General features: G+C 34.5%; 9 protein-coding genes across 11 annotated transcripts; 3 read left to right on the forward strand and 6 right to left on the reverse strand.

Moving 5' to 3' along the window:
* The first annotated feature begins 3,337 nt into the window (after window positions 1–3,337).
* Window positions 3,338–3,714, forward strand: LOC9311793. Its single transcript, XM_002875679.2, has one exon. The coding sequence runs from the start codon at window positions 3,360–3,362 to the stop codon at window positions 3,660–3,662; it is 303 nt and encodes a 100-aa protein (XP_002875725.2). The 5' UTR covers window positions 3,338–3,359; the 3' UTR covers window positions 3,663–3,714.
* A 7,316-nt stretch (window positions 3,715–11,030) lies between these two features.
* On the reverse strand, window positions 11,031–13,461 carry LOC9311794 (protein indeterminate-domain 9). Its single transcript, XM_002877350.2, has 4 exons — window positions 13,146–13,461; window positions 12,563–12,962; window positions 11,512–12,349; window positions 11,031–11,438 (listed from the first exon to the last, which is right to left on the reverse strand). Exons 1-3 carry the CDS (start codon window positions 13,288–13,290, stop codon window positions 11,542–11,544), a joined length of 1,353 nt encoding a protein of 450 aa, XP_002877396.1. The 5' UTR covers window positions 13,291–13,461; the 3' UTR covers window positions 11,031–11,438; window positions 11,512–11,541.
* A 3,465-nt stretch (window positions 13,462–16,926) lies between these two features.
* On the forward strand, window positions 16,927–17,604 carry LOC9313465. Its single transcript, XM_002875680.2, has one exon. It carries the CDS (start codon window positions 17,145–17,147, stop codon window positions 17,487–17,489), a length of 345 nt encoding a protein of 114 aa, XP_002875726.1. The 5' UTR covers window positions 16,927–17,144; the 3' UTR covers window positions 17,490–17,604.
* An 8,575-nt stretch (window positions 17,605–26,179) lies between these two features.
* Window positions 26,180–28,602, reverse strand: LOC9311795 (syntaxin-72). The gene is made up of 9 exons (XM_002877351.2): window positions 28,302–28,602; window positions 27,749–27,874; window positions 27,466–27,634; window positions 27,278–27,363; window positions 27,126–27,194; window positions 27,006–27,050; window positions 26,717–26,779; window positions 26,542–26,618; window positions 26,180–26,438 (listed from the first exon to the last, which is right to left on the reverse strand). Exons 1-9 carry the CDS (start codon window positions 28,554–28,556, stop codon window positions 26,426–26,428), a joined length of 903 nt encoding a protein of 300 aa, XP_002877397.2. The 5' UTR covers window positions 28,557–28,602; the 3' UTR covers window positions 26,180–26,425.
* A 12,997-nt stretch (window positions 28,603–41,599) lies between these two features.
* LOC9313466 (MLO-like protein 3) lies at window positions 41,600–46,515 on the forward strand. Of its 2 annotated transcripts, XM_002875681.2 has the most exons (15): window positions 41,600–41,927; window positions 42,204–42,261; window positions 42,413–42,603; window positions 43,920–44,036; window positions 44,331–44,391; window positions 44,495–44,583; window positions 44,680–44,754; window positions 44,840–44,928; window positions 45,020–45,069; window positions 45,153–45,193; window positions 45,266–45,439; window positions 45,559–45,594; window positions 45,707–45,774; window positions 45,905–45,965; window positions 46,091–46,515. In XM_002875681.2, exons 1-15 carry the CDS (start codon window positions 41,673–41,675, stop codon window positions 46,343–46,345), a joined length of 1,620 nt encoding a protein of 539 aa, XP_002875727.2. In that variant the 5' UTR covers window positions 41,600–41,672; the 3' UTR covers window positions 46,346–46,515. The 2 variants fall into 2 exon arrangements, with proteins under 2 accessions (XP_002875727.2, XP_020879835.1); XM_021024176.1 differs by lacking the exons at window positions 45,559–45,594; window positions 45,707–45,774 and having other exon boundaries at window positions 41,626–41,927; window positions 46,091–46,232.
* Window positions 46,516–46,537: 22 nt separating this feature from the next.
* Window positions 46,538–50,116, reverse strand: LOC9311796 (isovaleryl-CoA dehydrogenase, mitochondrial). Its single transcript, XM_002877352.2, has 15 exons — window positions 49,823–50,116; window positions 49,422–49,505; window positions 49,278–49,335; window positions 49,054–49,178; window positions 48,929–48,973; window positions 48,649–48,697; window positions 48,421–48,530; window positions 48,255–48,331; window positions 48,089–48,139; window positions 47,931–47,995; window positions 47,500–47,654; window positions 47,372–47,412; window positions 47,230–47,284; window positions 47,059–47,115; window positions 46,538–46,828 (listed from the first exon to the last, which is right to left on the reverse strand). Exons 1-15 carry the CDS (start codon window positions 49,931–49,933, stop codon window positions 46,682–46,684), a joined length of 1,230 nt encoding a protein of 409 aa, XP_002877398.1. The 5' UTR covers window positions 49,934–50,116; the 3' UTR covers window positions 46,538–46,681.
* Window positions 50,117–50,393: 277 nt separating this feature from the next.
* LOC9313467 (E3 SUMO-protein ligase SIZ1) lies at window positions 50,394–56,771 on the reverse strand. Of its 2 annotated transcripts, XM_002877353.2 has the most exons (18): window positions 56,607–56,771; window positions 56,410–56,513; window positions 56,178–56,258; window positions 55,805–55,847; window positions 55,620–55,692; window positions 55,351–55,513; window positions 55,094–55,224; window positions 54,749–54,817; window positions 54,245–54,332; window positions 54,082–54,157; window positions 53,827–53,900; window positions 53,598–53,705; window positions 52,953–53,114; window positions 52,714–52,818; window positions 52,549–52,629; window positions 51,266–52,466; window positions 50,720–51,073; window positions 50,394–50,636 (listed from the first exon to the last, which is right to left on the reverse strand). In XM_002877353.2, exons 2-17 carry the CDS (start codon window positions 56,431–56,433, stop codon window positions 50,931–50,933), a joined length of 2,622 nt encoding a protein of 873 aa, XP_002877399.1. In that variant the 5' UTR covers window positions 56,434–56,513; window positions 56,607–56,771; the 3' UTR covers window positions 50,394–50,636; window positions 50,720–50,930. The 2 variants fall into 2 exon arrangements, with proteins under 2 accessions (XP_002877399.1, XP_020879834.1); XM_021024175.1 differs by lacking the exons at window positions 55,805–55,847; window positions 56,178–56,258; window positions 56,410–56,513; window positions 56,607–56,771 and having other exon boundaries at window positions 55,351–55,538.
* A 3,935-nt stretch (window positions 56,772–60,706) lies between these two features.
* Window positions 60,707–62,424, reverse strand: LOC110228520 (ATP-dependent DNA helicase PIF1-like). Its single transcript, XM_021026174.1, has 2 exons — window positions 61,638–62,424; window positions 60,707–61,271 (listed from the first exon to the last, which is right to left on the reverse strand). Exons 1-2 carry the CDS (start codon window positions 62,342–62,344, stop codon window positions 60,707–60,709), a joined length of 1,272 nt encoding a protein of 423 aa, XP_020881833.1. The 5' UTR covers window positions 62,345–62,424.
* A 3,375-nt stretch (window positions 62,425–65,799) lies between these two features.
* Window positions 65,800–67,582, reverse strand: LOC9313468 (thiol protease aleurain-like). Its single transcript, XM_021026069.1, is given in 8 exon segments — window positions 65,800–66,041; window positions 66,124–66,259; window positions 66,352–66,483; window positions 66,563–66,827; window positions 66,902–66,963; window positions 66,966–67,009; window positions 67,138–67,259; window positions 67,331–67,582. Coding segments are annotated over 8 exon segments (993 nt in total). The 5' UTR covers window positions 67,525–67,582; the 3' UTR covers window positions 65,800–66,003.
* Between the last annotated feature and the right edge of the window lie 2,959 nt (window positions 67,583–70,541).

Raw genomic sequence — 70,541 nt, forward strand, 5'->3', positions numbered from 1 at the left:
GAGTAAAAGTGAAGGGACCCTAGGATCGTGGATATGGAGAAAAGTACTTAAGCTAAGACCACTAGCAGCATCTCTCATGTGTATGGAGGTAAAGAATGGGAACTCCACCATGTTTTGGTGGGACAATTGGACTGGTGCAGGTCGCCTCATTGACATAGTGGGTGACGTCGGGCCACAACATTTTGGGCTTTCCCATCATGCCACTGTTTCGGAGGCTTGCCTTAACAATCGATGGACTTTAAGACGAGCCCGGGGACAACTCTACAATACTGTTATTGGTCTCCTCAGCCCTATCACTCCCCCCACGCCTCTTGCGGGTAACGACATTGTTAAATGGATGCACAAAACAGGGGAGTACCACTCTTCCTTCTCATCAAAGTGTACTTGGAATCTTATTAGGGACATCTCCTCTAAGGTCTCCTGGTCTACATTGGTTTGGTTCCCTCAAGGTGTTCCAAGGTACTCTTTCATTACGTGGCTTGCTGTCAAGGATAGACTATCAACAGGCCAACGGATGCGGCGTTGGGGTCAAATCCAATCATGCCCGCTATGTGGTGAGCGAGATGAGACGAGGGATCATATTTTCTTCGTTTTTCCTTATGTTTATGCAATCTGGTCTAGTCTATGCACTCCTCTCCTGCGGCGTCATACAACACCGGATTGGCAAGACACAATTCGTGCGATTCTAGCTAAGAAATCTCCATCCATCGATGTCATCCTTGTCCGTATGGTTTTCCAAGCAACAATTTATTTTGTGTGGAGGGAACGCAATGGTAGAATCCATAATTCTAGCCACCAGCTCTACCGTAACCTGACGAAGATGATCGCCTCCGACATTGCGCTCTGCATCCAAAGCCTTAACTACGGGCCGCAGCACAAGAACGCATCACTCTCCGGCCGATGGTCCTCACTCACCGGCTCCATCACGTGAATCGTGTTCTTAGCATCTGTTTTTGTTTTTTAAATACTATGTAAGGTTTGATATGGTTCCCTAAACATGTTCCAAATCAAACCCAGCCATCCCAAACTCTTTGTACATATTTTTTCTTTTTGTTGATTAATAAATTGAACATTTCAACAAAAAAAAAAATCTCTATTTCAACAACCAAAGAATTAGAAATTGAAAAAAGAATTTCCTAAATTAATTCCAAATAATAGCTAACTTTCTTAATTAATTAAAAATAATCTACGTTTTAGAAGCGATTCATTTATAATATTTTGATTTTTGATCTAACTGAATTATATGCAATCTCATTTTGTGGTTGTTGATATAATTTAACTCATTTTAGACCATATTAATTTATTAAATAATTTTACAATTCTATTTTTATATCTTAAAAAAATATATCCATAATTGAGTATAATTAAAAAAAATATATATATATATATATATTCATTCTAATATTATATATAGGGAGTGACAAAAATCTAATTATAGTTTTTCAATTACTATTATAATATATCACAACTTTATTCTAAAATATATAATATATAAATTTTGTAATAAATAAAATTTAATCCGTACTGTAGTACGGGTGATGATCTAGTTCTTTGTAAATAGATATCAAAACAAAGAATTTTTTCAAAAGGTACTTCAAAATATTAATTTTCTTTTTGGTAAACAAGTATATTAGATTGACTCAAGTAAGCCAATGCTAAAGAATATTGTTTAGATAAGTAATAATACGCGGCTGGGTATGAACTTTTCGTGCTAAAGATAAAGAAACCAAAGATAAATAAAGTAAATCAAACTCTTTCTTGTCACTCTGAATCGACTCCAAATATGTAGAGAAAGTAGGACACTCTTGCGATGAGCAGTTTAAAAGAAAAGCTACACCTCGCTTGTCTTGGCCGATCATACATCTCATCGCCAAGACTAGTGTTTCTACCTATGCATGTAGTGAGGTTAAGCTTCTTTGAAGATTTTAAGCTCCTATATCTTACGTTCCATCATTCGGATAAGAACAAGACCATCCTAGTAGTGATCACTTTCTTTCCAAGAATCATCTATGAGAACACCGATATTCAGATCCCTTTTTCCCTAGATCTCTAGATGAGAGTGAATATCCGCCACCATCGATCCTAGATTATCATCCGAAATCTCTACCTGAGCTAACTCACATGCTTGCTCCTCATTTTCCGCTAGCCGCAAAATCGCAAGTGGACTTTTATCCACATAATTATAAATCTTATCATTTCTAGCTTTCCACAATTACAAAATGATCCATGGAAATGATATGCATGTGTAGACATCATATGGTGTTATTCAAAACAAGTAATCAATATTTGCATAAAGTGAGTCTGAAGAAAAACCTCTGGTGCCGTTGGGATCTATGATAAAGCCCATGTCTGATAAAGCCCATGTCTGGCGCGCTAGTGGGCATTCAAAAATAACATGATTGATTGTCTCTTCTGGATCTTCACATCTATCACATCATGTATCACATTTAATACCGTTTCTTCGAAGCTTTGATGTAACGGAGACACACCCAGCTAGAACTTGCCACATAAAATGTGTTACAAGAAATGAAAAGTAATGATATCGATAAGTTGTTTGTCACTACTACCTTGCAAATAATGAAAAAAAATGATATTGTTTGTAACATTTATTTCAAACCATTAAAAAGAGAATCTCTATAACAAAAGAAATCTATAATATATCAAAAAGAAACTACGTGTAGTCATTTTAATCAATGTAAAAAAATTATAATGTATCTAGAAAAAAATGAAGTGTATTTATTTATAAATTTTATTTTCCATATCTATACTGAACCCTATAATATTAGATAGAGTTAACTTTTCTTGAATAATAAAATTTAAGTAATATTAAGTGTAGTTATTTTAATTAATGTAAATGTAATTCCTCTATATTAAAAATCTTGGGTAAGAAAAGTGTCTTTAATATTCCCTCAGTTTAACTTAAGGTTATGTTTTAAAGATTTTTTTTCATTTTAATGATGTTTTCAAGTTGTTATCTAAACATTAAATGTATTTGATAAATTTTTAACTATTTATTTGTAAAATATTTTTTTATTGGTTGAATTAGTTTTAGTAAATGATGTTTCTGTGTAAAATATGTAAACTATATGAAATTTATATCATTTATGAATATGTGTGCAAAAACCTTAAACATCAATTAAATAAAAAAAAGTATATTAATGTGGGAAGAACTATTTTAAGCATGTACTTAATTGTATAGTGGATAAACATAGATTGGATTTTCTGAAAAGAAAAAGAGAAATAATATAGATTGCTAAAAAAAAAAACAACCATGGAAGATTATTAATATTAAGGGACAATTGTTTTTTTTTTTTAAGATGAGAAACAAACTATACAAACATCAATAAGCGATCGGCAACATGCAAACAATATTGGCGATGAACATGATAGCTTTGATTATCATGCTATCAATATTTATACAAACATTAGGAAATGATCTTGCACCTGCTCCATCCCAGACATTACCTTGTCTGGATGACGTGAAAACAATTCCAAATTGTGTAAAAGCAGTGTTTCACTTCAAATTCAAAGAGGTCACAGAGACGTGTTGCACTATCCTTCTCACCCTTCCCGATGATTGTTTCGGGTTTTTGTTTCCTATTCCTCGTGTCTACCATTTTCTTCTTAAGTCTGCTTGCAAAAATACTTATAATCACTATTGATAAACATTTCGTGATATTTTGTTAATCAAATGTAAAAAATCATCACTAATTATATTTGTGGAAAAAAAAAATATATATATATAAATAATTTTTAGACTATTTTAAAATAGGACTTGTGAAACAGAAATTTTTATCTTACTATGGCTACACACCGCAAGATTTACAATTTTTAAAACTCAGACAACATCACTTTTTCTTAATTTGATTGTTTTTTTTTTTGTCTAAATGAACAATGGTGAATATGGATTCTTATTAGTTTTAATTAGGGGCATGATCTTAAGTTATTGTGGGATATGTGGAAAAGCATGATCAACCATGTAGGTAACAAGATATCAATGAGAAAATTGAAAAACCAACGCAGTGGTCAATTATGAATGGTCATGTTAGCTCAATAGTTATTGGACTAGAATATCTTAATGATTAAAATTCGGGAATTGAGTCGTCGACGACAAACAAGGAGCCTATGCGATTGTGAAGGCGATTGTGAAGAGTGTTAGAGCAGTGGAAGGTTTTTAAAGGGATTTTCAACAATATAAAAAAATAAAATAATAAAAAGTGAGAAAAAAAAAGAGATGAGAATCGGTTATCATTTGAGAACCTTTAAAATTTCTTGAGAGACTACTTTCATATATATAAAAACTTGTGATCGATTTTTTTCTAATTTTAAATAAATAATTAAATTAAATTATATGTATTAAAATATTATATTTGAAAAGACTTTGAGAGTCTCTACTCACTGCACATGTTTTTAGAACTTATTATGATAAGTTGCGCCGAATTACTTCTTTGGAATTTTTCTATTTTTAAATTAACAGATTATTAAAACAATGGATTTTTTTTTAATGTTAGCACTATAATTTAGTGTACTCAAATGTCAAAACTAAAATTCATGTGGATGAGAAATGCATATTTATATTTGGTTGTTTAAATAGTACAAAATGGAAAATTAGAAAAAAAAAACTCAAGTTGGAACTGTGAAAGATGGAAAAAGTCATGTGGTATGTAAGAGAGAATATTTGTGTCCATACCAAATTATGGTGCAAAGCAAATAAAACATGTCCATACTAAAATGGACTAGACTCAGGTTTTGGGTATGGGTAAAATGGATAGAGGCTCGTTACTATCTTTTGGCTCATACTCTTTATGTTTCACAAAGAGTGTCTTGTTTTGGAATCTTATTTTTCTTTTTTGACAAAGACGCTTGTTTTTCATTTTAGTGTAACTTTTGGAACCAATTTCATTATATACGTTTAACTCAAAGCTATTTTTCTTTAAATTTCAGTCATTATCATTTAATCAATTACTTATTAAATAGGGACATATATGTATAATTAATTGTTTATTGATTTGTGTGAGATGTGTTAAAATGATATTTTTTTTTATGAAATAGAGAGTGTATGTATTTTTGAAATTTGTGGCTGATTTAGTCAACATCTCTTTTTTTTTCAACATTGAAACTGTTGGAATAATGGCAATAAATCTGACATGAAATCTCATCTCCATCAAAGCTCATTTTAATAAAAATAGAGTGGTTTTGCTTTTGCAAAAAAAATAGAAAAAGCGTTTCCTGTAACAATCTCTTTCATTCACATACAGAATAAGATATAAATCTTCCTCCTGTATCTTCTCTCTCATTTTTTCCTTGAGTTTTTATAGAATATACATTACTAGCGTTCGTTAGACTTCTGATTTTGAATGGTATGGTTTACCAAAAAGTTATTAAAATTATCCTAAATTACCCGAACATGAATTTGACTCTTGTCCATTCTTTTAGTGATTTAATGTATCTGAATTATTCATGTATCGTATCATTATAATCTGACTTATCTTAAAATATAAATTTGAAGTGTAATTTTTTATATCCAAAATATTTTAATTTGAGTTGTTTACTCGCTGTTATCCAAATTTTTATCTGAAATAAATTTATTTTTGTATCAGTTAGTGTTAAAAAGCTACTGAATCTGGCAGAATTCAACTGAATTTAGTTTTATGCAAATGGTGTTTTGCTGAATTTTTTTATAGTGTTACCATTTACAACCTTTGTTGGATAATATATATACTAAATTTTAACCCGCGGTACACCGCGAGATGATTTATTTTTAAAGTTAGTATAAAAATATTTTGTAAATTTTATCTCCTTATAAAATATTTATTTATATTATAGTTTACAATTGTTATTAAGTAACGGTATACCACGAGTCCACGAGACAATTGTTAATAAGCTAGGGATTTAACCCATATTAAAGCGGCATGTTAATGGTATTTATAAATATTAATTCAAATTCGTCCGCCATATAAACCCGTTCCGAAATATAACCCGTTCCGTAATTTCTTAATCCGTCCCGTGATTTATTTTTATTTTAAAATTTAATGATTATTTATTATATATAAAAGTTTATAAATCATATCATTCTCTAAGTCATTTATATTTTAATAAACTAAAGATTTAGTCTGTATTAAAACGGCATGTTAATGATATTTTAAAATTTTATAAATATTGATTCAAACTCGTCCACCATATAACTTCGTCCAAAATATAACCCGTCCTGTAACTTCTTAACACGTTCCGTGATTTGTTTTCTAAAAGTAGTAATTTTTAAAATTTAACAATTATTTATTATATATAAAAATTTGTAAATTGTATCATTTTCTAAGATATTTATATTTTATAGTTTATAATTTTTATTAAGTAACATTATACCACGGGACAATTTTTGGTTTTATACAATATTTTCTAAATGAGATTCATTTAATATGTCTAATATTGGTGGTATTAAAAAAATTAAGGATTTAATCCGTATTGAAGCGGCGGATTAATGATATTTTAATTTTATTATTATTGTTGATTCAAAAACCCGTCCCGCCAAATCCGTCTGGCCAAAAAACTCATTTATTTTATTAATGTTGATCTTATTTATGATACGATTCTGAATCATTGTCTAAATATTTTAGTCGATGTAGAACGTTGAACACACATTTTCGTCAATTGGACAATATATGTCCGTTTTTTAAATTTCGAATCACAATATATGCAGGAAAAAAATTGATTTTTTTTTTACTTTATGTATTATATGATGATTCAAAACAGTTAAAAACAAATCAAACAAAGATGATAGAAGAATTATAATTCTAAATCTTAATCAAATCTTCTAAATATCTAAATTATTAAATATGGAATATCCGGTATATGAGTTGGGTTAAATATAATCCGACCCAACAAGCTTTTTATGACCAAAATTTGTAAACGGGTCGGATATCCAAAGTATGCAAGAACAATTTTATCCACCCGACTCAAAAATAACTGCAAAAATACTAGTATAGATATATATTTATATTTTCTTTGTTGGATAATATGGCGTGAGCGCATATATAAATATAAAGGTTAATTACGGGCCAGACCCATGTTTTATGTTTTTCTTTCAGGTTTTGACAAAGTGGGGAAAAGCTTTCACCATTTGACAATTATGTCAATTTCAGACAAAAATGCCCTTCTAGCCGAACCGGTGTACAGTTACAGCGAACGAAATCGTCAGGCGAGTTGGTTACGTACACAGTATCTCGTTAGCTACAGTTGATTAGTTTTGTAATATTTCCGTCGGATGTACAGTGTACACCGAACGAATAAAAGCATATAAAATATGGTGTCATAAATGGTTTAAATGCTGAAAAAGTTGAGACATGACTCATTCCAACTATAATTAATACAAACTCATCATTACATCTTATTTTAATCCTCTTAAATCATAAAATCGTACACTGTTTAGATTTTGTAAAGAGAACTAAGAAAAAACATAAACTTCCCCTAAATATCTATGAAGGAATGAGATTGACGCCATTTTGATCTTGTTGTTTACGGCCATTTTGATCTGTTGTTTAACAAAGTTTTCCGGCGAGAAAGCAGTGGTCGTGGTAAGTAATGAAGTTGTAAATATAAATTTTAGTGATTACATACACTTTCAATGAAAACAAAATTGATTTGGATACAAAACTTCAAGAAATTGAATTTATTCCTCTCTTGATTCTATATTTATTCTGTAGTAAATATTAAATGACGAGATTCAATGTGCATTAAGTGTGTAGTTGCAAAGTCTTTTTTTAGTTGGAGGTATAAAAGTTGTTCTCAGTTGCATTTAATGGGGTTCTCCTGAATTTATGATGCATGATGTTAATGGAGATTCCAGTATTTATTATGGTTGGTGATTGGATAGTGACAGAAGAAAAATAGAAATTTGAACCTGAGAAAAGAAGCTATGGTCGGTGTGTACGTGTTAGGGAAAACATGACGTACACGGATTTGGCACGTACATTATGTGAGGTTTTCAATTTGAAGTACAAAAAATGGCAGCCAATAATTAGTTACTGGATGCCGGGAAATATGTCAACTATGATAGAACGTACACGCCCTCCTGTCTACATTGACAATCAAATGAGCTTGGATACATTCATCCTGATTCGTGTTGGGGATCCAAGTGTCAACTTGTTTATGTCTTTCAGTAGAACTGTAGATGTCACTAATGCGGATGTAGATGAGCAAACTGACGTACAGGATGAAAAAAACAAATGAAGATGCAGAGGATGAGGAGAACGAAGATGTGGATGGGGAAGAATTGAATGACAGCGACGAAAACATTGAAAAAGATGACGATGTCAGTGGTGGCTATAGTGCGGGAAGTACTCTCGACCCTACTATAGACGGCAGTGAAGGTAGTGGTGAAGATTACGATTTCAACAAGTGGAATGATTTGATTGTAGAAGAATATGGAGTTGGCCATGTTGACGAGGATGTCTGTGACATTCCACCGACCGTGGAACCAGCAGGGGAATTCAGTCGTCTATTGGCAGAGTGTACGACCACAAGTCAACGTGTACGTACAGGAGAAACCAGTGTGAATTTGGGTGACAGTCAGCTAACTATGAATTCAACCCGGACGTGTCAACATGGATTGCTCCAATGTACGTACACTAGAGAATGTGTACGAGACACAGGATGCGAAGGTGAATTTGTTACGTATACGGATACCGATGTTAATGGTAGAGACGAAGTCAATGGAGAGATTGGTGTGGATTTGGATATCGGAGGTTCAGAAACTGGTGTCTTAAATGAAACTGATCTCCGTATACAACCTTCGGTTGAGTCTTACGAAGTGTAGAATGGATTTTCTTTATTACATAGTGGAGAGCCGGAGATTCTCGATAATGATGCAGCTCCAGTCTTTGATGATTTAGCCAAAGTTTGATGTGATTCTACAGAAGTTGAAATTACTACGACTGGTGAGACATTGTATGTGGGTAGTGTGTTTATGAACAGGCAAGTCATACAACAAACTATGGCTTATCTTGCACTCAAAGTTTGCTTTTGCTACAAGCAAACTCAGTCTGATCCTAGAAGATTGGAGATGGCTTGTGTGGATGATAATTGTCGGTGGAATTTGTCTGCAAAGGTTGTCAAGAATTCAGAATGTTTCAAAATCACAAGTACCTCTATTGAAGACTATGTACGTAAACATGTAATACTGTGTACGTGAGAAACGAGGTAGTGATCATGACAGAGAGAATGGTGTTATTACCACCATGTGTAGGGTCTTGCCAGGAGATAAATAAAACTATCACAAAAAAGTGAGCTTGGAACATTTTTTTTATTCATAGTAGCGATCTAAGTGTAAATTGTATCGTTTTTTCCAACCCGTTAAAGAAAGTGTGAATAGTGTGTGCATGATGGATAACTTTACTGATGAAACTAACCATGAGTCGGAGGTGAAAACAATGAAGAAGTAGATGAGGAAGAAAAAATAGAGGGCAATAAAGAGGATGAAAAGAAAGAAGATGAGGATGACGAAGAGAAGAAAGAGGACGATAAAGATGACGACTATGAACAATAGTAAAGGTAATGACGAAAATTATATTACAACAAGTGGACTGCTTTTTTTGTTGAAAAATATGGGATATGATATGTCAGGAATGTTGGTAACACTCAACTTACTGTGGGGCTAGCATAAAAATTCAGTTTATTACTAGAAACATGTACGTATACTAATTAACGTGTACGTGATTTATAAAGCCCCATTGGTTTACGTAATTAAAGTTGATTATTCGACACATGTACGTATACTACTTCACATGTACGTAATTAACGTACAATATTAACACGTCCACATAATCAAACCAACGTACACCGTAAATTGTATATACGTACACAAAAGAAATTCACTGAAGGGTATAATTGTAATTGTGCAGTCATCTTCCACATGAGTATCTACTTCTGCAACCCTAAATATGCAGCCGTCATTAATCTTTATCTCAGAATCTCATTTTTTTAACGTTTTGAATGTTTTTTACATACAAATCTTGTAAATCTAGTATATTTTAAGTTTGAAAAACTAAAGAGTTTGAGTTTTGTTTCATTGTTCGATGGTTACGTTAAGTCAATTACGTCGGAAGAACAATTGCTTTCTAACCATTCTCTATCATTTTTTCCAATTCGCTGGAAATCTCTTAATCTATTTAACTTTAATCTCTCTACTTGATAATGAAGCAAAATCAATGACTCTCCAGAAATTAACCTCTTCGTCGGATAATCAGTAACTTGCTCTTCGCCGGATATTAGACTTGAATGAGATGTTTCAAATCAAGTTGCAGAACAATTGAAACGGAGATTTCGAAAGACGAAGATGGATGAATGAATTTCGAACAGAAATTTGACTTCTCTCTCGAAGCTCTCTGTCTCTCTCTCGTTCTTCTTCTTTGTTTTCTTTGTATTTTTTTTTTAATTAATTTAAAACCAAACAGCAAACCAAACGAAAAGAAACTAAACCAGGAGCTACTGTGCTGTTCGATTTCTTTTATTAGGGTTATTTTGGTCAGAATCTGATTTAATTGTCAAATCCTGAAAGCTAAATTTCAGTTTGTCAAAACGTGAGACAAATATTCAAAACTGTCCCTTTAGTGAAAATTTCTTTAAATATAATCTTCCTCCGATTAGATAGTGGAACTCCATTCTACTGCTACTACAGAGTTTCCAATAGACTAATGCGCATAAGCAGGTTTGGCCCTTATATAAAATTCAGCAAACCGGTGCTTTATGCATCAAATCAATTATGATAAGTCTACAGTGGTTTATGTCACAAGTGTTGGGTCTATCCTGGAAAACCCTTTTTTTTTTTACGTTTATTTTTGTTTTATAAATAGGACATAAAGGATGACAAACAAACAAAAAATAGGACATAAAAGAGACTTTGGGCCGGACATACTCATAAAAAGCTCATGCGTGGCTTGGTAACTCCTTCAACTCCGCATACTCATTATATTTAGCAAAAATTGTGTCTAATGGACTTTCGTAGTTTTAATTCTCATTATAAATAGAAAACCCAATTTAGAAATCAAAGTTTCCCCAAAAAAGTATAACCTTTCTACGAGGAAAAACAAAAAGTAACAACTACTTTAAGTTTGCATTTACATAACCTATATACACACTTTTCATCGTTTCTTTTAGGGTCTTTCAAAATTAAAACTTGAAATAATTACAAAAATAAAACAAAAAGAAGAATAAGAAAAGACATAGCGATAGCGTATGCTTTGCATGGTCAGAGCTCAGAGGTTTCCTCATGCATGCAGAAGTGGACCCGAATAGCTTCCCATCTTCATCAACCGAGTGGACCCAGTTCGTAGCACCGAGTTGACTCAGAGATTCTCTCCGAGTCAAAATCTCCTCTTTCACCGTTTTCTTCGCCGTGCTTAAACCATGTCCTCTCGCCACTTGAATGTCATACTTTTACGTTTCTGCATTTAGAGAATATCATAAACAGAGGAATCTTGATTGTTCTTAAAATTCATACAACCTAATGTAATTTACCTTTTATCATTATCATGAACAATACAAGATTTACTGGTTCCTGTCCGCGGTTGGTGTGCCGTCAATGGTGGCCGAAGGAGACGAGTTGGGAAGATTATGGTTGACCATCAATAATGGCCAAGGACGGTGTTGACTTCCCACACCAAGAAAGTCTCTCGTGAAGCCTCTTTCATCAACTTCCTTAGTTTTGATATTCTCTCCTTGTTTGTTGTTGAAGATAGAGGTCATTAGACCAAAAGTCTTGCTATTGTTTGAGCTTGATGATGATGATCTCTTTGATCCCATTTGAGCTGCCTTTTGTAGCAATGCCGTGGCTGACATTGATGCTATATGTCCACAGTCTTGGTTATAATTATTAGTGTTGTTGCGTGCTTCCGTAGAGAACAAAGAACCATTACTAATCACATTCTTGATCTCACGTTCTTCTTGATTCTTGGAGATTCCCCTTTGGAGAATGTTGTTGTTCTTGTTTTCATTGAGAAGCCATTGGTGAGATGATTGTCCTTGTAAATGCCATAGATTTTGAAGGGAGTCAGATGCACTACGAGGTGATGGTGATGATGAGGACGCAAAAACGTTGGTTGGTAAGGTTTGTCCCAAAAAGGCAATGTTATTGCGATGGATATTGAAACCGGGTTGGTCCAATTGAGAAGATGTAGTATTAACTTGTCGTTGTTGATGATTTTGATTGATGTTTCCAAGATTGACTTCCCCATCCAGGGGATTGTTCAAATATGCCGGTGCCGGTGCGGCTGGTGCTGGTGGAACTGAGACGAATCTAGCATTCTCTTCAGCTAAGGCGTCACAGAATGCTCTATGTGTGATGAAACTATCTTTCCTGTTCAAATTCAATCATCCAATATACTAATTCAATAACGTTACATATATATAATCAGAGATCTTAATTGATTTTAGTTAAAGCCAGTTGGTTCATTAATTAAGCTCATGTTTTACACTAACGGTTGTATAAATTAAACATTTTTTTTTTGAATTTAAATTTCGCTCTTTATCAAAAAAAAAAAATGACTTTAAAATTAGTGTTGTAATATACCTGGAAAAGAGGGTACCACAGTCACATCTGTATTCTCTAGTACCACAAATCTTGCTATGAGCTTTCCAATCGGACATGACAGCATATTTCTTGGAACACTTGTCACATTTCCACTTTTTCTCACCATGTTTTCTGCTGAAATGCTTCTTGATTCCGGTTAAGTCACCGAGGGCTCGGGCCGGGTCATGGTGTACGCAGCTCTTCTCTGGACAGATGTACACTTTTTTCTTCACTTGCTCCTTGTTTGTCCTTTGCTTTAGCTTCCATGGAAGGTTATGGCCTCTCCGGTGAAGCTGAAGGTTCTGGTCTCTCTTAAACCCTTTGTTGCAAATCTCACATATGAATCGATTTGTTGCCATGAGGGAGTTTGGCGATAGAGCAATGACTTCTGCATCTGGATCTGGTTTTTAAATTTAATTTACCAATGATTGAGTATATGATAAGGAAACATGACAAGAGAAAGGAAAAAGAGATCCAAAGCTGGAACAAGAATATTGTTCTAAAAAATAAAAATTATCAAGAAATTCATCTATTGTGTATATTAAAAGTCTAAGATTTCGATTAAGTGTTTATATATACATACCTGGATTTCCCGGGAGATTTCTCTTCCTCTTGGCTGAGTTAGAGGAGGTAGGATTAGGGTTAGGGTTAGGATTTGGGGTGATGTGTTCTTGGTGAAGGACATAGCTGGGAAATGAGAGGTGATGATGATCATCTGGCATCATCATGTTGATATTGGTTTAGTTGAGAGACAGAGAGAGAGAATTTCGAAGTAAGAAGACAAAAAAGGTGGACAGAGAGATATACAGAAAAACTCTTTAATTTGTCATACAGTTCTCTACTAAATCAAGTAAAATTCTGAGAGCAAGAAGACAGAGAGAGTTATGAAGAAGAAAACAAATAAGAATGTAACTAATTATATATTTCCAGTATAATATATAGAGAAAAAAAAAACCACCTAATTTAAATATAGAATCTTAACAATTACACTAATTTTGAAGCTCGAAATATTATTTTCTTATGGCTGTTAGCGTACAAGAAGTTCAACTATTGCTTTGAAATTTTAGCATGTAAGAATTTGGACTTTAGATAATAGTCATCGGTTTTTATATATAAAGAATTCTTATTTCAATTAATTGATGAATGTTTTACACTATTTTCTTAATATAAATCCCACAAGACTTATAGAGAAGTAAACGATAGATATTTCTAAGTTTGATGACTTGAAAAAATGGGCATCCTATTTTTTTCCAAGAAAGTTTCAAAAGTAATTTTTTTTTTTTGGGAGTCGTCGGTACCAATTTTAATATAATAGAATTTTGTTTTTTATTTGTGATAGTAAGCTTTTGGACACTTGCAAAGAGTCCTGTAGCATAAAACCAAAAAGAAAGCTGGCGAAGAGGGAATCTCTCTCTCTTCACACACGACTGTTCTTCTTACAAGTCGGTCAGCGATAGACTCAAACTGGACCACTTTCTATCTCTAATTCTCTATATACTAGTTTCATCTACGTATTAGGTAACGTAAGTATATATACATACTCAAGTCAAGTGTACGTACAATCTTCAATTGTATAAAAATAATTACAGACTGTATAATTTATCTATGAGTTTTGTACGCAAGAATTGTGTCTCTTAAAACTTGATGACATTTCTAACTGTGTAGGCTCTTTCACTATTTCTGAATCTCATTTATCCCAAGACCAAATCAGTTCGATGATAAAACCAAAAAAAGAAAAAAAGAAAAAAAAAATCAGTTCCATAAATATATATAAGAAAAACCAATAGCTAGGTTGAACCAAGGTTATGTACGAGTACAAACAACATAAGTAGATTTCTTCAGACCTCTGCAATATTTACAAAACATTGCAGAGGTCTGAAGAAACAATATGGCTAGTACATGTACTTAAAATTATGTACATGTACTACCCACAAAAACAATTTTAAGTAAAAATCTTAAGATCCTAATTTTGCAAGATCGTAACTAATAAACTTCTGTCCGTTTTTACTTTTCAGCTTAGTTCGTTAGATAAATTATTTTGTACTCTGGTCTCCCGTACGATGATACTATGAGATTTAGATCCATTACTTATTTTATTTATTAATAAATAGAAAAATTCTTTTAATTACTTTTTGACTTTTTAGGTAATTATATCATGAGATCAATTTCATGATTTCTTTATTTTATCTAGAGTCTTTAAGAACCTAGGTAAGTTGCTGATCTTGTATCCTAACAACTTCTTGGGTAAGAAAGAATAAAATCCAAAAGAAGTGATGTAGAGTTCTAAAATAGACACAAGGTCGACAAGTTATGGATGGGTCCCATAGAAAACGAAGATAGATCTCATCTGATTATTCAGACAAAGAGATGACTGTTCCTTCTCCCTATCCAAAAATTTCTCTGAATTTTTCTTTACTTTAGTTTCCTTTAGAAAACCATGATTTAAGCATTTTGAATAGAGATAATCTTGTGCTAGAACAAACAAAGAAGGATTCTTAGACATTGTTAATGATCATGCAGTTGATTATCTTACTAGTCTTGAATTTGAAGGGCATATCATTAATAGGTTAGGATGAATGGTGATATAATACCTACGAAAAGTCCATTGATTCTGTAAACGAAAATAACTTTTGGATTTTGTTTGTCTTATTGGAAATTACAAACCACAATAATAACAAACAGATCTTAAAACTTATATGTCTACTAAGTATATTGTTGGCTCGCAAAGCAATAGGATGTTCAAAAAGTTTCTGACCCAAAATAAATATCAGCTTGGGACTAAACTAATTCCGTCTTGGGCTTTTCAAAATTTTGTAGGATAAATAATTTTAAACAAAACACATAAAAGTGGGTAAAACATAGTTGATTTGGAAGAAAAAAGTTCTTCTTACTTCACTAATAGAAAGAGTTTGGTGTTGCAGTTTTTATTTATTTATTGTTTATGTTGAATTTTTTTGATCATCCGCTACTGCACGCAACCGTAAACGCTAGTGGAAAAGAATTTTTAAAATTTAGCGATTTTGAGTGATCTGGAACGGTAATTATGATTGGTTTAAACGCTACGTTTGCAGGTGGTAACCGGAAACACCTTGGTTATCATCTTCACCAAATCTAAAAAGTCTGTATAAAAAAAGCACGTCTTGGTTATCAGTGTCAATCATGCACCTCATCGCCCTGACAAGTGCTTCCACTTCGGTATGTAGTGGAGTTAGGCTCCTTCGGAGGTTGGGAGCTCCCATTGTTTGCGATTCTCTGTTAGAAGACGAGCAGTACCACCCTGTTCCAAAGTACTTATCACTTCTTTTCCAGGAACCATCAACGTAGCATCGATAACTAGAACTTATTGGCACATGTGAGTTGAATCTTCCCCGGTTTCGACTATCAATTTTCGAAGAACCCTGATTTTCCGTGTGAAGCTCAACTTGAGCTAACTACCACGCTTGTGCCTGATTTTCCATTAAACGCAGTACCTCCAATGGGTTTTTATCCACAATTTCATAGATCTTATCATTTCTTGCTTTCCATATGTACCAAATTATCCACGGAAACGAATATGTATCGACTTCTGGGGTGTTCTCCAGAATAGATGATCCATATTCATGTTGATGAAAACCGTGGGAAAAATCTCTGGTGCCGTAGGAACTTGTAATAGCTCCCAAATCTGACGAGCTGGTGAGCATTCAAAAATTGCATGATTAGTTTTCTCCTTTGTTTCCCACGTCTACTACAATCCATATCACAGTTTATGCCCTTTTTCGCATATTTGCTGTAACCAATATATAACCGGATATAATTTGCCACAAAAAGTGTTTTAACTTTGGCGGGCATTGCACTTACCAAGTGTGAACTTTCAGCGGTTTTGTATCGGTACCAAAAACTTATGTTGAATTGGTCTTCTGGTTTTCTAACCGTGCCGTATAATATCCAGCCTTAACTATATATTTACCAGTTTTTGTAAAATGCCAACCTAAAGTATCATCCTTCGTTGGCGTACCCAAAAGTAGTGCACTTACCAATGGTACATCTTCCGGATCAAATTTCAAAGATCAATTTGATATTTTCAAAGATCAATGTTCCATGATACTCTCAAATATGAGTTTTGTCATCTGAACGACAATGCCTCCAAAGAAAATAAGCTACCAATAATTATGCATGTTTCTCGTTAGGAATTTTTTTATTTTTTATATAGATATTTTTTTAAACATTCTATTTCACATTATCTTATAAAATAATATATTGCAACTCTAAAACGGTATTTATCATAAAACAAAGATAATATACTTTTTATTACTTGAGAAAATGAATAATTTAATTTTCAGGAAAAGAAAAAAACAAAGATGATAATACAATGTTATAAAATCTAATCGATTAGTTTCCTTTATATAAATAAACATATCACAAATGGTTAATGAAATACAGTGTATTCGTTTTCTCTCAAAGGTAAGATGTCCAAGGAAAAGTAACATATGTATGCATAAAATCCAAGAAAAAGCAATATAGATCGTCTACTAAAAGGATCATAACTATACACGATTATAAATACCATCACAAGACTAAATAGAAGTTGTATAAACACTTAAAAATGAGTGGGAACAAGCAAGTATGCGTGTCCATCTTAGCAGTGATGATTTTGATGCTATCAATTTCCCAAATCACGAAAGGTAATAATGATCTTGCGTTTGCTCCAGTGTCGGAGAAAGGGTTGTTGCCAAAACCAGTGTCTTGTGCGGGAGACGCAGAAAAAATTCCAGGTTGTGTTGAAGCAGTGAAGCATTTCAAATTTAAAAATGTCAAAAAAGAATGTTGTTTCGTTCTACTTGGTCTTACCGAAGATTGTTTTGGAATTTTGTTTCCTATGCGTTTTGCGTATCGTGAAATGCTTAAGATTACATGCAAAATTATAGGCTTTAAGCCACCTTCTTATTAAGTTGTTCTTTTTGTTTTTTAATGTAACACAACTTTAGTTTATGTAATTCGTATTTACAATAAAAAAAATCATGGGCATATTTATTTACGATGATGGACGGGACTCGCTCTTGGGTGTGTCAAAAGAGATAACCCAACCCAATCTATCCTACGACCGAATGGGTTGAGACACAAATTCTTTATGAGTTTACAAATGAGTTTGAGTCATCTCATGAACCTATTTAGTTTGATGGGTAAATACTAAAAAGCTATATAGATCTACCCAAGAAAATAATAATAACTAACTAATTAACAATTTTCATAAACATAATAACAATTAATTAAGATTTATAATTATAATATATTATCATTTTACCATGCTTTATTATCAAAGACATAAAATCGTCATATTCCATCATCATCATACCACCATCATATTATCATCATCATCACATCAGTATATATATATTCTCCCGTTTTGGACAATTATATAACACAATTGCGTTTTTGTTGAAATTTTTAGTGAAAGTTTACTAATCCACGTTTTAGAGGAAAGTTTTAAAGAATCATAACGTACAAATTTTGGATTCTCGTTTTTGGTAGATAAACTAAGTATTTGTGTTGGAAAAATTACGGATACATACGTTTAGTAAAAAATTACGGATTCATGTTTTAAGCGAGAAAATTAGAGATTTTTCTTTTTGTGGGTAATTGTGGATTCCCAATCTAGCGTAAAAATTATGGATTATCGTTTTTAGCAGGAAACTCATGATGATGATCATGATGATGATGATGATGATACTGGTAATATGATTATTGTAATGATAGTATGATGATGATGATGATTATGATGATGGTGATGGTGATGATTGTATGATGATGGTATTATGATGAGTATGATGATGATGATGATGATAGATGACAACGGTATTATGTTGATAATGAATTAATTGATGGGTTAATGGTTAATCCATAAACCCATTACAACCCAAATCAAATAATTCATTAAACCATTAATCCATAAATGTTTAAGGTCAAAGTATTTCAAACCGTTAAAGTTAATGGGCCGGATCGTGTCAGATCAGATCGACCTATAAAATTTAATTCATTTTGATATCCTTACATGTCTAGTTAATTTGACACAAGTTTTTATTACTCAAGAATAATTCAAGAGACAAAAAAAAAGGAGATTATAACCAATATCGAGGCGAAGAAAATAATTTTTTGGCCGAAATAAGATATAATCATTTTTTTTTCTCTTTGAATGAATGATTATATTAATAGTCTTATCTGTCATGTGCTTATATATTGGGTAGTGTTATGAATTTTGTGTATTCTTCTTGATTAATGAATGAGATTACAACTTATATATATACACACATGGCCGGCCCTGAGGGGAGCGACGTGAAGCAAATGTATGTGGCCCCCAAATTTTCTTAAAAATTTAGCAAGAGAAAATATATGCAAATAGGCCCCCCCCCCAAAAAATTTATTTTTATGTAAAGGCCCCCAAATTTTATAACTGTTCATAATAACCTTAAAAAAATATTTTGTTGCTTTGGCCCCTAAATTTCTAGGACCGGCTCTGTACACAATACGGGAGACAAATCCCAATTGGACTAGGAAACACTAAAGCCCACTAAAACTAACATAAACCTTCTTTGGCCTTGGTCGGTTGGGCGAGTCTTCTAGAAGCTAGACATGGACATGGGTCACGGTTATGGAGTCCATCCGTTATGTGATTTACAACACTCCCCCTTGGATGACATAACCGTGTAGATGCCAAAGGATCTCAGTAATACGCTTGGGGATGCTGCCTCATTAAAACCTTACCAGAAAAACCCATAGGGACAAAACCATGGTGAAGGAAAAAGAGTACAGCACGTATTACTCCCCCTGTTTTGGTCATCCCTGAAAGTCCTTAAGTCTCCGCATTCCAATTTGATGCGTGAGCTTTCTCAATGTCGATGTTGGTAATGCCTTAGTGAATAGGTCGGCTGAATTGTCATTGGATCGGACCTGCACCACTTGAACTTCTCCATCCATTTGTAGATCATGTGTGAAGAAGAACTTAGGTAGGATGTGCTTCGTCCGATCTCCCTTGATCTAACCTTCTTTGAGCTATGCGATGCAGGCCGCATTGTCCTCGTACATGACCGTTGGTCCCTTCTCATCGTCCATTCCACAATTAGATCGTATGTGTTGAGTCATCGACCTCAACCACACACACTCACGGCTGGCCTCATGTATTGCCAAGATCTCCTCGTGATTGGATGGAATGGCTGAGATGGTTTGCTTCATTGAACGCCACGAAATCGCGGTTCCACCGTGTGTACACACATAACCTGTTTGTGACTTACCATTATGCGGATCTGATATATAACCTGCATCAGCAAAACCAACTAAACCTTCTTTGTTATGGTTAGTATAGAATAGGCCCAAATCAACAGTTCCTTGTAAATAGCGTAAAAGATGTTTAATTCCGTTCCAGTGCCTTTGGGTCGGACATGAGCTAAATCTCGATAGGAGGTTCACGGCAAAACAAATGTCTGGTCTAGTGTGGCTAGCCAAGTACATTAACGCTCCTATGGCACTGAGGTATGGCACTTCAGGACTGAGAACTTCTTCCTCGTCCTTCTTTGGACCGAATGGATCACTATCCAATCCGAGGCTTCTCACAACCATTGGGCTGCTCAATGGGTGGGCCTGGTCCATATTGAATCTCTTGAATACTTTTTTAGTATATGCCTTTTGATGCACAAGGATTCCATTATTCACGTACTCAAGTTGCAATCCCAAACAGAATTTTGTCTTGCCTAGGTCTTTCATCTCGAATTCTTTCTTTAGATATTCGACTGTTTGGGCGATTTCCCCAGAGGTTCCAAGGATGTTCAAATCATCCACATATACTGCTATTATCACAAATCCTTTGTTTGCAAACTTCTTTATGAAGATACATGGACTGATGGGATCATTCTTATAGCCTTCTTTGACTAGGTACTCACTCAATCTATTGTACCACATGCGCCCACTTTGTTTCAGTCCATAAAGCGATTTGTTCAGCCTTATGCAGTATTGGTCTCGAGACCCTTTCTTATTTTTATCTTTGAGCTCAATACCCTCTGGTAATCTCATATATATTTCATTATCCAGTGGACCATATAGATAAGAGGTCATAACATCCATTAACCGCAAATCAAGATTTTCTCTTATTGCCAGACTTATTAAGAATCTAAAAGTCGTTGCATCCACCACATGGGAGTATGTTTCTTCAAAATCTATCCCTGGTCTATGTGAGAATCCTTGTGCTACAAGCCGTGCCTTATGTCTCACGATTTCATTATTCTCATTTCTCTTTCTCACAAAGACCCACTTGTGTCCTACTGGTTTTATCTTAGATGGTGTCCTTAAGGTCGGACCAAACACATCCCTTTTCTTTAATGAACTTAACTCTACGTTTATGGCTTCTTTTCACTTTAGCCAATCTGATCTTTGAGTGCCCTCTAATATAGACGTGGGTTCATGATCCTCATTCATTTCAAGTGCTACCTTATATGCAAATATTTCATCGATGTCGACATCTTTGCGGTTCCATTTTATTCCAGACATGATATAATTTATTGAGATCTCATTATTATCTATCCCTTCAGGATCATGAGGATTGGCGTCCCAAATCTCTCTATTCGGTTCCTTAGGGTCTGCCGCGGCCATGTCTATGGTTTCCTTAACCTCGTTTCCTATTGCACGTTTCTTTGATTCTCGAGGATTTTTATCTTTGGAACCTATTGGTCTACCACGTTTCTTACGTGCGTTAGACTCGGTAGCAACTTCATTGATTCCCTTTTGGACATCAATACGTAATGGTGCATTACAAGCTGGTATGTACGATTTTGTAACTTTCTTTGGGTTAACAAAGGAATCCGGCAATTCATTAGCTAGCTTTTGCAAATTTATTATCTTATGGACCTCTGATTCACATGCCAGAGTCCGAGGATCTTGCCAATTTAAGGATGTTTGATTCCATGATATTTCTTCGACCATCTTGTTCGTCTCTCCAACTAAAGTAGGAAATTCGGATTCATTAAAATGACAATCCGCGTATCTAGCCTTAAATAGATCACCCGTAGTTGGCTCTAGATACTTAATAATGGTGGGAGAATCAAATCCAACATATATTCCCATCCTCCTTGGAGGTCCCATCTTTGTTCTATGTGGTGGAGCAATCGGTACATATACGGCACACCCGAAAATCTTTAGATGGGATATGTCTAGCTCATGACCCGTGAGTAATTGGGATGGTGAATATTTATGTTCACTAGATGGCCTTATGCGTATAAGCTCTGATGCATGTAAAACAGCGTGTCCCCAAGCGGTTACTGGAAGCTCTGACCTCATGAGTAATGGTCGAGCTATCAATTGGATTCGTTTAATGAAGGATTCCGCTAATCCATTCTGTGTATGTACATGTGCCACGGGATATTCCACACTTACCCCCATGGACATACAGTAGTCATTAAACGCTTGGGACATGAATTCACCGGCATTATCTAGACGTATAGTTTTAAGCGGAAAATCTGGAAAATGGGCTCTCAATCTTATGATCTGGGCCAACAACCTAGCAAACGCTTGGTTTCTAGAGGATAATAAACAAACATGCGACCATCTTGTCGATGCATCAATGAGGACCATGTAATATCTAAATATCCCACATGGTGGGTGTATTGGTCCACATATATCCCCTTGTATCCTTTCCAGAAAGTTTAAGGTCTCTTTATTTACCTTAGCCGGTGATGGCCTTATAATGAGTTTCCCTTGTGAACATGCTTCACACGTGAGATTCTTAGGGATAACTTTTTTCTCATTTAGGGTGTGCCCCCTTGAATTTATCATAAGCTTACCCATCATACTATGACCCGGATGGCCAAGCCGGTCATGCCATAAAGTGAATTTCTCGATATATTAGCTTCGATCATATCGATTTTAGCATAGTAGAGACCAGTGGATAATGCGGGTATAGTCTCTAGGACTTTCTTATGTCCTTGGGTGATCTCAATTATATTTGGGAATTCTTTGTTTCCTTCACCCTTTGTTTCAATATGGAAACCATTCAATCTTATATCTTTGAAACTTAATAAGCTCCTCTTCGAGCTGGGTGAATATAGGGCATCGCTTATTTCAATATGCGTGCCCTTAGGTAAAAGAATATGGGCTTGACCGTGACCCTCAATAAGACTAGCTATACCCGCTATGGTGCTAATATTGGCATTTTTCAATGTTAGATTTATAAAATATCTTTTGTCTTTTAAAATTGTGTGGCTCGATCCACTATCCACCACAAGTATGTTCTTGTCCTCAGCCATTTCTAATATGGACAAGAATCATGTTTTAAACATAAAATAATATCAAATAAATTCAAGGAGATAACAATTAATGAACACATAAAACGGCAAAGAAAACATAGAGGTTTTGATGTCGAATTCAGATTTATCAACTTGATTCTTTTAGGCAATCAGAATTTTCATACTCCATCATGTTTACCATCTTTATAAACCAAATGGGCTTTAGGATTCTTTCTTTTTACACTCTCTTAATAGAGGTCACAACGATGTTTGGGAGTCCTACATATCTTAGCCCAATGGTTCCCCATTCCACATCTATGGCACACTGATTTGGTCGAGTGTTGTGCTTTATAAATACCACAGCCTCCTCGCCCTCGACCATGGCCAAAATTGGGTCTACAACCACGGTTATAGTGGTTCCCACGGCCGGATGAGTTATAGTGGCCACAACCTTGTCCTTTCCATCCACCACGGTCACGGCCGTGTGGTCTATCACTCTGGACGTGGTTAGATTCTTTGGATTCTTTCTTATCCTCTGCGGCCTTATTGGCATCAAGTAATGGGGTTAATCTATGAGGTCTTAATTTACAGTATCTCATCAGTAAGTCATTATTTTGCTCAGCTAGCAATAGACTCATCTACGGACTTATAATTCCTGGATTCTGAGACTCTCAATAAGATGGTGGCTAATAATTAATATTGCCTTGTATCTATCTTTCTCACTTGGCATTATTGCCTTATGTGATACATTCACCAAGTCCTTTTGACTTTAGGATAATCTTAGTATCCATTGCCCATTTTAAATAATTATCTCCTCAGATATTTAGGGCAGTAAAATACAAGTTGTAATTCGACATCTACAAGCAAAAAGGGTTTTGAGTCAAGATCATGTAATCGTTAATGTCATGCGGTATTTAAGACCGAATCATGAATCGATTTACTTAAAGATTTGACTTTCCTCTTAGGATTAAATTTCCTCTTTTAGGGATTTCCGATTTCGATTAGGTTTTAGGTTTTCCTATATTGATTAGGATTTATGATTTCCTATTTTAATTTAGGGTTTAGATATTTTCTATTTTGAATAGAATTAAGGATTTTCCTATTTACAATAGGATTTAAGATTTTCCTATTTAGAATAGGATTTAGAGTTTTTTAGATTTTCTTATTTCAAATAGGATTTAGAAATTTCTATTTTGATTAGGATTTTAGATTTTTTTTTTTTAAGTTTTTTCTTTTTACTTAGGTTTTCCTATTTTATTTAGGATTAAGCTTCCTCTAGGGTTTTGGTTTCTAGGATTCATGCGATATGAGGGTTTTATTTCTAACAATTTATGCATGCAACCAATCATAGAAACAATCAATCTAAACAACCTAAGCAACCTCAATCAATCGGATTTATTAACTTCGAATTTTAGGGTTTCGATTCGATTTAAGTTTCTTTCAACAATACGATTTAGGTTTTGAATCAATAACTCTCCTAAGAACAAGAGAGCAAAGCAAGCAATAGCAAACACTTTGATTCAAACAATATCCGATTTTTAGGGTTGCGATTTCTTTAGGTTCAAGTTCGATGTTGGTTTTTAGGTTTTAGGGTTTCGGATTTTACCTTTCACCTTATGTGGTTGTACGGATATGAACCGGGAGCTAAAGACCTCGGTTTTCGAACTTGATCACGAACGTTGGGAGCTTGGAGGAATCGCGAGCACCTATTGATCCGATCGTAAGCTTATGAGCGAGGCGGACTTAGGTTTTGTGTGAAGGATTTTTCGAATTAGGGTTAGGGATCGTTAAGAGCAAGTCGTGCTGATAACGTGTTATGAATCTTGTGTATTCTTCTTGATTAATGAATGAGGTTACAACTTATATATATACACAATAGGGGAGACAAATCCCAATTGGACTAGGAAACACTAAAGCCCACTAAGACTAACATAAACCGTCTTTGGCCTTGGTCGGTTGGGCGAGTCTTCTAGAAGCTAGCCATGGACCTTCTAGAACATGGACATGGGTCACAGTTATGGAGTCCATCCGTTATGTGGTTTACAACAGGTAGAACATTATTTTTTTCTTGTCACATATGTGTAGCAATATTGAAATGAGTTTTATATGATCACTCATGTGGCAGTTGGCCGACATGCTAATCCTCAAATATGCAAGAGTAAAGACGATAGTATATGCTTTAGAGGTTGTAGAGTTCCTTTAGTTTTGTGCTTTTTATATTTTCAATGGACATGGTATACCAAGATTAATTAGCCTTATACATGTTCTTGCCATGTATGAAACAACATGATTATACATTTGAAAGCTCTTACATTAGGAATTTAGGGTATTCTCTAATTATAAGAAATATATCTTCTTAAGAATAATACCCAAAAATTCTAATAGTGTTGAGTTGATTTACATGGTCAAGGACTTGACAAGCAATTGGAGTGGGGATTTTATTGATTGTTGGTTATATATCAACATAATCTTGCTATAGTTAATGGTTAACAAATTATTCAATGTCTGTTATTTTGCATGTAATCTTAAACACAACATAGACGAAACACTTAGGAAAATAAAAAACAAAAAAAAACTATCTTTGCAAATATCTTGTAGAACAATATAACATTCTTTGATGATATATTTTTGATCGAATTAACATCTCCAATGCTCATCTCTATTTTATAGGTAACTCTATTTTAAAGTTGATTTTGCTCTAATGTATGCATCTAAAATAGAGTTGCCTCTAAAATAAAGGAAAAAAATGGATTACTGTATTTATAGAGTAAAAAAATAAGTTTACTCTATTTTAGAGACAATTCTAAATTAGAGACAACTCTATTTTAAAAGTATACATTAGAGCAAAATGAACTTTAAAATAGAGTTGCTTCTAAAATAGAGGTGGGAATTAGAGATTGTGTTAGTTCATTGGCTCACACAATCCCAAATTGTTCTTATGTCCATCACATAAGATACTGGCTAGATTTGACCGCAATCATTTCTCCATCATTACTATCTTTCCCATTTTGAGAAACTGATAGCATTACTACCATCACTATTAATATAGACACACTCTTTGCTTGTTCCCACCCATTGTTAACACAATATGTGTTTTATCTTGACATCTTGTGATCACTAATATTACTACGATATTGTTCCTCTTACTGTATTTAAAAAGTTTTTGTTATGTATTTTTTTTAATAGACTATTTATATTGCCTTTTTCATGGATTGTGTAGTTAGTTGTCCCAAACATCGTAAGTTCCGGAGAAAAAAAAATACGACATATTATAGCATTAACCTTTTTTATTTGTTGGGTCAAAAGTAATGTATTAACCATTTTAAATTTATGATAATTTTATACTATTTATTAAAGGAAACTAATTTTTGTAAAATTATATTTCCATTTTACTATAATTATTTGAGTTATAGTAATGTAGTATATCACAATTACAAGAGCGTCATTTGTGAAAATACATTCTCTTTCCTTTTTTTTTTACCATACATATGGTTAAAGCTTAAGGAAATATCTTGCTTTCTTGTCTTCGAAGAAAAGTAACTTTCATCAGTTTAGTTAAGACCTTACCATAAAGCTTCACAAAGGCCAGAAGGATGTCACAGAAGCACATCCCCAAGTTTTAGTTTAGAGCACTGAAATTGAGAAACAAATCGATTTTAGACAAGTTAGAGGAACGATATTGGTTTGGAGGTATATAAAAAGTAGTAGACAGAGAAACTGAAGCGTCATGCTTACTTGTAAATGTAAGAGACGATTCCAAGGATCACACATAGAAGAACAATGTCGATGCAGAAGTTGCGGCTAGATCTCATCTGAAATCCCCACCCGATTTTAGCACATAGAGTTGTGATGAGACAATAATAATAATAGTAATTCTTGATTTCAAGAACCGTTTCTGTTTTAATTTTACCTGCACAAGCTGTTTCTTGAGCCGAACATTGGTGTTCTTCAAATCCGAAGTTGCTCCATCGACCTACAACATTCATGGAGAAATTATATGTCTAGCGTTTTGATAACACCACCTAACCATAAGATCAAATGTAAAACTAAGGGAAGAGATAAACACCAAATCTTTTTATCCTACTCCTTTCAGAAAAATAAACAACAATTAGACCAAAGCAAAATATTAACCCAAACGGATCAAAGTCTAAAAACACCAACGTTTATTTTAACTGAATAATGAGAAGAAAGAATCTCACCTTTGTTTCCATTTCTTCCATCAATGGGACTTGCTTGTCAAGTTCCTGAAATCGAAAAGCATAAATCTCCATCAAATAGAGAAAAACTCTGTTACACGGAGCATGAGTAAACAACAAAACCTCGTTCATGTCACGCGCTAAGTTCTTTAGTGCATCCAAACCTTCAGATATGACATCAAGACCCTCGTCCTAAAGAAAATACAGAGCATAAGCTTATTCGAATTCTCATTGTCGGAAGACAAAATAAAAGCTTATGGATGAAATTCACATACTTGTTTCTTTTTTCTCATCTCATACTCTTGTCGAAACTGGCTAGATTCTTCAGTTTGCTGGAAAAATCCATCATGCATGTCTTCCTCTAATAGTAAGTAACCAGAGAAGTAAACAAAACACATTTAAATATCCACTCTTGATGTTCTTGAAGACATCAAAACAAGAAAACTAAAGAAACATTCACTACCAGACATATCAAACTTGATGTTCTTGTTAGGTGCAGAAGCACCTCCCCAATCATTATTAGCTTGTTTTGCTCCATGTTCATTTCCATCAGGTACTGCTTGAAGCCTATCGGCTAACGCGATAACTAAATCACAGCGCGATTCTCGTTCCTCTCTTGTAAGCCCTTTAATCTGTATACAACGCAAATTTAAAACCAAAGTTTGAACACAACCATTGATATTCCTCATCTTTACTCATTAGTCATTAGTGAATCAACGTTAAGTAATTAATTAAGTTAAATAAACCTTTTTAACAGCAAGTTTCTGAAGCTTAACAACATCTTCAGCTAAACGCGCTTTTGTCCTTCGAACCTCAGCATTCATTGCCACCGCGGCAGCTCTATTCTTCTCCGTCGACGCCAACTCGGCTTTCTACATAATTTGATACAAAATTTAAAACTCAATAACGCTAAGAGTCACTACTAATAAAGCAAATTAATATGTAAATTCTATTGTTTACATCTAACTATATCTTCTAATACAGTCAATAAAATCTAAACAAATGCAACAAATAATATTTCGTATTCTATTAATTCTCACGTTTTTTTCCATCTCAAAATCTTTCTTACTTGCAAAAAAAAAATTAATAATACATCAGCATAAAATATAATTAATCTATAAGCATGATTTTTTTTTTTTTGGTTTTACATATGCATGAAGCATGACATTAAAAAGATAAAAGAAATATCAAAACATTTTGTACGTTTCAAAATCCAGAACATTGCATACAAAAAAAAAGAAAGCAAAAAGAAAACAGAACATTCTATGGTTTTAAAAAGAGAGAGAGAAGGAGACGAACACGAAGAACAGCTTCAATGTCGGAATCAATGGAGGTGAAGAGGCGAGAGAAGGCATCGTCGCCGGAAGCACCTATCTCACGGTGTTTGTCGACGTCGTACTTGTCATACTTTTTGCAAATCTCTTCGACTCTGAAGATAATATCAATGACCGGCATATCTACGTGCTTCTTGTTCTTCTTCTTCTTCTTCTTCTTCTTCTTCTTCTTCTCGAGAATGTGTCCGATTTGGTTCTCTGTTTCTTCGTTCCTCTTCATTGTCCATTTTTGGACTCTCTCTATAGAAATGAAAAGCGTAGCGTTAACGGCGGAATTGGAAGTATTAATAGTCAAGATTTTTTTTTTCTTTTAATAGTTTTCCAAAAACAGTTTTAGACTACAATATCTTAAACACAAAATATAATTTTTTTTTGTCGACTAGATTTATTATTAATTGCAAATTATGAGAACTGTTACTTAAACGATTCTACAACTGACAATTTATTCCGACCCTTACTAGATCCACGACAGACTACACTTCATTCTTCGTGATCTTCATGAATACTTTTAATGATCCACGACCTGACGACACTTCTTTCTCTGCGTAGAATCCTGGTGAACGGCTATAATTGTACATCGTTAGAGATTTCTTGCACACTTGCCCCCATTAATCTGCAAATTTATTAAATATTTAATAAATTTATTTTCTCTAACCAACAAAAAAAGATTTTTCGGTCAAAAAAAAAATTTAACAAAAACATCTTCATACGAAAATGTTTAAGTACTATTTAGCTTTTAGTAATTCGAAATTAAAGTATAAATAATATATTCGGCCCATATTGATAATGGATCATATGGGCTTAGGTTTTCTTAACAAGTTAACACAAAAATATTAGAATCTAAAAGAGTCATTTGGGTAGTTTTCTTTCTTTTTTCTTTCAACATTAGTGATTATGGTATGGTACTTCGGGTTTTCGAGTTTTTGAGTTTAGAGGTATATAGGACCCGTTCGAGTATTTCTATATTTCGGGTTCGAATCGAATTCGGGTCAGATATTTTAAGTTCGGATTCGGATTACTCGAAGTTCCCAAAAATCAAATTTTTTTATAACCAAATCTATCCAAACCATTCAAAAATACGTAAAATATATATAACCTTGAACATGTTTTACCTAAATTTACTCAAAGATAAACTAAATATCCAACAATATCCAAAAAATCCAAAAATCCTAATATTTTGGACACTTAGGCTATTACAAATATAAATATTAATAATATATTATTACTATGTATTTAAATTGTAGATATGTTCTGGAACCTGTTCAGGTCGAGTTTGGGTTTTCAGGTTTGGAAGTTTAGAACCCATTCGGATATTTTAATTTTGGGTTCGGGTTCGAATTGGATTCATCGGATTGGGTTCGGGTCGGGTGCTCAGATTCACATAATATGCCCACCCCTATACATCACATTTCCTTAATGATAAAAGATAAAGGTTCAAGTAGGAAAATTTACGAGTTTCAAATCGATTAAACATTCTAACAGTCCAGATGAATATATAAGCTTGATGCTCTTCAGTACGCATGAGAATAATACCCGAACCCGAGGAACCGAACCGAACCCGATCCGAATTTGAACCCGAAATTTTAAAATATCTGAACGGGTCCTAAACTTCAAAACCTGAAAACACGAATCCGATCCGAACTCGAACCCGAACATACCCGAAATATAAGTACATAGTAATAATATATTATTAAGAGTTATATTTGTAATAACCAACGTGCTTAAAAATACTCGGACTTTTAGATATTTTGGGTATTTTCAAAAAGTTTGGATAGATTCGGATACAAAATTTTCGATTTCTGGATACTTCGGAAAAATCCAAATCCAAATCCGAAATACCCACTCTAAACCCGAAGTTTTAAAACACCCGAACGAGTCCTAAATTTCTAAATCCGAAACCGCGAACCCAAAAAAACCCGATCCGACCCCAATCCGAAAACCTGAACGCCCATGCCTAACAGCTTATCTCTTTTTTGAGACGTGTGGAGATCATTGTATCTAGAGCAGTATTCTAAAAAGCGGTCTAGGCGGTCGCCTAGGCCCCCACTAGACGCTAGGCTCTCATGCGACGCCTAGATAACCGCCTTGACCGCTTAAATTTTAAAGATCTTGTTTAATGTATATTTTCAATTTCAATTAGAGTTTTATTTATATATATATAGTTATAAATATTTATATATTGTTTAATATAAATATAAATAATTTTTTTTTTTTATAATTTCATAATTTTTAGTTTTATATTAATATTTTATATAACTTTTATATATAATATCATATTTATCATGTTTTATGTTATAAACGTCTAAACCGCCTAAAAAATCGCTTAGGCTCCGATTAGGCGTTCTAGATGCTAGGTACTGGGTCACCGCCCGCTTAGCGTCTAGCGCTTTCTTGAACACTGATCTAGAGTCATCCAGAATTACGTCACCAAAAATAGTAAGCCATTCATCTCCAAGCTTTACGGAGCACTGTCAAATTTCAATCTTGCGCTGCCGATAACCACTGAAGTAACTAGTAAGGCTCCCTTTTGTATATCAACAGCAACAACTAATTGGCTGAAGTTTCCGTTCTTCTTCAAATATTAGATAGTATCCAGAATATTTTAGGATGTCATATAGAATTTGTTTTGTTATCATGTTGTAAAGTAATTAAGTAATTATTTTTCTTATCCTCATTTCCGTTCTTGTTTTTTCTTTTGTTTTTTTAAGATATTATTTCATTGATGTGGTCATGTGGACCATGTGGTTGTGAAACCGAAAAAGAAGGTGAATTTGGTAGATCGCAGGCCTAGACTGGGGCATGCAGTGGCGGAGCTAGACTGTGTTTTTATTGGGGTCAAATAGGATGCAAACACATGTTGATGGGGTCAACTATGAGAATTTTAATCATTTGATCTAACTTATTCTTTGATATCAATAAGGAAAAGTTTAAAATATAAAATTTTATTGGGGTCAACTGACCCCATTAACACCTATGTAGCTCCGCCCCTGGGGGCATGCCACATATGACATATGTAAATGGTGGGATGAGGCTATGATGGAGGAATTAACCAAGTTGAGGTTTGAGATGCATGATACTTTTACATTACATCAAATAAGTTATCGATTGCCATGTCAACGATATACACGGATGGGCTATATTGCATATGGCTTTTGAGATTGTGGTTTGACCTGCATTTATTTGACATGAAGGTTTGTTTTGCAAAAAAAAAATTACATGGAGGTTTGTTTTGCAAAACAAAAATTACATGGAGGTTTTTTTTGCAAAAATCCCTTATGTTTTCTAACGGAGTTATCGAGTGCCACATCATCGCTATACGGGAGGGCAGTATTGCGGGTGACTTTTGAGATTGTGGGATTGACTTGCATAATTCGGACTTAGAGGGTAAATTTTCAAATGAAATTGACTTAGAGGGTTGTTTTGAAGAAAACTCAATTAAGAAAATATCAATAATGTGATGAATGGTCATTAACTAGTATATTAATTAATTGTGCTTTTATTCGAATTTAGTTATTACTGGAAACTGTTGTAAATCACATATTGGATGGACTCCATAACCGTGGGCCTAATCCATGTTCTAGAAGGTCCGGCCTATGCGAGAGACACTAGAGGCGGTTTAAGTTTAAGTGTTATTGGGCTTTTGTATTCCTAGCCCAAGTAGTAACCTCCTCATATGTATATATATAAATAAGTTGTAGCCTCATTCATTAATAAATATACACGAGATTCATAACACGTTATCAGCACGACTTGCTCTTAATGAAACCCCTAAAACCCTAAATCTAAAGTCGCCGAGCTCGTCCGCCGCCCGAAGCTACCAACCGCCGACCGCTCGCTTTGCTCCTTGATCGGCGATCTTTATCCTAGCACCATACGCTCGTGACAAGTTGATAACCGAGGTCTTTAGCTCCCGGTTCTAGTCCATACAACCCCAAAGGTGAAAGGTAAAACAACAAACCCTAAAGCTAAAGAATCCAACTTGAATTTCGATCTAACAAACGGCTAAGACCTAAAACGAACCTTGATTGTCTAAGCGATTGCTATTGCTTGTGAGATCCGATTGTTTGACTCGTTTAGGTTACTAGAAAACTTGATTATTGCTTAAGCTAAACTCGCCTAAGTTGCTAGAGAAGTTTTATTGCCAAAACCTAAAATCGCAAATCGAAAATACCTAAGCTAATGGCCGAAACTTTATAAGTCTAAAACCTAAAACCCTAAATTGGATCAAATCCGAAACCTAAACCCTAAAATATAAATCGATTGGTTAAGGTTGTTAGGTTGTTTAGTTTGTTTGTTTCTATGATTGCTTCATGCTCAAATTGTTAGAAATCCAAATCCCTAAAACCGCATGAATCCCTAAACCCTAGAAACCTAGAAAAGGAAGTTTCCTATTGTAAATAGAAAAATCCTAAAAACCCTAATTCCTATTCTAAATAGGAAAATCCCTAAATCCTATTGTAAATAGGAAATTATAAAAAAAAAAAAAACACTAGATCCTAATTAAAATAGGAAATCTTAAAACCCTAAAATCCTAATCAAAATAGGAAATCTTAAATCCTAAATCCTAAATAAAATAGGAAAACCCTAAATCCTAATTAGGAAATCTTTAAAAGAAGAAATTTAATCCTAAAGAGGAAAGTCAAATCCCTAAGTAAATCGATTCATGGTTCGGTCTCAAATACCGCATGACACTAACGATTACATGATTTTGACTCAAAACTTTTCCTTGTAGATGTTGAATTACAACTTGTATTTTACTGCCCTAAATCTCTTAGGAGATAATTATTTAAAATGGGTAATAAATACTAAGATTATCCTAAAAGTCAAAAGGACTTGGTGAATGTATCTAATAAGGCAATAATGCCAAGAGAGAAAGATAGATACAAGGCAATATTAGCCACCATCTTATTGAGAGTCTCATAATCCAGGACTATAAGTCCGTGGATGAGTCTATTGCTAGATGAGCAAAATAATGACTTACTGATAAAAACAGTGAATTACGACCTCATAGATTAACCCCATTACCTGATGCCAATAAGGCCGCGCAGAGGATAAGGAAGAATCCAAAGAATCTAACCACGTCCATAGAGATAGACCACACGGCCGTAGCCGTAGTGGATGGAAAGGACGTGGTTGTGGCCACTATAACTCATCCGGCCGTGGGAACCACTATAACCGTGGATGTAGACCCAATTCCGGCCGTGGTCGAGGGCGAGGACGATGTGGTATTTCCAAACCACAACACTCGACCAAATGAGTATGCCATAGATGTGGAATGGGGAACCATTGGGCTAAGATATGTAGGACTTCCAAACATCGTTGTGACCTCTATCAAGAGAGTGTGAAAAGGAAGAATCTTAAAGCCCATTTGGTATATAAAGATGGTGAACATGATCAAGATGATCTAATGGAGTATGAAACTCCTGCCTAAAAGAATCAAGTTGATAAATCTGACTTCGACATCAGAACCTCTATGTTTTTTTTTTGCATTTTATGTGTTCATTGATTGTTATTTCCTTGAATTTATTTTATATTACTTTATGTTTAAAACATGATTCTTGTCCATATAAGAAATGGCCGAGGACAAGAACATACTTGTGGTGGATAGTGGAGCCACACAATTTTAAAAGACAAGAGATATTTTCCTAAATCTCATAATGAAAAATGCCAATATTAGCACCATAGCGGGTATAGCTAGTCTTATTGAGGGCTACGGCCAAGCCCATATCTTATCACCAAATGGCACGCATCTTGAACTAAGCGATGCCTTATATTCACCCAGCTCAAAGAGGAGCTTATTGAGTTTCAAAGAAATAAGATTGAATGGTTTCCATATTAAAACAAAGGGTGAAGGGAACAAAGAATTCCTAAATATAATTGAGATCACCAAAGGACATAAGAAAGTCCTAGAGACTATACCCGCATTATCCACTGGTCTCTACTATGCTAAAATCGATATGATCGAAGCTAATATGGCAATGAAAGAGTCCAACGAAAAGTTCACTTTATGGCATGACCGGCTTGGCCATCCGGGTCATAGTATGATGCGTAAGCTTATGATAAATTCAAAGGGGCACACCCTAAAAGAGAAAAGAGTTATCCCTAAGAATCTCACGTGTGAAGCATGTTCACAAGGAAAACTCATTATAAGGCCATCACCGGCAAAGATAAATAAAGAGACATTAAATTTTCTGGAAAGGATACAAGGGGATATATGTGGACCAATACACCCACTATGTGTGACATTTAGATATTTCATGGTCCTCATTGGTGCATAGAAAAGATAGTCGCATGGTTCGGCCTTAAATACCGCATGGACTAGTCTAAAATCGATTGCATGATTCGGTCTTAAATACCGCATGGCCCAGATCATAAGACTGAGAGCCCACTTTCTAGATTTTCCGCTTAAGACTATATGTCTAGATAATGCCGGTGAATTCATGTCCCAAGCGTTTAATGACTACTGTATGTCCATGGGGGTAAGTGTGGAACATCCCGTGGCACATGTACATACTTAGAACGGATTAGCGGAATTCTTCATTAAACGAATTTAATTGATAGCTCGACCATTACTCATGAGGTCGAAGCTTCCAGTAGCCGCTTGGGGACATGCTGTTTTACATGCATCAGAGCTTATACGCATAAGGCCATCTAGTGAATATAAATATTCGCCATCTCAATTATTAACGGGTCATGAGCCAGACATATCTCATCTAAAGACATTCAGGTGTGCCGTATATGTACCGATTGCTCCACCACATAGAACAAAGATGGGACCTAAAAGGAGGATGGGAATATATGTTGGATTTGATTCTCCCACCATTATTAAGTATCTAAAGCCAACCATGAGTGATCTATTTAAGGCTAGATACGCAGATTGTCATTTTAATGAATCCGAATTTCCTACTATAGGTGGAGAGACGAACAAGTTGGTCAAAGAAATATCATGGAATCAAACATCCTTAAATTGGCAAGATCCTCGGACTCTGATGTGTGATTCAGAGGTCCATAAGATAATAAATTTGCAAAAGCTAGCTAATGAATTGCCAGATTCCTTTGATGACCCAAAGAGAGTTATAAAAGCGTACATACCAGCTTGTAATGCACCAGTACGTATTGATGTTCACAAGGAACACAATCAAGTTGCTACAGAGTCTAGACAACGTAAGAAACGTGGTAGACCAATAAGTTCCAATGATAAAAACCCTCGGAAATTAAAGAAAGGTGCAATAGGAATCCGAGGTTACTAAGGAAACCATCCCAGACATGGAGATAAGGCCGGCCGGCTCTAAGGTACATGTACCATATAATGTAGCTTGGGACGCCAAGCTTCAAAGTATTAAAGGTCCTGACCATAATAAATCTCAAATCGATTATATCATGTCTGGAACATAATGGAACATATAAGAAATGTCGACATAAGATGATTTTGCATGCAAGGTAGCACTTGAATTTATGAATATAAATGAGGATCAGGAGCCCACGTCTATACTAGAGTGCACTCAAAGACTTGATTGATTAAATGGTACAAGACCATAAAACGTGGAGCTAAGAATCATTAAGAAAAGGAATGAGTTTGGTCCGACCTTAAGGACACCATTCGATGTAAAAACCAGTAGGACACAAATGGGTCTTTGTGAAGAAGAGAAATGAGAATAATGAAATCGTGAGATATAAGGCACGGCTTATAGCACAAGGATTCTCACAAAGACCGAGGATAGATTATGAAAAAGCATACTCCCCTGTGGTGGATGCTAAGACATTTAAATTTTGCTAAGTCTGGCTATATAAAAGAGAAAGACTTGATTTGCGGCTAATGGATGTAATGCCTGCATATTTATATAAGTCCACTGGATAATATATATGAGATTACCAGAGGGTATTGAGCTCAAAGATAAGAAAGATTCTCGAGAATATCACTGCATAAGGCTGGACAAATCCTTTCATGGACTTAGACCAAATGGGCGTATGGAATGTTATAAATGATCCCATTAGGGCCTGACTGGTTTAAACGCAGCGGTTGCGGTTGCGGTTGCGGGAGTTTGCGGAAGCGGGCGGTTGCGGCTTTAAGCGTTATCAAGCGTTTTGAACGACTGGTTTAGCGTTTGAAAATGGGAGCGTTTGCGGGAGTTTTATGACTGGTAAACCAGCGGGTGCGATAGCAGTTAAATAAAAGAATGAACAAAATAAATAAAAAAAGAAATAAAAACACCAATATATTATTATGATAATATTAGAAAAATTTGAACATGCTTAATAATTAAAACCATAGATAAAGTACTAAATAATTATTCAAAAATAAAGAAATTTTGTAACAAGATAGTACTTTATGCATCTGGTTTAACATAAAAAATTGCATTAAGTAATGGAAAAAACTGTAAATAACGTTGAATTCAATCAAAAAGCAAGTGAGTTTCTATTCGAGAAAACAAATCGAAACATATATTCAATCAAAAAGCAAAGCAATACGTAATGAAAATAAAAAAAAAACGATGCCATGAAAAATATTCAAAAAGTTACACATGAGGTGATGAAAGAATAAAAGGATATATGATACTTACATTTGGTTATTGATTTTCATCGGTTTGGGTGGAAGACATTGAGAGAATAGAGTTTCAGAATATTATTAGGGTTTCTGATAAGAACGTGATACAAAGATGAAAGATATATATAGGATTAATATATATTATAATAATTATAAGTAAATGTTTGATTTTTTTTTTTTTTTTTTTTTTTTTTTTTTTTTTTTTTTTTTAAATCCAACCGCTACCGCCCGCAACCGCAAACGCTTGCAGGAAGGAGCTTTTGAAATTCAGCGATTTCGAGCGGTTCGAAGCGGGACGGAGCAGTTTCTATGATTGGTTTCAACCGCTAACAACCGCAACCGCTAGGAGAGTGCTAGCGGGAGAACCAATCAAGCCCTTAGTCCATGTATTTTCATAAAGAGGTTTGCAAACAAAGGATTTGTAATCATAGCACTGTATATGAATAATTTAAACCTCTGGGTAATCGACCAAACAGTTGAGTATATCTAAAAGAAAGACCTAGGCAATAATTAAGTTTTGTTTGAGATTACAACCTGAGTACATGAATAATGGAATCCTTGTGCATCAAAAGGCATATACTGAAAAGTACTCAAGGATATTTAATAAGGACCAGGCCCGCCCATTGACCAAGCCCAATGGTGGTGAGAAGCCTTGGATTGGATAGTGATCCATTCGGTCCAAAGAAGGACGAGGAAGAAGTTCTCGGTCCTGAACTGCCATACCTCAGTGCCATAGGAACGTTAATGTACTTGGCTAGCCACACTAGACCAGACATATGTTTTGCCGTGAACCTCCTTTGTCTAAATTTAGTTCATGATCAACCCAAAGGCACTGGAAAGGTTTGAAGGAAGGTTTGGTTAAATTTTAAAGTTTATTCTTCCTACTTTGTTTATTTGGGTTTATTCTTCCTACTTTGTTTATTTGGGTTTATTCTATACTGATCTAACCAAAGAAAGTTTAGTTTGCTTTGGTTTAGTTTGTTTTGCTAATGCAGGTAAGATCAGATTATGGCATGGTCAATAAATAGGAACTACGTGTGGCTTGATCCCTTCCAAGGGTACGTAGACAGCCTTCTTCAAGGCGCAACTACTGCAACATCAAAGACCATCATATGTGAAGACAACGTAGCCATGTATCGCTCAGCTCAAGGACGGCTACATCAAGGGAGATCGGACAAAGCACATTCTACCTAAGTTCTTCTTCACGCATGACCTACAAAAGGATGGTGAAGTTCAAGTGGTGCAAGTTCGTTCAAGCAACAACTCAGCCGATCTCTTCACTAAAGCACTACCGACAACAACATTAAGAAAGCTCACGCATCAAATTGGAATGCGGAGACTTAAGGACTTGCAGGGATGACCAAAACAGGGGGAGTAATGCGTGCTGTACTCTTTTTCCTTCACCGTGGTTTTGTCCCAATGGGTTTTCCTGGTATGGTTTTAATGAGGCAGCATCCCCAAGCGCATTACAAAGATCCTTTGGTATCTACACGGTTATATCATCCAAGGGGGAGTGTTGTAAATCACATATTGGATGGACTCCATAACCGTGGGCCTAATCCATGTTCTAGAAGGTCCGGCCTATGCGAGAGAGACTAGAGGCGGTTTAAGTTTAAGTGTTAGTGGGCTTTTGTATTCCTAGCCCAGGTAGTAACCTCCTCATATGTATATATATAAATAAGTTAGCCTCATTCATTAATAAATATACACGAGATTCATAACAGAAACATAATATTTTGTAACATGCTATTTTGTTATGTGAACGTCTAATTTATCAAACGAATCTAACAAAACTAAACTGTAAACTTAGAATTTATAATCTTAAATTCTATTTAATAAATAAGACATCCACTATCACAAAAAAAAAAAAAGTCTCATCTCTTACTAATAAAAGGACTTATTTGAGGTTTTTCAGCCTACCCACATCAGCAAAAACAAAAATATTTTAGAGTAAGCCGTCAGTTTTATATGCCACGTCAGATCGAAAGATTTTAGAGAGAAACTCTTCAGATTCTCCCACTTCTTCTTAAATAGACACCACATCAGTTACGCCATAATTGGGTATTTAGGTTACTCGCCGTCTTCCTTCCTCCTCCAAACCCTCTTGTGAACGTCACTTCCTCTCAACTTCTCTCAACTTTCAGTTTTGTACACTTCATTGATTTTAGATATGTATAAGAGCGGATACATAGTTACGCTGAGTTTGTCTTCCTGTGCAGATTTCTAAGTTTTGCAACGAAGCGGGATGAAAGTTTTGGTAGATTGCGTATTCGAGGAAGAAGTATGATGCGGAAAAGAGGGGATTCGAAATCCCATTTTCATGGTCTTAAATCGAATTGGAGCGACTCAGGGCCTGACTGGTTTAAACGCAGCGGTTGCGGTTGCGGTTGCGGGAGTTTGCGGAAGCGGGCGGTTGCGGCTTTAAGCGTTATCAAGCGTTTTGAACGACTGGTTTAGCGTTTGAAAATTGGTGCGTTTGCGGGAGTTTTATGACTGGTAAACCAGCGGGTGCGATAGCAGTTAAATAAAAAATGACCAAAATAAATAAAAAATATTTCAAAAAAAAGAAATAAAAACACCAATATATTATGATGATAATATTAGAAAAATTGAACATGCTTAATAATTAAAACCATAAATAAAGTACTAAATAATTATTCAAAAATAAAGAAATTTTGTAACAAGATAGTACTTTATGCATCTGGTTTAACATCAATTGCATCAAGTAATGGGACAAACTGTAAATAACGTTGAATTCAATCAAAAAGCAAGTGAGTTTCTATTCGAGAAAACAAATCGAAACATATATTCAATCAAAAAGCAAAGCAATACGTAATGAAAATTAAAAAAACGATGCCATGAAAAATATTCAAAAAGTTACACATGAGGTGATGAATGAATAAAAGGATATATGATACTTACATTTGGTTATTAATTTTCATCAGTTTGGATGGAAGACATTGAGAGAATAGAGTTTCAGAATATTATTAGGGTTTCTGACGAGAACGTGATACAAAGTGATATAAAGATGAAAGATATATATAAGATTAATATATATTATAATAATTATAAGTAAATGTTTGATTTTTTTTTTTTAATCCAACCGCTACCGCCCGCAAACGCTTGCAGGAAGGAGCTTTTGAAATTCAGCGATTTCGAGCGGTTCGAAGCGGGACGGAGCGGTTTCTATGATTGGTACCAACCGCTAACAACTGTAACCGACCGCTAGCAACCGCTAGGAGGGTGCTAGCGGGAGAACCAATCAAGCCCTCAATTTCATGGTACCACGTTTAAACCCTCATTATCTTACTTCTATTTTCCCGATTCGATAATATATTAGCGAATGGAGACACTGTTTCTCAGATAGATGAGGGTGATGAAGGAGCAGGTCGAAGCTTTGCTTGTCAAAATTCTATCCTTACATCTTCGGAATTATTCCCTTCCCATTTGTTAGTTTCATCTCTTGCTTTGGTCTTCTATCAGTTTTTTATGCTTTTTGTTTTATTTATTTATTGGAACCTCTTAGGGAAAATTAGAAACCATAATTATTAGAGAAAATATTCATTGTCGCACACACACATATTTGTGATTTTCTTCATGGATCTGCAAACATGGCTGATTTGTGATTGTTCAACTGCATACTTGACCATAACATATAACTATTGGACCATGAAGAGGATTCTAGGTTACTTTCACGGGTGTTGCCGGTGTAGCTCGAAAAAAATCAAAGCGACAGTTGGAGTGGTCCGCTGCAACAAGTTTTACGGGAACGTTGGTGTTACTATCCACATATTTGGGCATACGTAAAAAATCTCAAGTTAATATTAGAAATGTACTAAAAATCAAAATTTTATTTTTGGATGGATATTAGAAACCAATAGCACTTTCTTCACAAAAACCAAGACGTTGTGCATTTAGAAAAATCGGATTGTAGATTATAAAAAAGCTCTATATAAGTAGGGATATATAGGATATTGATGAGGAAGGACTTAGTTAGCAGAGAAGGGACCTTTAGAATTCATGGGTTTGGTTGGTCAAAAAGAAAAAAAAAGTTGAGAACTAGAGGTGCTTAAATGTCCAATAATTTTAATACCTAAGTAAGGCCTTCTACAAAGTCAATGAAAACATTTGTAAATTATTCTAAATGATTTGTTTATTATGAGAGCAATTGCATAATGGTACAGTTATAACAATTTGGTCATCTACAAAAGTATATAACCAAATAAGATTACGAGGTTTTGTCAATTATGATTTATTAGTAGACAAGCCGATGTATCTATTATCATGTCATGGATTTGATAACAACACTAAAATTACATTAGAAAAATAACAAGAATATTTTGAATTAACTATTAAAACCTAACCATATAATAAAAGCAAAAACAGTTATACATTATATCTTTTTCTGATTATACAAAATTAACTAAATCATCAAATACATACCGGGCGTAGCCCGGATTTTCCCCTAGTAGTTTGTAAAAGTTAACGAGTAAAATGGCCTATAATCGCAGAAAACTTGGAAACTATTTTATCCTTTCTTGTACCTGTCGGGTTTCACCATGACACCATCCAATCCATTTTTGCAGTTTACTACTTAAATAAACTTTTTACTTACCAAGTTTACCCTAATACTAGCACTAAGAATAGTAATAATAATAAGTCTTACCAAGTCAAAAGTCAAAACAGGGCAGTACGCCAGTACGTATGAAGTGGGACTCGGGATATAATGTCACATTTAAAGCTTAACGTCAGTGTTTACTAGAAACTTTGACAAGTTCTTGGTTTGCAACAATGATAGCGACAATATTAATATATATAGTTATATTGACCATCACATATCTAATATCTTCATCATCTCAACTAAACATATTAGTCACTGGAAAAAAATATAAAGATATGACGGAAAAAGAAGAAAGTGCCCACTCCATGGAGGTTGGCGCCGTCCGATCCCTCCAAGAAACTCCCACTTGGGCTCTGGCCACCGTTTGTTTCTTCTTCATCGCCGTTTCCATTTTTCTCGAGCGTCTCATCAATCTTCTCTCCACTGTAAGTAATTAATTTGTATATTATAGGATCATTACTTCTTATATATATCATATATGTATATGTTAGTCTACTTTGTGGGAATAAATTATTGTACAAAACACGTCTATAAGTCGAAAAGAGTAAACTCTAATTAATATGAGTTGAAATTTAAAAAACAACAAAAAGAATATGATTTTTTCTTTTATAACTAAAAAAAGAAATATGAGCTGAAAACTTCAACAAAAACAAAAAAATATGAGTTAAAATTTATTATATTGTTATATTTTTTTCTTGCAGAGACTTAAGAATAATAGAAAAAAATCGCTACTTGAAGCTGTAGAGAACCTCAAATCAGGTAAAAACCTGTCTGTTGCATTCGTAGAAAGTTCAGTTGGCCAATCTTTTTATACATTAAAAGCTAACTCATATTAGATTAAAATCCTAAATTTTGAAATATCTTTTCCAATTTTATTAATCTCTGAATTTTTAATGTTCTGTAAGGGCAGTTTTAATGGTGCTAGGATTCATGTCACTGATGCTAAATGTGACTGAAGGAGAAGTTTCGAAGATATGCATTCCCATAAAGTATGCCAATCGAATGTTGCCTTGTCGTAAAACCATAAAATCACATGATGATGTTAGTAAAGATGATGATGATGATCGTGACAACAGCTTCTTTCATCAGTGCTCTTCCAAGGTTCTTCTTGGCCCTTTAATCCTTACCATCAGTTTTTCAGTTTTAGTTTCAAATACCTTTTAATCCAAAGTAAATATATAACGTATAAGAGTAGTATACAAAGATTTTAAAATCGAAAAAATAAAGTTTTGAATGACCAGTGGAACTAGGCCTTGGCAAAATATCCGGAACCGAATACCCGAACCGAAAAACCCGAAAAATATTCGAACCGAACCCGAACCCGATTTTTAAAAATACCCGAATGGGTCCTAACCTCCTACCCGAAAAAAACCCGAACCGAACCCGAACCGAATCCAATACCCGAATGTATCCGAATGTACCCGAATACAAATATACACCTAAAAATATTAGTTATATTTATATTTATAATACCCAAAATACCTAAAATTACAATCATAAATCCGAATATATTAGGTATTTTTGAGTAATTCGGATACATTTGGATATATTTGGTTAAAAAGTAACTAATGATGTAGTTTTCTTTTGGGTAATTTTAATATTTTTAGATATTTTTGGTTATATTTGGGTAAAGAGTAACCAATGTATTTTCGAGAAATCGGGTATTTCGGTTAGATTTGGGTATATATGAGTTAAAAACCCGAACCCGACCCGAACCCGAAAATATTTTGGGTATTTTTGGTTATTTTCGGGTATTTTGCTTTTTTTATTAAAATACCCGAACCGACCCGAACCCGAACCGAACCCGAACCGAATTTTTAGAATACCCGAATGGGTTTTGACCCCCGAACCGAATTTTTAGAATACCCGAATGGGTCTTGACCCCCTACCCAAATAGACCCGATACCCGAAAAAAAAAAGAATCGAACCCGAACGGGTACCCGAATGTCCAGGCCTAAGTGGAACTATAGAAGAATTTTGCAAGACTTCTGATTTTTTTTTTTTTTTTTTTTTTTTTTTTTTTTTTTTTTTTTTTTATCAATCATACTATTATTTAATTTGCAGACTTTCCATTTATGATTTTTTAGTTTTCATTCACAACCTTTTGTAGTATTTTCAGAGTTTCAATGGTATACATTTTTATATGCTTATCTTAAAAAAATTCTGAATCCAAAAGTTTTAACATAGCTTCTTGAAATCCAAGATGGAGGGAGAGAGGAACAAAGAATCCAAAAATACCAACTAGTTTACTTTGACGTTGACTTGAAGTCTTGGACATTGTCGTTAGCTAGAAGAGTCAACTAATCAAGAAAATTACGTCCACAAAAAAAAAATGTTGAGTTACTAACAAAAACATCAATTAAGAGTATGACATTTTTCTAATAAACTAATTCGATTTTATAAAATTGAATTTGCAGGGGAAGACGTCACTAATATCACAAGAAGGGTTGACTCAGTTGAGTTTCTTCTTCTGTGTGTTGGCATGTATGCATATTCTCTGCAATCTTGCCATTCTTCTTCTTGGAATGGCCAAGGTACATAGTTATATATTATGCAAAAAAAAAAAAAAAAATATATATATATATATATTATGCAATCAAATATTATAAAATTCCAATTATTTTTAAAAAAATTTGTGACATGGTTTTTAATAAATATAGTTAATTATTCTCTCTTCGATTAGAAATAAAATAAAGTGTAAAAGTCATATCTATAGTAATATAGCATGTATTACAACATAATTTGTGGTTTTTAGATAATACTAATTTTTATCATAGTATTGAGTCTATTGTTAACATATAAACTTTTTATATACGTAATACATATAGATGAGAAAATGGAAATCGTGGGAGAAAGAGACCCAAACAGTGGAGTATCTAGCAGCAAACGGTGAGATTTTTGTATTTTTTACTACTAAATTACATGCAATATCAATAATTTTTAATTCGACAAAATATATGTTAAGTTAATTAATATTTTATGTAATTTAAAGATCCGAATAGGTTTAGAATAACAAGAAATACCACATTTGCCCGACGACACCTAAGTTCTTGGACTGAAACATCGATTCAACTTTGGATTGTAAGTTCATACATATTATTCATCTTTTAATTAATTTCTTAATTAACATATATTTCAAATATAAAGATTAATAATTAATTAAGTTTCTTTTTTTAGAAATGTTTCTTCAGACAATTTTTCAACTCGGTGGCAAAAGTCGATTACCTCACACTTCGTCATGGGTTCATCTTTGTTAGTTTCTCACTTTTGTCAATGGATAATTATTTAGAAATAAATAAATTTTAAATTTAATATGTTCTTTTGAATATTGATGCAGGCTCATGTATCGTCAAATAATGCTTTCAACTTCCAAAATTATATACAAAGATCTTTACATGAAGATTTTAAAACCGTGGTTGGTATAAGGTAGACAAATTTGTGAATTTTTTAAGTAACAATATCATCTTCTTAAGCATATAAATCAAATTAACTTGTTTTTTTTTACAAATTATGACAGTCCTTTAATGTGGCTAACTGTGGTCATCTTTATGCTCCTCGACGTTTATGGTAACTTAATTTAGATTTTTATAGCTTAAGTTAAAATAACTATTAGTGATTATTCATTTTCATCTTATTTTCTTAATCATCAGGTTGGAGAGTATACTTCTATATGTCATTTGTGCCACTAATTGTAAGTGCTAATTCAATCTAATTGAATTTTATGTGTAACTCAAATTATTGATGAATTAATATTGTCATGTAGATAGTGCTAGTGATCGGGACGAAACTAGAGATGATAGTAGCCAAAATGGCTGTCACAATTAAGGAGAATAACAGTGTAATTAGAGGAACCCCTCTTGTTGAGCCAAACGACACGCATTTCTGGTTTTCCAATCCTCGTTTCCTCTTAAGCATTCTACACTACACGCTGTTTCTGGTAATCTTTTCTAAACTACATGTCGTTTTTTCTAATGCTTCTTCATCAATCATCATATAGTTTGCAACATTTTACAAACAATTAACATAAAATGGAATTTCGGTATGATATTTATACAGAACACCTTCGAGATGGCATTTTTTCTGTGGGTCACTGTAAGTTTATCTTTTTAGGTCTTTTATATACGGATTTATAAGAATTAAAAATAATAATAATATAGGAAATTGTTATATCTAATGTATTTCAAAATTTGAATTATGAAATTAGTGGCAATTTGGGATTAACTCTTGCTACCATGATAACCGAGGGATCATAATCACAAGACTTGTATTAGCGTAAGCACTACAGTTTATTTATTTTAATATTCCAAAAATTGATTACATTTTTCTTTCGAGTCACGAAAAAACGAAATTATGTTTTTGTATTATAAATTAAGTATATAACTAATAAGTATATGATTTATAGGGTGACGGTCCAGTTCTTGAGCAGCTACATAACACTGCCTCTTTATGCCATTGTAACTCAGGTAATTAAGTCCATATATATAACACCATTTTTTAAATTATTCGTTTTGCATTAATATACAAATTATTGATGGAAAGTATAACCTAGTGATCTGAATTTGATTTGGATGCATATATATGTGTTTAGATGGGGTCAAGCTACAAGAGAGCAATCTTAGAAGAACAACTAGCAAATGTGTTAAGGCAATGGCAAGGTATAGTTAGAGACAGGAGGAAGAAAGAACAAACACCAGAAACCGACAACAACGATAACAATAACGATGGCGATATCGATTCTGGCGAAAGTCCGGTTCAGTCAGAAGTTGCTTATGATTTCAGATTTTCGGGTGGACAACCACCGATTTTACAAGAGATACCGATACAAGAGCAAACCGAAAGGTGATAGGATTGATGGAAAATTGGGAAGACATTGTTGGTATTATTGATAAGAATTTAGAGATTGCCTTTACTAAGTTTAGCCTGAAGTTTGATTAGAGCTTATGTAATCAAATAAATGAGTGTCAGTGTTATGGCATGATGGTATCAAATAAATGTCCCCAAACTAAAACCGAATATAGTAAAATTCGGTTTGATATGGTTTCTACTTTCTAGTGCGAAAGTAACAAAATTTTGTTTGAAGCTATTTTTCTTATTGTGAGATTATTGAGGACATTGTGAATTATATATACTTGTACAAAATGAAAATGTCGCATTGGCAAAGCAGAAAATAGACTTATCTCTATTGTTCTTTGAAAAGCTCGCGACCAATGACAATCCTTCTGATCTCGCTTGTCCCCGCTCCGATTTCATATAGTTTCGCATCTCTTAGAAGGCGTCCTGTTGCATATTCGTTTATGTACCCATTTCCGCCTAAACATTGTATCGCCTGCAACATCAAACCAAATCTTTTAGTTTTAAAGGAAAGGTAAACAGATACCCAATATGAGTAGTTATGAGCCCTTCCGAGATTTGTTTTGCTGGTAACCATTAGAGAGACAAGAGACAACGCTTAAAACTGGTTTTCGTAATGTGACAGTAACTTTAAGTTGATGCATTCGTCCAGAAATGGACTCAATGTTTACGATTCTAGTATAAAGGAAAGTAAGGGTACTTGACCTGTAAAGCGACCTGCGTTGCTCTCTCGGCCGCACAAAGAATAGTTCCAGCGCAATCCTAGAAGATAAGCAAATACACATTAAGGCTAATGTATTAGGTTGCGGTGGTGGTGTAAGAGGACTATTTTCATAACAGAAAACGAGAAGGGATGATTATTTATTATCAAAGTACCTTTGGGTCAACTTTCCCATTGTCACAGTCCCTCGCAACAGAGTAGACGTATGACCTGAGATGCGAAAGGAACAAATTTTTGCTTGAGATACATTTCTGTTAGACAAAAAGAAATTCCAGAGTATCGAGAGAAGTTTTCTACCTTGAAGACTGTAATGCAGTGTACATATCAGCAACTTTACCCTGAAATCCAGCCGAAAGTTTTTAAGAATCTTATGATCAAAGTTGAGATCTTAGGAAACGTTTATGAGAAGGATGATAAAGATCAACCTGTATAAACTGAAATTCTCCAACTGGACGACCAAACTGTTCTCTCTGGCGAATATAGGGAAGTACGGTGTCTAGGCATGCCTGCATAATCCCTAAGGGCCCAGCTGATAAAACAAGTCTCTCCAAATCCAGACCTGACATCAGAACATACACTCCTGCACGTACAAAACCTATGCACATCAGACAAGTATAGAGAGGGGGCTTGTAGCCTCGACTAAAGATATGTACAAAGCGTGTATGTAGCAAAACATATATCCGAGATTAAGTAGTGATTTTCAAGCGGGTAATTAATTATCCCCTTACAATACTTGACATTTCGATCTCAGGTAGTAGATCATCATATTACTAGAAACAAAATAGAACATGCAATGCATATTATCCATCAAACTAGAGAATAAGAGTAAAAACGATGAAGTTGCATAAATCAAAACCTTTTCCTTCCTTGTCAATAATGTTTTCTTCTGGAACAAAGCAATTCTCAAAAACAAGCTCACACCTGCTCAGAAGAGACAAATGTCAGAGAAGAAGAGGCAGTGAAAATGGGATTTAATTTACACAGATATTTTTAACTTCAGAGAATAGAGATTACGTATCGCTTCCCCGCATTCCCAGTTTGTCCAATTTCTGAGCAGTACTGAATCTGCAAAGCCACCACAATTACAAATTGATTTAAAGAACTCACTCTCTGAGTTTTCCACTAAAGATCATAGAAAGTCAGTTTCAACTTTGTTAAACAAGATTGAGAATTCACATACCCGGTCATTCCCTTCTCTATAATGAAAGCCGTGATTCCTTTAGAACCTGCTTTTGTATCAGTTTTCGCGTAAACAACCTGATCAAACCATAAAAAAAATGGTAGAAAACAGTTAAAACTAATTAAAATCAATTTCAGAAGTTAACATCTTAGCTAAACTATATTACCAGTGTTTCAGCAGACGGACCATTAGTGCACCACATCTTGTTGCCATTTAGTATATAACCACCATCTACCTTCTCAGCCTTGCATTTCATGCCGACAACATCTGAACCGGCTGTAACGAATTTAAAAACTAAAATCAGTATACATAGAATAAACCATTCATTATATGAATGTAAGGATGTTTATCCTTCTCACACTCAAACTCTTCATCCAAACAATATGTATCTTACCATTGGGTTCACTCATTGCAAGAGCACCAACATGCTCTCCACTGATAAGCTTCATAACATAAAATCGTTAGTTAGCTAAACTCTAACGAGATTTCAAATGAAGGCATGCAACAATTCACAGATTAAGAAAATAGAAAAACGGCCTTTCCTCCATTCATAATCAAACCACTAATAAGGTGAGATTTCCAACACCGGTGATAATGAATAATAAATCATTAACATGTCAGTGACAATATTGTAAGTTCAGACCATGATACAAAAGCTCAAGATGAGACCATACCTTTGGCAAATACTTTTGCTTTTGAGCTGCAGTTCCATTCCTCACCTGTGAAGTAGTTATAAATTTTCTCTTGGCCTAAAAAAAACCTCAGATATTGCAACATAGTTTGTGAGCCATATATTTACCAATTGATTGATGCAAAGGTTGGAATGAGCACCATAAGACAGAGCAACTGAACCCGAGGCCCGACTGATTTCCTCCATTGCTATACAATGATACAAGTAACCAAGACCTAGACCTCCATATTCCTCTGCAAGTAGCGGATTAATCCGTTTAGTTTCCCGTTCTAGGCATAAAACAAAACAGGATTGAGCTAATAACAGAAGCATATGATAGGAGAGAAATCTACCTGGTGCAGTGATTCCATGGAGATTAAACTCCCCCATTTGCTTCCATAAGTTTACATCCTAGTTAAAAAAAAAAAAAAAAGTGTATGAAAGATTAGATTTTGATGAGATATATAAGCAACAAAAAACATAGAAGTTAGACAGACCTTTGGAAATGAATTAGTTTTATCAATTCTTTCTGCATGAGGAGCGATAATATCTTGCGCAAACTTTGATACACTTTCTTTAAACTGCAGTTTCAATGTAGCCAGAGAGACAATGTCACAAAACTATTAAGGTCGCAAATGCATTCAAGAAAAAAATAAAACGAAAGGCAAATTAAAAATCTTCACAACACAGAATCACCAAATTCACTGACACAAATCTCTCAGATCATTTCAAATTGAATGTTTGATTAACATGTGAAAACCCCAGCACATCATCCAAGAGTAGAAGTCGAAAGCTATACTTGAAAATACCAAACACCAATTTTTATCGGCTCAAACGAGAAGATGGCAAATACACATAACGAGAATCACAGATTTATGGAGAGAAGAAGGTAGAGAACCTGTAACTGAGTGTCGTCGAATAGGAGACACGAAGAACGAGAAGAGAACGACCTCCTCCGCGTCTTGACGACGTAACCGAGAATCGATTTGGCGGAGAAAAACCTCTGCATCTTCGATATTACCGGTAAGTTAAAAGAAGAAAGATCGGCGACACGAGGAAGAAGAAGAATGTATGTGTTCGTGTTAATTTACCAAACGGCTTTTTTTTTTTTCTAATTGAGATTAAATAGTTATAAAAATAGAAAATAATTGAGATAAGGATTGAAAATTGAAATAGAGAGATATGAGCAAATGAGTCATGGTCCATCTAGTTCCGTATACCACTTTGTTATTTGTTTACTCACCCATACCACTGACATTGCTCTATTATACCATTTTCAAATCAACATTTTTTTTTTTTTTTTCCATTTTTAGTAAAGTTTTTGATGTTAGAAGATATGTATATTTCATACTTCAAGTAATAACAATTGGTTATGACTTCTAAGACACATAATGTATAATGTTAAATCTATTTCATATCTTTTACGTATAATGTTGCAATTTCCAAAAGGGAAGTTTTGAAGAGTTGAGAGGAAGAAGAAAGCTGGTTTTTCTATTAAACAAAACAAAAAAAAATATAAAAGAGACCACATTTACAAATGTTTGTTTCCTCTATTTGCCCAATTCACCATAGTACAGCTTTGGTTAATAAATTATCAGACGTTTCCCCACCATTTAAGGAAAAAAAAACCTATTGAAGATACAATTACTGATCAAATGCTTTCGTCTTTCATTAACTTATATAAACCTGTCTACTTCTTTGCAAATACCATCCTGCAACAACACAGAAACTTCAGATTCACAGAGAGCCAGTATTAGCTTCGGAGATGTCAAGATTCGGTTTGGCTTTTTTTTACCTTGCATGAGAGCTTGAAGGTGCCCAAGCACAGAGAATCAAGCAAAACTTCCCAATCTCTGGCTCTGATGATGATCCATTTGATTTTTCTGTGCATTATATGCGTATGTAAAAGAATCAAAGGAACACCGAATCACCCCCGCAAAACAAACAAACAAGTCGAGGTAGGCTATACTTATGGGTGGTATCATTCCAAACAAATAAATCACATGTCATTCTGAATCTGAGTCAATTGAGAGATACAGCCGGGGTCTTACTGATCGCTTCTGCCGAGGAAACGAAAGCGGACTATCTGATCTTTGTCTACTTGCCTTCTCTTGCTTACTACTGTCATTCATTCCCAGAAGCAACGACGCTGCAAATAAGTAGATAATAGTCAGTAACAAATACTCGTTATTTCAGACCGCTCCTGTTCAGTTGTCTGTACAAGACCCAACAGCCCAGACAAGTGAAGGAAATCTAAATGCAATGGTGCAAGTATTAAAGAACCCTTGATGGTTCAGGAAAAAAAAGGAAAGCAAAATCAATTTCAGTCAGAGGAACTAACCAGTCTGTGACAAGGTATCCAGAGTACCATCCCTTGTCGACACTGGGTTGTTTTCATTATCTCTGTTTACACCAATTGTCTCCCCGTGATCACCAAGCCTAAGAGAGATCCAATCGTCACTAGGGGTTCCATTTGACACCTCGGCCTGACTTCTTAAATCAGACTGAGCTGAGGTATCTGGTCTTGTTGGAAGAAATATTTGAAGTGAGGGATCCTCTCTACTAAATGCCAGAGGATTGTCGACTAATCCATAGTTTGCATCTGCTTCGCATCGTCCAACCGATTCTGGAAACATAGGAACAGATGGCATCGATGATGTCTCTGGAGCTATTGTGTAACCACTACTTATTGCAGGGGTACAGTCCAGTGGACCAGGCTCCAAGCCAACTAAACCATCTGATACATCAGCATCAGATGCAAATAGTTGGAACCCGGGTCCGCCTTGGGGTTCCGAAGGAAACTGCCAAAGGCGCATATCATAATCATCGTCAATGTTGGCGAAAAGACCCAAGCCCGAATTGTTCCCTGCCACGGTGTGAGGGTCTTCACTATACGAGTTAATAACAGGTGGGTGCAATGGAAAATTTACCCCGCCATCAATTAGATTCTCATTGTAGGCAGAACCCCCAGTGATTACAACATTATTTTCTTCATCAGAATCACTTAAAACGATGACTTCATTATTACTCGTTGCTGCTGGTTGATGATTCCTATCAATAAAGTTGTAGCTTGGATCTACATTCATGGATAGAGAATCAAGCTCCATCCCATTGTTTCCAAAATCAAAGGTTCCAACAGCGTCCTGGTTTACGCTAGGGTCATCACCATCCCTACCACTTCCAGTGGCACTACTGCTCATTGGTATAACATTATGCTCCTGATACTCAAGCTTCTCTTGCCTATTACTGGAAGACAAACCATTAATATTAGGTTTGCTAACTTCCCAAATACCATTGCGATTCTTCCTTATTCCAAGTTTTAAAGGGGTTGGACCATCTGAGCAACCTTCTTGTTTAACCGGTGTTAGCATTTCCATCTTGGGTTTAATCTCATCAACTGTGGAGAAGAGACTACCATCAGGTAAGTGCCATTGTGAGAGTTCCCCCAATTCCCTGCGCTCACTTTCACTTTTGAACTTCACACGCCAAGAACCATCAGGCTTCATTTCAATCTCAGTCAACTCTTCATCACAATGTCTCATCTGCGAAGACAATCTTTATAAATGTACTGAAATCAATAAGAACAAGAAATCATCAAGAATTCCACCATCTATAAAAGTTTACCTTTGATGTGATCCGGTTAAAATAAGGATCTATGATTATATGCTCCAGAGAGTAGTTCTTCAGACAAATAGGACATTGCCACTGTAGTTAAACAAACCGCAGACCATAGAAACTCAGTAAACAATGGGAACAACCCAATTATCTAGAGTACAATAGGATACCTGCCTTTCTGGAACGTTGATTCAACTCCACAAACACCTCAAGGTCAAAACATCCCATGTGCACACAGAGTTTAAATCTCCCAGCAACTTTCATCCTAGAGCCGCTCATCTAGTTACACAACAGAAAGGTAACACTAATCAGTCTACAAACGCCTACGCCATCAGAGAGTCAGGAGATAAACAGAAACTATTGGATTGCAACAACTAATTAAAAAAGAGCTATAATCCACTAAAGCGACTTACAGGACACCGGAGATTGACACCAAAGAAATCTGCGACAACCTCAATATCACTGTCACTGTCGGCATCATCATTTCCAGTTGCACCTCCAATGCATCGGCGTACACGCGCAAGAGCATCTTCAAAAGGTTCACCTTTATCTTCATCCGGAATCATGTTTAAGACCTAGATGAAAAATATGGGTGCATTTAAAGGAAACTCACAAGAGCGAAATACGTAATGTTCTGAGCATTTAAGAACAGTAGAAATAGTGATGAATATAGTGAAAGAACAAGGAAAACGATTTAACAACACAACAGAATAACAGACTACACTTAAGAAAACAATATATAGCCAACCAATTGTAGTCAATTACGCCATTTAGTGACTCAGCTCAGGATCAAAGAGAACAGATCTCAAAACTATATATAGCCAACAAATTGTAGTCAAAACAGGAGTAGGAAACAAAGTCAACAACCTAGAACATTCAGTGCAACCATAGAGTAACCCTCACTCAGATTAACTTCCTTCGCATACACACACTATGTCTTCTACACGCAGTCACGCACAACAATGCCATATTTAAAATCAAATTTTTTTATTGTCCCCACGCATTGACTGAAGTTTTTAATGTTTCCCATGCAACATCTAATCAGTAAATACAAGTACCTGTTGGAGAGTCCGTCGCTTCACAAGTCTTACACCCAAACAAAAACTGCGGGAGTCACATCCACTCAAGGATATCTTGTTAATTCCATCTCTAACACAAGGTGTAATCTGCCAAAAAAAAAATGTAATGGGTGCATACTAGATTACGAACAGCTTGACATTAATTGAGAGAGAGCAGACTAATCAATGAGAACAAAGAAATATTACTGAAAAGGGATGAAAAGCATACAATAGGTCCATCATCGCGGCCATTCGCCCCCAGAAGCTGTGACCCGGGTCGGTTAATAGCACGAATAGGCACACCTATAAAATAATAACAACTTAACCATGAATCCATATCAGATAGCAGAGCGTACATTTAATGAGATCTGCAAACCATACTTATTCTATGAAACCCATGTTCCTCATATTTCTAAGAACACGCTAATACCACTAACTTAATTTGCATATCAGCCTTAACTATGGATTTGACTCAGATACATACCATTGACTTGCAGATCTGCATATTGAGGCCACTGCATCCTAAATAGAACTTTGTCATTCAAGAGCATACACCAAGCCTGAAAACAAAACAAATTGAACTGCCAATTAGAAAACACACCCGTCTAAGTAGTCTACATATCTAACCTACTTATAAAACCAACAACCTGAATATCGTACTCATGTTTCACCAATAAGTCTTTGTCTGCCCTTGTTATTTGAAATGTTCTGTCCACACTCTGCATTGGGTTTGAACTGAAAATTGTGTCGGAGTATTAGAAGAACACACATCAGTTATCATAAAGTTTAAGAAGTTGTTGTGAATATGGCTAGGAAACAGCCATATTCTTTTTCTCTAAATACTAAAATAAAACATCGGTCCCAGCTCATAAAGCTAAGCGACTACGGTTCACCTCATCCCTTAATTGAAATCAACCCCACATCCACAAACAGTATGCCGACCGTAAGACTTAAATCTAAGCTTCTTCCCTCCCCAGAAAACACAGATGCACAAAGCAGATGATAATTAGAGATTGCATGCAATAAAACTAATTTAACTGCAGGATGGAAGTAATGTATTTTAATGTCAAGCGGAAGTGCTCCCGCCTTCCAAACTAATAAGTACAGAAATCGAAATAGGATAGCTACAACAAAAGACTTGATGTACTTACCCATCAGTTGGGATCGTCATTGCAGTCATCTTCACCGGATACAATGGATGCGCCATTGTGACCCAAAATCTGCACACAAAAGACCATGTAAGACGCTAAAACTAAAATTATGTCATAACATGGTAAACCTAAATATAACATTCAATTTTCGCAACAGAGAAAGTATTGAAAACATTGCTGGACATATATGAATAAAATCAGAACACAGAGCAAAAAAAAAGTGGCATGTTTAAGTGAATCCACCCTTTTCATGTTCTTTAAAAACAGAATTGTCTGCATCAAGAAGAAATACAAATAAAATTTTACTCCAACCAGGAGAAAAAGGGAAGTTCATGAGCATCTTACGGGTCAGCACGGGTAAGTCGGCAGATTTCACAGTAAAATGATTCAGGAAGAGGTGGATGAACTTCCATAGGCTTCTCCGGGATAATGACACAACCAACATGCTCCCAGACATGGCATCTCGGATCCTCGCACTGAAATTCACAAAATCGTTTATTGAACCCAGAAGGTAACATTTTAGTTATCCATAATACACCAATAGGTAGTGCTAACTCAAACAGGAGTTGAGAGTTGAGACGAATATTTGGTCACAGACTTACCTGTATCATTGACTCTGTCTCTAGTGAGCTTCCACAAAGACACCGAACTTTAGTTTCTGGTTGAAAGTGATCTTCAAGTTCTCCCTTAACTTTAAAAGTACTGATATCTGAACTAACTTGTCCTTTTGACGCTACGTCACTTGCCCCACATGCTTGCATTCTCCTACGGAAAACACAAAATTATTGCGCTAAAACAAAAAGTAAATCACTGTGCACAAGAAGAAAACTTAGCAAGTCATAAGCAATCCATGGCTAAAACATACACTCACCTATATGCATCCTCCACTAGTTTTGCGACCTTTTCCCTTGCCACAGCATCCTTTTTAGACCACAACCTGGCCGCTGTCAGTAGGCAGTAAGTAATAGAGAACGCTTATCAGAACACTCAAAATTTCCTTTGATTACAGTTCACAAACACAAGTGTGCAATAAATAAACACAAGTGCGCAATATACCATGCTCATCAGAAAGAATGATCAAGATCCGCTCGACAAGGTCCTACACAAGGAAATGACCAAACAACGACATTAAAGTTCACATCAATGACAAACCAAACTAGAATCCCACTTAACGGTAGCCTATGAACTTAATAAAATTTCCTGATAGCTAAACTATAATCTTCTATAGAAGAATACAAGATTAGATACCTAACCAGTATAACCAGTAAAAAGAAAAAAACTACTAATTTCAAATGAAACAAACAACCCTCTTTGCCAAGTACATAGATAAACAAGAAATTAACTATTAACAACTCCGTTACAATTGATGACAACATTATCGTCTATGAGGTGATAATAACCATAACCATAGCAAGTGAAAAATATTAACCTGCTTCTTTCCCTGTTTAGAAAGTCCCAGCTGATTAAGCACATCCTTAAGCTCTTTTATCCGAAAATACGCAAGTTTCTCCTGACAAAAATACATCAACATAAAACTTGAGCTTCCAGAAACTCAAAAGCATCATTTTCTAAAATCAAATTTTCAGGACGAATAAATCTTTATCAACCCGTCACAATCATTTTAAAACCAGTACATAGTAAAAAAAAATCAACATCAATACCTTGCAACTAGAGACCAAATCCATCTCTTAAACCCTCACTACGACGAGTCAATTCAAATCACACCGGAAAATTCACAGCGTACAGTGTCCATAGAGCAGCCGATCTAAAACAAACAAAGAGATAATCAATTTCTCCTTCACCGATTTCCAAAATCAAATCCAAGAACAGCAAAATTCGATGAAGTTGAACAATTTACCCAGAGATCGGATACTGCATATCAAATCATCAAAAAACTTATAAATCAATTGGAAAAAATTTCAGTGCTCTACAAGATTCAAACAACGCCGACAAATTTCCCAGTTTTCGGCTTTTTTTTTGACAAAGGAGACGAAAGAAATCGATTTTACAGAGAACCGGAACAAAAGCCGATTTATTAAATCCGTTTAGTTTACTGCAATACGTCCGGGTTAAGTTCCAGTGTGGTAACATGTACACGAACCAAACTCACCTAACTTGCGTCTTTGTCTTCTTCTCTTCTCTCACAGAATCGTATCGTATCGTATCGTATCGTATGTTTTGTTACTTTTATACTTTCTAGTATGATCTGTTGTGTTACGATCTCGCCACGTATAAAGATATAAGCCGTTGGATTAATATGGTCGGTTTATGATTTAATTGAGAGATCGTGGTTTTGTCTCCCAAGCACGAAATTTGTTGCTGTCTCTCGAATAGACTCCCTTACCTTAAAAAATGTTTTGAATTGTTGTGTTTTGTATCATTATCTTTTATTAGATTATATATCCGCGCGTTGCACGGAATTTTAATATAAAATATTTATCAATGCGAATTTTTGAGTCGGGTAGCAATGTGGCTCAATTAGCTTTGTCAATGAGAATTCATGATTAAAATGAAAATCAACATAAAATTAAGGATTTAAATCACCAAGTCTAGAGTTCATGATTTAAACAAACAAAAATGGTAACCTGATGATTTAAATGACATTTTTCAACGGTTATGAATCATTCTAAAAAATGCTTTTAAGAATCCTAAATTTCTCGTTATTATTTTTTTTTATAAATTCTATCAGCTGATCTGGCCGACCCCGGTAGAAAAGCACTAAAGTGCTACAAAATAGACTACTCTTGCAATTCAACGGTTCAACGATTTTACAGATACTATGAACTCTGAGCGGATTCGGGTCGAACGGGTCATAAGATCCATGAGATATAGAATTGGACCCCCACACTGCCTTATCCGAGTTTGAAGTGCTTTCCAACTAATGTCATGGGGTAGTTAGGCTGTCTACATTTATAACTACCAGATAAACCAATTGGGCGAAAGTCCAACTGATAGAGTTCTCTCACAAATATGTTTTCTGTTTCCAGAAAAAATTGAACTCGGATCTGGAAGTTTATTTGTTATACACACTTGTCACTCTCCTATATATATATAGATATAATATAAATAAATAGCTATGAAAAAATAAGCAAAGAGATGTTCCATATATGCAAAAATATATGGGACATTTTTTTGCTTATTTTTGCATATATATATATATATATATATATATATATATATATATATATATATATATGTATTTATATTATATCTGGCCCTAATAGATAAACCAATATCCAACATACGATATAACTAGAAGCAATTTGTGAATCCACATTATGGAACTTTCAAAGATGTTCTAACATGTACGACATTGAAATCGATAATTAGGATTTTGTACTAATTGCATGTAGTTTTCGTACGTTGGATATTAGTCTTTTTACTAGGGTTAAAGCCTAAATGAAACAGATAGATATACAAAATAAGCTAAATACAGATTATATATATGTAGAAAACATCAAATCAAAGGTAACTAGAGAAAACAAACTTCAAATTTAGACATGTGGAAAATTGTAACAATGAATTATTTTTTTGAGATTTTGAAACTTTAATTTCAATTTTTAATAAATAAAAATGTCACACAAATGATGGCTTTCGTATTTATATACAACGGTGTATGTGTTTTATGAATCCTTTTTTTATGTATAAGAAAATTATGTTAAAAAAAAAAAAAGAAACAAAAAAAAACTTGAAACTTTGCCTAAGAAAATTTGAAGAGATGCAGGTAGGGTACCTCAGCTAATAAGTTTTAATATTGGAGTCAATCAAAAGCTACAGTTGAATAACCAACATTGTATATCTCTTGAAATTGAATTATTTCGGTTAATCTCTTTTTTTTTTTGTAAGAACTAAAAGAAAGGCATGAAACTTATGTTGTTGTTGATGTCTTTAACAAAAAAAAAAACTTATGTTGATGAGAGGGAGAAAGAACTGGTATGATGTATTTATATCCAAAATTTCAGTATTGTTTTGTCAATAGTATCAATTTTACAGTCAAAACAAAAATCAATCTTATGTTTTTAGGTAATAAATTTTAAAAACATTATATTCAAGGTCAATGTATTAGTTATTTAGTCAAACGCGTTATATCTTGCTATTAATAAATTATTTTAGCGCGTTATTTATTTATGTTATTGAGTTATTATTTATTTATTGGTGATTTTTGAGTTAGGTATTTATTAGTATTAAGTTTTTGAATCTAATTAAGATGACTTTTGCTGTCAAAAAAAAAAAAAAAAGAATCTAATTAAGATAAATGTATAACATTATTTCCCAAAACGTTATATGATGCATTTTTAACTTTGACCTTTATCATTCCTATGGAATTAGATTTTGAATACAAGTTTTTGCATTTTTGAATGATGGGTTTCATACTCCTTATAGAGCATTATTCACCATCACATATGAAAATAGACAAAAGTGTTTAAATTATAATGAACTAAAACAACAAAAATATTACATAACTTATAGAGATTTTTTCTAGTTTATAGATTTATTTATTTTATAGAGGTTTATAATTAAATTTATAGAGGTTTTACCCTTGTTTGAAAAATCGTTAGGCGCTAGTCGGACGTTCGGTATGGGCCTAGCGATTAATCGGAAAATCGGATTAAAATCGGGGATTAATCATGGATTAGTTTTAGAGTTATTTTAATATTTTAAAAATATATTAATCTAATATTATTTCCAAAATTGTAATAAACACAAAAAAAAAATATTTTAAAGCAAATTTTAATGATTTTTTTATTAAAAATTATGACTTTTATTAAAAATTTGAACATAAATTATTGTAAAACATCACAAACTTCCAATTCAAATGTTTAAATAACAAAAAAAAGAGTTGTTTTATACTTGCAACTAGGATTTAACCCGCGGTATCCCGCGGGCGTAGATTTTGTGCGGTTTTCTTATTAAGTAGTTGATTATGTTTTATATACATAATTTATAAAATTGGTTTTTAAATTAAATCATTTTTAACTAATAAGTGGTATTTTAATTGGTTGGTTGTTATTTAATACTTAGAAGAATGTGATTTAATATATTTAAATAGGTGTATTAATTATAAAATGGGTTTGTAATGTTAATATAAGTAAAAGTAGATATTAAAATGTGAAATAGTAAAAGTGGTGTAATTGTTTTTGTGATTATAAGTGTTCTTTTACTATATAGTTTTGAAGAGAATTTGTTTTTAGCATAACAAAGATTCTAACATTTATTAAAAATTTTTAAAAAATTGAAGATAAAGTAAACAAATAAAATTAAAATTATGTTTTTTAAAAAATTAAAGACACATAAGTTGTGTATTTAAATAAATAAAAAAAACAAAAAAAAACAAAAAAAAAACATATGAGAACGATGATTCTCGTTCTCCACCGAAAGTTAACACCCATTGACATGCTTAAGCTTTACCGATGATACCGAAGAAGCTGATAATCAGATCATAAGCTCACATCTCTGCGCCAATTCTTCTTATGATGTAAGCTTCATTCTAATTCAATTGAATTGTTTCAAGATAATTTAGATTCTGTGATCAATTACCTTTTTCAGATTTCATATAGGATTCGGATAAAGCACTTGAGATGATGAATTTGTTTCTGTTAGAAATCTGGGAGAGGGGATCAGTGAAGAACAGAGGATGAATGAAACCATTTGCAGATCAAATTTTGCAAATCGACAACACTTAAAGCAATTGTCATTTCTATAAGGTTAGTTTTGGATCTGTTTTTTCAGTTGTAGACACAAATTGAAGTTGTTGTTTGTCTCAATCGGAGTTATAATTGAACTAAGGTTTCTTGATTTTGTTGTCTAGAAATGAACTCTTAAACTTACACTACTGTAGTTGCAGAGAGTCTGATTATGTTTGGATTAAAATGACTATGGAAAGGAACTTGCTGTTCTAAAAAACAATACAAAACATCTACAAAGTTAAATATCAGAAGCAAAAAAACTAAAACTATCCTAATTCCTTAGGTTCTGAAAGATCTTTTTGAAGACGACATTCATTGTTTGACTCTGAGTTTTTCCTTCTTTATCCACAATAAGAACTTTCAAACCTTTTTTGGAAGTGACTCTTGATAAGGCAACATACAGCTGGCCATGAGAAAATACTGGTCTAGGAAGATAAATCCCTACCTCTTTAAGTGATTGTCCCTGGCTTTTGTTTATTGTCATTGCAAAAGCCACAGATATTGGAAACTGTCTTCTCCTCATGCGAAAAGGCAATTTGGTATCTGAAGGTGATATCTGAGATTTAGGGATTATCACTTTGTCTCCGATTCTATCTCCAGTAATCACTTTGGCTTCAAGTATATGATTACCCATCTGCGTTATCTGCAATCTAGTACCATTACATAGACCATTTTTTGGATCAATATTCCTCAGTAACATAACCGGTGCACCAATCTTGAGACTGAGACTGTGATTTGGCAAACCAGAAAGCTTGATACTATTGAGGAAATCAGGTGTGAAGACAGGATTGTTCAATGAAGCACCATCCTGAGGATCAATATCGTCTGCACTTAAATAAGTCATTGTTTCACCTGTTTAGGGAAAATTTGTTAGATAAGTTTCTTATACATATACAGTTAAAGATTATAGTATTAAAACGTAATTCTTACCATTAAGTTTCTCAAGCATGATGTCGTTGATGGTGTTGACATCACTATTTCTTGGACACAATATAGCTCTCTCTTGAAAGAATTTAGGATCATTATTAGGCTGCAACAAATCCAATTCTCCGTAAACTGCTTTGATAATAGCTTCAATAGGATCATTTACATCTTTAATCAGTAAATCTTCTGGAATATCTATGAGAACTTCACCATCATTAGGCTCTGAAACTCTACCATCACCAACGGCCAAGAGCCAATCAGAAAATTCTTTAATTTTCTCTGCCTCATCTTTATCCAAATCATTAGCCATAAGACGCATGTTCTTTGTCAAAGTGAGGACCTTGCAGTGTTCCCAGAGATAAGATGAATTTAATGCAGCTAAAACAATCTCTGCCCTACCAGCACCATGTATTACAGGGAGTACTTGTCTGAAATCACCTCCGAAAACAACAACTTTACCACCAAATGGCTTTCCATCGACATTTCCAATAACATCATTTAGACTTCTATCCAATGACTCAAAACAATAACGACTCATCATAGGAGCTTCATCCCATATGATAAGAGATGCTTCCTTAAGCATATTAGCAAGGTCTGAGTTAGGCACGATATGACATGTTGTGAAATCATCAGGATGAATAGGGATACCAAACCTAGAATGTGCAGTTCTACCACCTTCTAACAACAAAGAAGCAATCCCGCTAGACGCAACATTGACAGAAATCAAACCCCTCATTCGAACTGCGGCAAATAGAGTTTTCCACATAAAAGTTTTACCGGTTCCCCCAAATCCATAAACAAAGAAGACACCTCCACTGTTTTCTAAAACAGCACCAATGATCTCATCATAAATGCCTTTTTGCTCAGAAGTCATCTTATTAACCCACTCATCATGGTCTTCTCGCAACTTATCACGGTTATAATTTTTCTCTTCTGTAATGAAACGGTTTGAATGATCTATACCTTCTTGAGTAGGTTTAGGCATGTCTTTGAAGTCTGTCAGAGTACTCCCATTACACAACAGCAAATCTTCTATCTCTTGAAGAGCATAATTTCTTTTCTCAGCATCAGTTAATACTAAATCTGGAGTAAAAAAGAAAAACACTATTTCATTATAACAGAAACGGAAGGCAAGCAAACCAACGGAAAAAAAATTGTATCTCAACAAACCTGGATTGTTGTACTGATTTCTTTTCTTTGTTTCGATGTCTTCCGTTAAAATTCCACAACACATTTCCCACACATACTCCGGTCTTGCAAGACATTTATCCAGAAGCATCATAGAAAAGAAATTACGAAGATGATCTCCAAAGAAAAATAAGCTTGCTTCCACTATACTATCAATATAAGCTTGATCGTCTGTTAGAATACCACGTGCCAAACATGCCTCCTTGTATGTCTCATACACAACATCTTTGTATGTTCTGATATCTTCATCACTCTTTGGACCAGTTACTATCCCAAGAAGGATCCTCATGTAATATTCTGGTTCCATTTTAATGGAGGCATAGTTTATTCTCCCTATACAGAAACCTCTTTCCCTAAGCTTCCACTGCTTATTCTGTCCATCCCAAGTGAAATATTGAGGAATCTCTGCGTAAGTGAACTGTCTAGCAAACTCATTCTCCTTATTCAGATTAAGATAAGCCATAAACATAGAATCTTCGTTTGCTTTTCTATCCAATAGTTCATCAATATTCTGGGTGCCATCGAAAAATAATGGTTGCTTTCCAGGAAGATGGTAAGAAAGCTTCATCACAGGTGTAGTCCTAAACTGGATGGGAAATTTGAATATCCTCCAAACAGCTTCAGAAGCTGAAACATACCTATTTATTAAGGGAAAAAATGTAAATTATTGCAAACTGAAAATATATAACTGATATAGTAGATATATTCACTAAAGAATATTATATCATACCTGCAATCGAAGTAATCTTTGATTTCATCTTTACTTTTTTCTTTACTGCCAGTTGCTGATCCAGTCTCCGTATCAGTATTCTTGTCCTTAGGTTCAACAACGATAGCTACACGATCTTGTCCTTTGTTAATATACTTAAATAAGTATTTGATAGAACCGGATTGGTTACACCACTCAACGTTGATGTGAGCTCTATAACGCAATGATAAAAGGCGATTATACGGAACAACATAACTGTTGTCACACTTAATACCACCTTTTTCAACAAAGTGCTGAGATTCCCGCCTTCTATATATTGGGTATCCGTCTTTACCAACTGTTGTTTGCTCAACCAATTTCTTAGGAAAAAACTTAGAACACTTGCCATCAACCATGCATGGTGAATCTTTGTTGGCCGCACCACATGGACCATGTATCATACACTCCTTTACAACCTCATATAACTTAGGATCCTTAGCTTTATCTGGAATCTCAGCAGAGATGATATTGTCAATATCATCTGATGTTGGAAATTTGCAACTTTTATCCATGAATAAGAGTATATGAGCATGTGGTAGTCCTCTTTTCTGAAACTCCACTGTGTACATAGCTGCAAATAGCAATAACCATTTTAAACTCATATTCGTACAGTAACAGGCAATAAAATAAACAAACATAAAACATATCTGTAAAAATAAAACAATTCATTACCAGAGACAGTTTTTCCTAGAAGATGGTCTTCTGTTAAATCTTTCATAAGAGAGTCAAGCTTCATCTTGAATATCCGACACACAACATCTGGTCTATCATCCGCATTAAGTTTACGCTCTTTACAATATCTAGTTATTTCTGGCCACTTGTGGTTACATGTAAATGTTATAAACAGGTCTGGGAAACCATACATTTTACACGTAGCCATAGCATCATAATAACTGTTCAACATATAGCGAGGTCCACCAGTAAAAGAAGATGGAATACGTATTGATTTACCTTGTTCACCCATGTTGGTGTTTCCAGCTTCTGAGGCAGCCTTAAGAGTAGAATAATTCTCACATCTCAGATTAGACTGGTTAAACTTAATATAGGATAACCTGTTGGATTCCAGTGTTGTGTATCCATCTACCAAGAACTGTTGGAACAAACGCTTTGAACGTAGTAGTGTCTGTGCTTCATCAAATCTCTCTTGTATTCTGAAAGCATACCACTGCCTCATACTTATACACTTGTTTGCTTGTTTTTCTGTCTTGCATGTATATCCCTTTTCTATTCCTGGTCTAAATCCATCTTCACCATAAATAAATATGAGAGGATATTGCATTGGGACATAAGAAGGATGAACTTCGCTTATTCTTGAAAGCTGTCCTGTTTTCTTATCTTGAACAATAATATCACGTGTAGGCATTTCAGGACGAAAATCTCCGGGAATCAAAGCTGCAACTTCAGACGCTGTAGGGTTGGAATAAGTTCTTCCATCTTTTCCTACCCTATCACTAACAATCTTCATGTAGAACGGTTCACCATCATTACTATCCAACTTATCTTTTGCCATCCTGAAATTTTCAACGTAGGGATTGCAATCATCCAACAATTTGATGAGCTTTGCAATGAGGTCCTTTCTGACTTGATTCTTGACTGTTGTTTTCTTTGGATTTTTTCCCTTGCTAGACTCACAGAAATTGAATGGATGCTAAATTTATATCATTCTAGGATGCTAGGGTTTTTGGCTCCAATAATATTTATATCATTCTAGGATGCTAGGGTTTTTGGCTCCAATAATTTTAAAATCTAGGAGAATATCTTGGAGACAAAGCATAAAATCAAAGATACTATTAACAAAATATATTCGAATTTGGAATAGAATTGAATGATTGGCTATATTTAGATAAATGATGAATATTGTAGAGTTGGTTATGGTTAGGATTATATTTATGAGAGATAGTAATTACGATTTTTTTGGGATTAGGCAATATATGATCGAATTTGTAGTTATTATGAGAGATAATTACATTGAATTTGCAGTTATTATGATCGAATATGCTCATATTTAGATACCAAAAATGAACTAAATTTACAAAATAATTTGAACGGCTTAGATTGACTTATGTGGATGCTAAACCCGATTAAGAACTTGACTATGTGATTAAGAGTTAATTACTCCTAACCCACCCGAGTATTAACACGCGGATCTCTTAAAGTTTAATGAAACTTTATGACCAAAATGCCCTTGTCGATTTTGATTAACAAAGAACAAAATCCAAAATTGAAATTGAAATTGAGGCTAAATTTGACCATTTTTCAATTTGTACTTCCCTTTTAATAATAAGGGGATAAAAAAATAATCGGGATATGTAAGAATAGGCGGAAAATAATCAGATTAGGCGGGAATTAATCGGATTAGGCGGAGAGTAATCGGGTGACTGATTTTTTAAGAGATTAGTCATTAATCGAGACGGAGAAGATGGGCCTAGCGATTAAGCGGTGAGTAATCGGGTTAGACGGAGATTTTTAGAACATGGGGTTTTACTATAGTGTAGATTTGACAGTTGACATTATCTAGAAATAGTTTTCTTTTATTCTGTCGAGTGTCCATGATATTATTTGGAAACATAAGCATTAAGCACCATACACGTAAAAAAATATAACTCCCGAGTCCCAAGTGATGTAAGTTCACGACAAATTCAACCATTCATCCCAAAATTGAACACCCAAAAGCCTCAGTCCCTTGTAAACGCGCTGAAACATCAGCCTCAGGCCACAACCGGATACGATGAACATGTTGCAACACCTGCCAAAATTAAAGGAAAAAATCAATGGGAGAGAATTAACCTGATCTAAACCGAAAATCGAAGCTAGTTAAAAGAACTTACCACACATGTTCTTTCCCATTTCCATCTTGAAATAGCCATTGTCTCCCCAATCACCTCCCCATGAGTTCTTTATAAGCCAATACGGGACGTCGTCTTCAACTCCATAACCAACTGCTAACACTGCATGGTTTACATCCTGTTACCACCAAAAACCCGGTTAACTTACTAAATGTTGGTAATTGTAACATTTTGAACGTTTTTGGTGGTTTAAAGAGGAAAAATACTCACCATTGGAGTGTTTCCACAAGTATTGCTAGTAAAAACTCCCTTCTTGTAAAACCGAAATTCATGTACAACCTCAAACGCCACACTCACTGGCCTTACCAACCCGACCGCGTGCTTCAGTTCATCTTCTGCACCCTATTAGTGTTTTTAATATATCAGAGAATGTAAAATTTGTGAAGCTAAAGTGTGAGTTCAATAACAAACTAGGCTTTACCAGGGTAATGTTAACAGAGTCAAGGACTTGTACACCGATGTTTTTCGCTGAAAATTTGCAGCCACCGTCTTTTCCTGTGTAAGGATAAGCCTCCTCTGTATCGAGCCCACCGTTGTATTTAATGTATTCAAAGGCTTGAGAAGGAAGTCCACCATGACAACCAAAGTTATTAAAAGTTCCAGCACAATCCACAAGCTGTTGCTCGGACAAAGATATTCCTTTTCCAAATGCTTGATGATAAGCTGCTTCAAGAGCTCCCGTCGTGCTGAATCGAAACATTGATCATAAATCTCTTGCTTACTTGAATAAATCACTTAAAAATCTTATCATAGACTTTACCTAAATGTCCAACAAGATCCACAATGTCCTTGCTCTTTCACAGGACAAGGAGAAGAAGAAGAAGAAGCTTATATCTTTGAAACTCTTGCCATGTCAAATCAGCAAACTCTGTAAAACAGAACAGCTTCATTAACTTAAAGAACACTAAGCTAGCTCAGCCATTATCACAACATTCTTGAACTATGTGAATTGAAACAAGAAGGCTTAAAGCAAAGCATTAGAGAGATAAGACTTACGATTAAGAGAGAGTTTATAAGATAAGCCTTTCTTATTAGTGGATCTGATTAAATCAAGATTCTCTTTAAAAACAGAGAATCTTAACTTCATTTCTTCCACACTCTGATACTTCTTCCCATACCTTCACAAACCCCAAAATGTAATTTTCATAGTTCAAAACAAGTCAACGACGAATATAGATTGAGAGTTTACCGGTGAGCGAAGCGAGAAAAGGAGAGAACATGACGGGACTGGCCTAAGATCTGAACGACGTTGTCTTCAAGCTCATGGAGATTGTCGGAGACCATTTTGATTGGATTTGATTCATCGAATCTGATCTCTTTAGTCGCAGCCGCCGCGAAGAAAATCAGAAGGATTGATGAAGATAAGATTAGTTTTACAGACATGGCTTCTCTCTGGTTCTTTACTCTTACAAAAGCTTCTAACTGAAGAAGAAGAAGAAGAAGAAGAAGCTGCCAGTTTACACGTGGTGAGTTTTTATTGGTTTGGTTTTGGCTTTAAAAATTTGATTTCTGACGTGTATGGTGACGTTGACATTTATAACGGATCATTGTTTAGTTATTGCGCTATCGTGTTGGAAATAGGAATCTGTGCCAAGATAAATTAAAATAATGACAAATAAAAACTAATTTTACCAAAATTTTCTGTTATTTTTTAATACTAAGGTGACTCATAATGTGATGAGAGATTTAAGAATTGAAAGAATATGTTATTGGTCTCGTAATGATAAAGAATTATGATACATATGTTTATATTGAAAGGAGAATGGTAAACCTAATTTTCTAATATACACCAATACATAAAATGAGATAATTATTAAAAATATATATAAAAAGATATTCTAGATACATTTACAGTAACCATGAATTTTATTTGTTTTCAAGTCTTGTGTGTGAGATTTTAGGTGAATTATTAGAGTCCAAAGCCATTTAGACCAATTTTTGCTGTCGTTTGTTTGCTTGTTCATTCGTTAAGGAGGATATATGATATAAAATTGGGAATCACTCTACAATTTATGAACAAACGGTGATCAAGAACTGATTAACAAAGTTTTGGCGAAAAATAGAAACGAAGGTAGAGGCGGTGGTGGTGTTTGTGATTGACTTTCTCAATTTGTGGGGCGATTGACTCTCTCAATCCCGGGAGAACTAGACTTGAATCACACAAACTATACTAATCTCAAGAATCAAATGAATCTCTTAAATAAAACTTAAAGACAAACTGTTTAAACAAAGATACTCTTTAAATAAAAAGAAAACAACTTTTCATATTTCTTAGATGACTCAAAAGTGAATTGTACAAAGGACGAAATGAGCTTTGTATAGAACTCTTACAAGTGTAGATTAACGTTCTAAAAGGGTAGAAATAAGATAGAAATCATACAATACATGCAAACTAGCCGTTGGGCAATAATGAAAAAATTGATCAAAATATGAGAAGTGGTGTCTCCTTTGAATCTGGTCGGTTTAGGGGGTAGGTGAGCTTCTCTGGAACATTCTGGTCATCATAGAGGTACCCCAAAATACATCAGTCTTGGTGAGAGTAATTGCCCCAAGTGAGAATGCGGCCATATAAGGAAAGTGTGAAGATTGTTGGATAATTCAAGACTTGAAGAAGAAGTTATCTCTTGAAGAAAAAGCTTCTAGAGATAAGAGAGGATATACACAAATAAGTTTTAGATAATGACAAAGTATATAGATAGGTTTTGTGTTTAACCTAATCCTAATAGAATTGGGAGATGCCCAAGTTTTATACAAATACAAGAGTCCATTGAGAGATGTTCTATAAGACTTAGAGAAGAGATTTAGTTTTGTGAGAGTTTCTAAATCTAATAAAGAAGTGGCGTTATTTATAATTATAAGTCTCCACCGGGTTCTTTGGAAGTCTGCTGACTTGTAACTTGAATATCTTTCTCGTGTGGAAAGCTTTTGAACCAATTCCACTTCTCCGTGATTCCTTGATGAGTTATGTTTCTGGAATAAGTTGTTTTGTAGCGTAAATCCTTCTGGTTGGGCTTGGAAGCACATATGTATTTGGTACATTTGGGTTGGTTTTCTCCAATGGTCTTGGTCGTCTGATTGGTGTCTCTTCCATGCTCTTGAGTTGGTACTGCCGTACTGACTTGATGACCTCATCAGTATATGGGTTTTTTTTTTTTTTTTTTTTCTGGTTTAGCATTGGAAAAGTTTCTTCCAATATGAGATTTTGATTTCAAGTACCAAATGGGTTTTCAGTGTATTTATGCATGTTAATTGGGATAAAAGTCTATGGTATGTCCCGTTTTAATATTAAAAAACACAGGATTCAGATTTAAATATATGTGTAAATAAACTCAAGTTTTTGAGGGCAAGCCCGTTAGGATTGAAGAGTTTTAAAAGTTTAGTCCGACTGATCTCGGATCAGGCCGAAATTTTTTATATATAAAATAAATTGTTTCTCTTTTAAACTTGATGCGAGAAATTTTTTAGAATGCATTGTAGGAGAAGAAGATCTATAATTCATTGAAGCGGATACAAATCTTGCCTCTACAACATAATGTAGTTTGAAATCTTTTGTTTTATGTTTTATTTGATATTAGTTAAAACAATTTATTTGGTTTTAAACTTTTGTTTTTAAATTATGTTGTGTTTAATGAATACTAGTGGTTCCATTGGCTTATTTTATATATAGTCATTATTTTCAAGAGTTGTTATAAACTTAAAAGTTTGTTTTTCTTTCTTGAAGAGAAGCCTGAAAAGGCCATATAGATCTGTTAGGGCAAGAGCGGGCTTTCAAATAAAAGACTCGAAATTTTTTCGGACCGGATTCAAATATATACGGGTTTCCGGATTTAAGGTCAGGTGGGGCCGGACTAGCCCAATTGACAAGCTTAGGTGTATTACACTTCCTAGAACCTCCAAATGTTGTGTGTTTTTAATAAATTTAGTTCGAGTCTCATTTAACATAGATTTAAGTTTTAGGATTTCGATATATATAAAGATATATGAAGTTAAGCAAATTTTATTTTATATACACATATAGTGTGAGAGATGTTTTAAAAGATCAAAGAATGTGTCAAGTAAAGTGAAGTGAGTCATAACTCTAATCCACCCCATATTGATCCAAAATATGCATGAGAAGGCGGGTTTGATAAATTACTTTTTCCATTGGATGCGTTATGCTTCGATGTTTATTAGTATAAGCCTTGATAATTTTGTAAGACGGTCCTTAACAAATATATGATTACATAGACAAATAATCATATATATGAAAGTTGACTAACTTTCTCCATATGAGTGTCACATAATCACACAAAAAATGACATGTGTCATTCTACATTATTTTAAAAATAATGAGCAAAACTAAATGAGAAAAAAAAAAAAAGTTCTTTATTGCATCAAATCCTCCATCAATTCTACCCTTA

The sequence above is a fragment of the Arabidopsis lyrata genome (assembly GCF_000004255.2).
Source record: "Arabidopsis lyrata subsp. lyrata unplaced genomic scaffold ARALYscaffold_5, whole genome shotgun sequence".
Classification (NCBI taxonomy): domain Eukaryota; kingdom Viridiplantae; phylum Streptophyta; class Magnoliopsida; order Brassicales; family Brassicaceae; genus Arabidopsis; species Arabidopsis lyrata.

Coding starts and splice junctions, on each gene's coding strand:
- LOC9311795 (XM_002877351.2), bottom strand. CDS start 28,556: ATGAAGAGGAACGAAGAAACAGAGAACCAAATCGGACACATTCTCGAG. Junction 27,364..27,465: donor CATCAAGTTTGATATGTCTG/GTAGTGAATGTT, acceptor ACTTACTATTAG/AGGAAGACATGCATGATGGA. Junction 27,051..27,125: donor TAGCGCGTGACATGAACGAG/GTTTTGTTGTTT, acceptor TTTCGATTTCAG/GAACTTGACAAGCAAGTCCC.
- LOC9311796 (XM_002877352.2), bottom strand. CDS start 49,933: ATGCAGAGGTTTTTCTCCGCCAAATCGATTCTCGGTTACGTCGTCAAG. Junction 48,698..48,928: donor AGCAAAAGTATTTGCCAAAG/GTATGGTCTCAT, acceptor TATGTTATGAAG/CTTATCAGTGGAGAGCATGT. Junction 47,996..48,088: donor GGAATGCGGGGAAGCGATAC/GTAATCTCTATT, acceptor TCTTCTGAGCAG/GTGTGAGCTTGTTTTTGAGA.
- LOC9311793 (XM_002875679.2), top strand. CDS start 3,360: ATGCAAACAATATTGGCGATGAACATGATAGCTTTGATTATCATGCTA.
- LOC9313465 (XM_002875680.2), top strand. CDS start 17,145: ATGAGTGGGAACAAGCAAGTATGCGTGTCCATCTTAGCAGTGATGATT.
- LOC9313466 (XM_002875681.2), top strand. CDS start 41,673: ATGATAGCGACAATATTAATATATATAGTTATATTGACCATCACATAT. Junction 41,928..42,203: donor TCATCAATCTTCTCTCCACT/GTAAGTAATTAA, acceptor TTTTTCTTGCAG/AGACTTAAGAATAATAGAAA. Junction 45,440..45,558: donor TACACTACACGCTGTTTCTG/GTAATCTTTTCT, acceptor ATATTTATACAG/AACACCTTCGAGATGGCATT.
- LOC9313467 (XM_002877353.2), bottom strand. CDS start 56,433: ATGGATTTGGTCTCTAGTTGCAAG. Junction 54,158..54,244: donor AACATGAGTACGATATTCAG/GTTGTTGGTTTT, acceptor TTTTGTTTTCAG/GCTTGGTGTATGCTCTTGAA. Junction 52,630..52,713: donor TGAATCAACGTTCCAGAAAG/GCAGGTATCCTA, acceptor GTTTAACTACAG/TGGCAATGTCCTATTTGTCT.
- LOC110228520 (XM_021026174.1), bottom strand. CDS start 62,344: ATGCCTAAACCTACTCAAGAAGGTATAGATCATTCAAACCGTTTCATT. Junction 61,272..61,637: donor TTGGATAAAGATGAGGCAGA/GAAAATTAAAGA, acceptor AACAATGACTTA/TTTAAGTGCAGACGATATTG.
- LOC9311794 (XM_002877350.2), bottom strand. CDS start 13,290: ATGATGATGCCAGATGATCATCATCACCTCTCATTTCCCAGCTATGTC. Junction 12,963..13,145: donor AAATCTCCCGGGAAATCCAG/GTATGTATATAT, acceptor TTTAAAAACCAG/ATCCAGATGCAGAAGTCATT. Junction 12,350..12,562: donor TGTGGTACCCTCTTTTCCAG/GTATATTACAAC, acceptor GAATTTGAACAG/GAAAGATAGTTTCATCACAC.